At 32.2% G+C, this 72,089-nt stretch overlaps 3 protein-coding genes across 7 annotated transcripts; 2 read left to right on the top strand and 1 right to left on the bottom strand.

Annotated features, from left to right (window-relative positions):
* Positions 1–28,041: 28,041 nt before the first annotated feature.
* LOC144836809 (fucose mutarotase-like) lies at positions 28,042–48,964 on the top strand. 5 transcript variants are annotated; one of them, XR_013611375.1, is made up of 8 exons: positions 28,042–28,148; positions 38,655–38,723; positions 39,352–39,422; positions 42,848–42,949; positions 44,647–44,720; positions 44,985–45,070; positions 47,730–47,872; positions 48,863–48,964. XR_013611375.1 is itself a non-coding variant. In XM_078691678.1 (7 exons), exons 1-6 carry the CDS (start codon positions 28,064–28,066, stop codon positions 45,043–45,045), a joined length of 462 nt encoding a protein of 153 aa, XP_078547804.1. In that variant the 5' UTR covers positions 28,042–28,063; the 3' UTR covers positions 45,046–45,070; positions 47,730–48,007. The 5 variants fall into 5 exon arrangements, 4 of the variants coding, with proteins under 4 accessions (XP_078547804.1, XP_078547803.1, XP_078547805.1 ...); XM_078691678.1 differs by lacking the exon at positions 48,863–48,964 and having other exon boundaries at positions 47,730–48,007; XM_078691680.1 differs by lacking the exons at positions 47,730–47,872; positions 48,863–48,964 and adding an exon at positions 31,435–31,502 and having other exon boundaries at positions 28,066–28,148; positions 38,655–38,730; positions 44,985–45,488.
* Positions 48,621–56,488, bottom strand: LOC144836799 (syntaxin-18-like). Its single transcript, XM_078691660.1, has 11 exons — positions 56,301–56,488; positions 53,530–53,597; positions 53,271–53,386; positions 52,748–52,825; positions 52,041–52,107; positions 51,309–51,397; positions 50,867–50,937; positions 50,299–50,354; positions 49,852–49,921; positions 49,265–49,345; positions 48,621–48,775 (listed from the first exon to the last, which is right to left on the bottom strand). The coding sequence occupies exons 1-11, from the start codon at positions 56,445–56,447 to the stop codon at positions 48,683–48,685; spliced, it is 936 nt and encodes a 311-aa protein (XP_078547786.1). The 5' UTR covers positions 56,448–56,488; the 3' UTR covers positions 48,621–48,682.
* Positions 56,489–56,678: 190 nt separating this feature from the next.
* Positions 56,679–71,409, top strand: LOC144836785 (vacuolar protein sorting-associated protein 51 homolog). The gene is made up of 19 exons (XM_078691638.1): positions 56,679–56,765; positions 57,300–57,521; positions 57,986–58,071; positions 58,742–58,897; positions 59,664–59,737; positions 60,155–60,287; positions 60,580–60,668; positions 61,182–61,338; positions 61,428–61,534; positions 61,820–61,931; positions 62,515–62,835; positions 63,281–63,403; positions 63,825–63,929; positions 64,417–64,557; positions 64,949–65,172; positions 65,393–65,519; positions 66,202–66,314; positions 66,594–66,672; positions 70,299–71,409. Exons 1-19 carry the CDS (start codon positions 56,753–56,755, stop codon positions 70,326–70,328), a joined length of 2,412 nt encoding a protein of 803 aa, XP_078547764.1. The 5' UTR covers positions 56,679–56,752; the 3' UTR covers positions 70,329–71,409.
* The last annotated feature ends 680 nt before the right edge of the window (positions 71,410–72,089 follow it).

Below are 72,089 nucleotides of genomic sequence, written 5' to 3'. Positions count from 1 at the left end.
TAAACATGCCATGCTCAATTCTGATTATTGTAATGAAATATTATAGATGGAATATTATTAGAAAATTAACTCATTATTGTATTCTACCAATGCGGTGTAATATAGTTTTTATTCAATTCAATGATTTCTGTCATTGTCCCATTATAATGAGAAAATCATAAATTAGCCTCACAAATCTAGACATGGAAAGTTGTTCAAAGATCATAAAAACTGTACAGTTGCAACTATCCCAAGTCTATCTTAAATATAGAGAAATAGGTAATGATTCTCTTTGTGGAGATAAATAGTAACTGTTTAAAAAAGAAATATTTTAATTTTAAACCGCATAAACCTTACTAAAACCGCTACAAAATACAAAAATAAATAACTTAAATGATCTAATAATTGTACATAACACATAAATACATTAATTTAGGTTTATGTGTTTAAACAATACTTAATTTACTGCCTGTTCTATAAACTACGTCATGCGACGTACACTTGTATCAGTAGATAAAGGTAACGAACTGAGTTATGGGAAAAACGGCAAAATCAGCACTATTGTTACGTTACCAAGTGGTTGTCAAAACATTAAGATAGATTGTCTGATAACCTAATCACTAAAACTCCTAGAAAGTAGGAAGCATTTTGCCAATCTTCCCCTGACTGGAAATAGATATTGCTTCCATAGAACAAAAATGTCGTTGTTTACAGTAGTTACAGTTATTGTATTTCCCTATTGTACAGAATATCAACTTTCATTTAAAAGGTATCTGTTTGATATAAGTTGTACAGTTTGAAATCTGTATACCACATAATACAAACTGATGTTGCGGACACGCTCGCAGTCTCCAAATATATATTGAATATGTCCGTTTAATGTTATTAATTATAAAAAGCAAAACAAAAACAACAATGGTTGAAAATAGTTAGTTGATGTACTACACTATATTTCTCCTGAAATTGTAAGACATTGATGAGCACGTGCACAGAATAAATTTGAATTTCTTATACAGTAGAATTCCCTTGACACTCCGTTTAAGGTCTGTCTACACTATCAAACTAGTTTGACAAAAAAAATGTGATGTGCCTATATATGGACACGATGACATCATATCACTACCGTATTTTGGCATATCACTACCATAGTTGGGCACATCACACTTTTTTTTGTAAAACTATAAGTTTGATAGTGTCTATCAAACTAGTGTGACAACAAAATGTGATGTGCCCAAATATGGTAGTGATGTTTGAATATGGTAGTTATGACATCATCATGTCCATATATGGGCACATTTTTTTGTCACATAAAGTTTGATAGTGTAGACAGAACTTTAAAGGCAGACTACGACCAACACTTATTTTGGGGAATTTTTGTTCAAGACGATGTCCCCTTAATATGGTTCTACTGTATTATGATTGAACAAATCCAGAACCAAAATCAGTTGCGATTTTTATTTAAAACAGGAAAGAGTAAATTATTTAATTTATTTGATTTAAATTTTCAGCCAATTTCTTTGCATAATGTTATAGCAATATGTCCCTTAATTATTAAAACTAATATTTGTTCATAATTATATTTTTTAGTTAATAACTTGAGTATCTATATAAAGTATTAAGCAATAAAATGTGTTACAGTTGTAGGAGAAATAGTGTGCCGTACCTCTAGACAGGTACTGGATGAACGTTTTACAGTTGTAAGAGAAGCAATGTGCCGTACCTCGACAGCTGTTGTCGTACCTCTAGACAGGTAGTTGATGAATGTTTTACAGCTGTAGGAGAAACAGTGTGCCGTACCTCTAGACAGGTAGTGCCGCTAGATAGGTGCTGGATGTTCATGTCCGTACTTCATTTCCTCGAAATCGTATTCTGCTATTCTGAGATATTCATCGTATTCTTCCAAAATCTTAAGCGTTTCCACGTTTAGCATCACTTTTACAAGTTCCGCTGTAAAGTCATCACACGAGTTACTGGTCAGCGACTTTCCATTGAATTTTTCTTCCGTTGTCTAAAAACAATATATTTATTATTTATTGATTTTAAGAAAATAATATGGTTGGGCACAATATTGTGTTAAGGTTTAGGCTTAGGCCTATGATACTGACATCACATGCTAAAACATTGCTAAAATGATTTCTTATTCTGGTACATATAATGGACCGATGTTTGTGTAGAGTTTCTCTAACGTTTAGTAGGCAATGTGTGGTGAATAATTGGAGCCATGGCAATCTAGAACTGTTTAAGCACTTACTAGTTCCGTTATCTTGTCAATAACATGTTCAGTAAACATAATAATTTCTTGAAATTTGTCAACATAGTTTTTAGGATCTTCCTTGTATACGAGGTCTTCAGCAACTTTAATTTGGCTGATGAATCCGTTGTAAACTTTTAAGTTATCCATGTGAGTTGCAAGCAGGTCTTCCTCCTACCAAATAGTATATAAAAATACAGGTACAGTTACTGAACCATACTTTCTTTTAAACTTCGTTCCCGCTTGGATGCTACGCAAGGACGTTAAGCGCACCGCCCCTCAGTTCGGACACCCCTTTAAGGGGACACTTTCCAGTAGAATGAAAGATGTATGTATATTTAAACATGGCCAACGCATTGGGGAGGTGGTATGATTCATTGTGATAATAAAATCGTTTTTACCGTAGCTTCAAGTCGTATTTGTAGTGTCAGTTGGCTTGGTAGTCCAGATATGATTATGTTTTTGGCTGTTGCGTCAGGATCCCCAAATCGTTCTACTCTCTATAATCAAAATATAAAACGCATTGTTAAAGAATCATTACCTATCCCCTCTTTTTTAAATTGCCATTCAATTTAGATCTACGCTAATAAAGATCTTATGAAATGCCAGGCGAGATATCAGAATACAATTATGATGTAGGCTGAACAATGGTAAATTATGAGGGCTTTCGTGTGTGCCAGCTCTCCAACTGCCTAACCTCTCCCCAACTGCATAACCCCTCCCAAACTCCCTAACCCCTCCTCAACTCACTAACACCTCCATAACTCCCTAACCCCTCCTCAACTCCTTACCCACAATCCGCCCCCACCCCAACCCAAACTGCCTCCCACCCTAACACCTCTGACGCATTACTTACATAACTGTCAAGGGTGCCTTTCTCAATCTTATTCAAGGTCACTGTTTCTTCAACCAACTTATCGTGTTGTTGTATAACGATGTCATTTTGCGGCATCGATGTTGGAACAGGCGTTGCTGACGTAACGTGTAAAACACACAAGGCTAAATCAAAGAAAATATAATTATAAATTCGTTATAGTTGCAGATAAATAATATAATTTAAAATGAAATCATTTCAATATCACATGGTTTCGTCGGTGTTAATTTCAATTAGGCCTACACTATAAAATCGTAACGGTTGGGTTATCGACTAACTCGTGAAATACGTCGGTCAAGTATAATTTGTGAAAGTTAACTACAGGAGCCCTCGAAAGAACACATACTAAAGATAGGTTTAGCACTCAATTTCACAATTCTAATTTCCTATTTTAAAATTCTGACCTCGTTTCTATGGATTTGGGTGCTTTAATATAACGAATAATAATAATAGCGCATCTGAGATTTAATTTACTGATGGTAAGTACTGTAGTGTAAATTGTCTGAATATCCCGCTGCTAAACTGCCGTGCGCCTCTTTACTCACTGGAAATGGATTCATATATTAAATCCTATCTTAAGCCCTTTTGAAGCCCTGGTCGATATACAGGTAACCATTTTTCAGACAGCCTGTCTGTATTTGGGTATGCAACATTTTAGTTAATAAAATTAGGTTCGTTCGTTATTTTTATGAATTTATTTATTTGAATAAATACTATACTCATTGTTTATCTATTAAACAAAATGTTGAAACATTTGTAAATGTTAGCCTCATTATAATCTACTATTGTAAAACTGATGAGTTAAATCATTTCAACTGACGAAGTATTGAATATTGTTAGACTATGATTATTATTTTGTTGTTATCTATTAAATAGGCATACACAGTATTCTCTTGCCCTTGATAAATTAACGATATCGTATCAATTGATTATGAAATGTTTTGATGTGGTAGTCTATACGAAATATCGTGGTGCTTTTGGTTGGTGGTTAAATTGATTGCCTTCCAATGTCAAGGTCCAGGGGGTAATCCTGACCTAGCGCCTCTTATCCATGGCACTCTCTACCACTAGCCCTCAGCCTAAAGTGAGACTTAACTTTCTTTAAGCTGGACAGTAAGTTAAATTAATATAGTAATAAATATATTATATGTTATGTTAAACTTAAAAGAAAAAAAAGAAATACATTAAAAGATGATATGTATAAATTATAAGAGACAATTATGGTAAATAATGATAATGAATAGAGAAAAGATTACAACAAAAACCATGTATGTAAAAACACATTAGTTAGAAGAAATGTGTATAAATTAATATACAGTATTTATATGAAAATGTATATGATGGAAATAAAAGTGGGATGAACCCACATAAGACAAAAAAAATACATATATTATATTATAGCTTTATATCCATCCATCGGCGCGTTTATTGCTGTTGGATGATGCGTATCAAATAAAATAATAAGTTTATGATGAGACCTTCGATAAAAAACGGGCAAGAAATTTGGCATGTGAAAGTATATGAAAAAAAAAATAGCCAAGATCAAATGAAATAGGAGATCAATACCGTAAATCTTCTAATAGTAACCCACACTCTAATAGTAACCCCCCTTCTATTAGTAACCCACCTTATAAGTCAATCTATAATAATAACCCACTGGGGGTGGGTTACTATTTTCAGGTGCCTAATTTAAGATTAGTAATAGTAACCCACTACTCTAATAGTAACCCCCCTTCTAATAGTAATCCATCCTAAAAAACAATTAAATAATAATAACCCAGGGTTACAATTAGAAGATTTACGGTATTTATAACTACAGATTCTGCTCATTAGCAAATAAAATCAAGCTTAAGTCTGTAAAATTATTAAAATTGTATTGGAAACTTACCGATCAAAAAACTGTAAACCATTCTTCTCTCATCCATTTTTATTCACAATTTTCCTTACAGTTTCAAATTAATTTTGTCAACAATGTTGCTTAACCAATGTTTCTGTCGGTGTTTGAATGTATAACGAAACATTGTCAGATGTGCCTTTATATATACCTAGTAGCAATATAGAAACAAATAGTAATGCGCTAAAAATAAGTGATTTAAGGTGTAAAACCGAAAAAGACAATGTCCCCTCCTTTTCCTAACCTACTCAGAATTCAGTTAACTTGAATCGATCTTAAAATATTGTATTCTCTGTGTTTGTTTAGTGTACTAAAATCAACTAAGTATATATACATTATAAATATAGATTAGATCGCCATAGGCATGATATTTATCCTAGTAACGAATGTGTGTTTACATACTGCAAAGGGATTGTAGTCGTTTTCTCGGAAATTAATTTAAGGTAAACTGCCCTCTATAATATTTTCGAAGTAAGCTTTGTTAAAGCCATTAGGGTATTTCCCTATTACGTCATTTGCGAACGTATTCAAAATACCTTGTATGAAATTAATACTGTCATGAACCTATTACGTTCTTATTTGTTGTTGTTGTGTGTTTGTTTGTTTGTTTTTAGTAAGGCGGATAGCGTGATTGATTTCTGCTCCTAAATGTGTAAACAAAAACAAATCGTATTTTCTAGTGAAACATAGGCGTAGCCTAATATATGATGAACGGTAATGAATGTCTTAAAATGGATATGAAAGAGTTCCTAGCAATATCATTTCATTGGCTCAACGTGTAAATGAATCAGTTTTAAGCTTGCCATATAGTCATACTAAATTCATACAAAATAATTTTTTGATATTTTAAAAATCTTTCATATCCATTTTAATATGGATAAATGCATTGGTTTTTCCTACATTATGCATATTATGTTTTTGTAATTGTTTTATCCTTTATTATTACATTTTGATAATGAAAAATACAAATAATGAAATAATTAATTATTTTTTTCAATTTTTTTTTATTTTATTGTTATCTCATTTTCAATTTCAATTTGGAGAATTGCGATAAAATTTTCTTTTAATATATCTATAAATTCTTTGTTAATCGAGGTTTATCAGTTAATCTAATTTAATCAAGATTTCATATGAAATGCTTTTCGACCGTTTTTAGTTTCCAGAATTATAACAGCACGGGTTTCTGTTTACAATGCACACACTGAAATCGAAATCACGCTATCATCTTTTTTTTTTCAGCCCAGCCTAGACCATCAAATCAGTTTATGAATGTTATGTGTTGCTTTCGTTACGAATTTTTAGCCCTAAGTGTGGCCTATTTACTTGGAACGTAGTAGCACGTATCATCATTTATATGTATATGTGAACTTAATTCAATCAATCGTACATTTTTTTGGTATTATAATGGTAACCATAATAACGTGTATTTACAGTGATTTTTACAAAAAAATATTAAATATAAAAATATACAGTGATTATTTACAGTAGGCCTAATGATAATAATAAAAATTAATTTAATTATATTGACTATTATTGAAAACAGAAGTTGAATAATAATACTGAATAAATACAAAGTTTCATTAGAGGTTTACAAACAATGGAATAGATGAATACATATAATATTGTAAGTATCAAAAATAGCAGATAGTGTTTAGGAAGATTACTGTATATTGGCAACGGCCTACAAATGAACAATAAGCCAAAGTTACATTGACTGATTTGAGTGATATAAACGGTTAGATAGGCCATGGTGATATTTTACCAGCAGATCTATTTACCACTGTTGCTTAATATCAGTATCCAATATGAATTTATATCCAATATAACTACATCGCCTATTCCCATGGCTATATCGCCTATCCCCACGGCTACAAGATGTGCGGCCAAATAAATACATCGCCTATCCCCACGGCTACAAGATGTGCGGCCAAATAACTACATCGCCTATCCCCACGGCTACAAGATGTGCGGCCAAATAACTACATCGCCTATCCCCACGGCTACAAGATGTGCGGCCAAATAACTACATCGCCTATTCCCACGGCTACAAGATGTGCGGCCAAATAACTACATCGCCTATTCCCACGGCTACAAGATGTGCGGCCAAATCTAAAATTACTAGCCGGATCGTTATCCGGATCCGTTTAATATCAAATGTGTCATAAGTTGGAATTTATTTAGGTAAACTTCGTTACTTTTGACATTCCTTTGTTGTTCATATTTGAATTCCTTGTTGGTTGTGGTTTATCTACAAATTTCATTTTTCATCAATGCGCATTTTTCTTTTATTTTTCCAAGGATTTTTATACATATCCTTGTTGTTGTTTCTGGAGGAGGAAGACCATTCACGGCTGTCCCGCAAGCCTAAACAGCCAACATTAAGATACCGTAAATATTCTAATTGTAACCATGGGTTATTATTCTTTGATTGTTTTTTTGGGTGGATTACTATTAGAAGGTGGGGGGGGGGGGGTTACTATTACTAATCTTAAATTAGGCACTTGAAAATAGTAACCCACCCCAACTATTCCGGTGAGCAAATCACAGCAAAATAATAAAACAGTACGAATACACAAATTTGTTTGAACTCTTTATTTTATAAACTCAAAAACACTCAATCCTCCCCCACTTCCGAGATAAACATGCATTATCTCCTTATTTTCGAAATACGGCTGCATCGTAAACAAAATTGAAACAAAATTGAATCGAAAAAAAAAATTTACCTGAAAAAATCTGTAATTGAAAGCAAAAAAAAAGAAGTTAAATTGGCTTCCAGGTTGAATTTGACCATTTATTTTGTCATTTTATATAAAAAAAAAACTTTTTGTTTTATTTTTTTTAAAGGGGTCAACTTTATTAAAACTACAACGTAACCTATTCAAAGTCTGATTTAATTAATCTTCATTTTTCATGTTTTGTGGGTGGGGTGAGAGAAAATACATCTTTAAGACACTGTTAATGAATTCATCATTCATTCATCAACATTCGTGGTATACACTGTCTAATGGATGTCCATCTTGAAAAATAACCGCACATAATAATACGAGGATGCTTCGCATTCTACGATGTTTTTAATAGCTGAAAACCGGTTGAATAGCTCGAGTACAGCATCATAATGTTAAAGACATGCCGATTTTCTTTTAAAAAAATACTATTTTGATAGATGTAATATACGTTTATACAAATGTATTGATTTGCGATGAATGGAACATTCCATAGGCGTTCATTAGAAAGTGTATACCACGATTGGAAAATACCCCTATTTTGGGAAAATCATTGAACCTAAATTCGTTTTAATTATGTACTTTTGGTTGTTTGTTTGCTTTTATTTTTCCTCGTTGTTTTTTATGTTTGTTTTGTAAATCACAGGTTTGCCCGCTGGGTTGCTGTGATGTTTTTTATGACGAATAAATAAATAAATAAAATAAATGTGCTATATTTGGTGAATAAATAAAGAATAAAATATATACATATTGACATGATGATGTCATATCACTACCGTATTTGGGAATAATATGACCACCATAAACTAGTTTGATAGTGTGGGCAGACCTTAAAATGTTGGCCTAGTGTGTATTCTTTATTATTGTTATTTAAAAAAAAATAGAATAAGCCTATAAATAAATGTAGTAATGATGCCTTGCGTCCACGTGGAAACCCGGCTTAAGTGAAAGGGATTTATAAATACATTTATGTTTACACATTTAACCTACAAATGAAAAAACAAGTCATGTAACCATGTCCTTATTTTTTTAAGCCATTGACTAGACAGGGAGTATAATATATTATGACGTCATATATCATGTATTACGGTATTTTTATAGGTTTTTATTTATTTTTATTTAATTGCTGTACTATTGTGGTTGTTGAACAAAATATTGCCGTGTATATTTTTACATTGACCTTGTTGTCCATGCTTTGACGTGCAATTTTAAGAACTAGATGAAAGGAAGGAAGGAATCACCCTATTCCGGATTCAGGGAATTGTTGACTACGGGGCGCAGTTTTAGAACTTTCTACTTTCTCATTTTAAAATACTATCTGAACTAAACGCAGCCACGAATTAATAGTAATAATAATGTAGGTATTTGTATAGCGCCAGTATCAACTAAACCGAAGTAAAAATCAAAGGCGCTTGTATTAGATGTTAAAGAGATGTTCTTTTTTAAATATAGCAATAGATGTTGATTTAGTAATATGTCGAGGGAGAGAATTCCACTGAGAAGCAGCAGAGAACACAAAATACCTTTGTCCATAGGATTTAGTGTTTATTCTAGGCACAACCAGTAGGTTTTGATCAGCCGAACGAAGACAAGCAAGATGGGTGTAGGAGGGAAGAATATCAAGAAAATAAGAGGTTGTTTAAGAAGTAGTAAAAGGATCTGATATTTTATACGGGAGTCAATAGGTAGCCAATGGAGGTTATATATAATAGTCGATATGTGTCAGGATCTTCTAGTAAGTGTTAAAATTCAACCCTACACCTTCTCACTGACGCAATGCAAAGACGTAAATGCAACGCGACCCATCACAAGCGATGGATCATGAGAAACTACTCGCTTGCACTGCGCTTACGTGTTTGCGTTGCGTCCTGGTATGAGAACAAATCACGCAAATAATTTGATCAACCACGACGCGATTGGTGATGGGTGACACAGCTATATCCACTGTGCTGTTCAGACTGTACTATATTGTCACGAATTACTGTGGTGTATAACTGTCAATACAATCTGTTACTTCTCACAAACACCTTGGAATCATAATTGACAATACTCTAACCTGGCGATCTCACATATCTTCCCTCTGTAAAAAACTCAATTCTATTATCTACTTACTCAAACGTACCTCTAAATTTACAAACAAATCTTCTCTTCATCTTCTGTACAATTCACTTTTCCTTTCTAGACTTGACTACTGCTGCTCTGTCTGGGGTTCTAAACGTTCTTCTACCACTAAACTTAAAAAAAATCCAGAATAAAGCTATTCGTCTTCTACTCGATCTATCTCCCACTACACATCTCTCTCCTCATCACTTTTCCAGTGTTAAGACTCTCCCCTTCCATGAACGATACCTTTTTCAGCTTGCTTGTCTATCTTTCAAAGCTCTACATCACTCTGCTCCACTTACTATCTGTCAGCTTTTAACTAAAGTAACTTCCAACGGCCGTATGAACACTAGGCAAATTACTAAAGGAGATCTTCTTATCCCTCGTTCTTACCTTGAAATCTTTAAACTTTCTTTTAGTTTCAATGCTCCTTCTTTCTTTAATTCTCTACCTTTAAGCATTCGTAACTCTTACAATTTTTCCTCCTTTAAATCTCTTTTGAAAAAACACCTGTTTCTCATTCTCTGATTTTATTTCTTTTTATCCAATTCTTTCATTGTTGGCATTCTGTATTTTTATATATATATATATATTTATTTTTTAAATCTTTGTTAATTTTGTGTTTTTATAGTTTATTTTGTATTTTCTGTTTGTATTGTTTGAGGGTCCCTAATGATCAGCTGATGCTGGATGGACCACCCTCATAAAATATTGTTGAAATAAATACTGCAATAATGTTTCAAATGGCGCCTCATAAGATATACGGTTTACGTAGACACGTTAACACACCCATTATTTTTATTATTACAATACACGTATGTTATTACTGATGGCTATATAAAAAGTGTCATCTCATCATGACAAAGATCACTGGCAAATAGGCCCATTAAAAAATAACCAAATAGACAACATAAATATAGTGACTTTCTTTTTATATATATATGTTTGTACAGCTCTGTCTAGGCCTACACTATCAAACTTTATGTGACAAAAAATATTTCCATTTTCCATTCCATTTCGTAGTCCTAGTTTGAATGGAAATTAATATCATTTGATTAAAATAAACACCGCCTCGTCACAATATATAGTATATTTGAGATCTACGTGACAACATCTTCATCCATCACAACATACGAAATAAAACAACATATTTATAAAACCCAATACCAAACTTTATTGCACAGATAGCATTTTAAAATGAGAATTACAGTATACAAACATATCCAAATGTCTTAATTCCCAAATATCGCTACTAAGGATAATAATAATAATATTCGTTCTTACATAGCGCTTATTGCACAATGTTTCTAAGCGATGAACATTATTACCCCAGTCATTTTTTGTGGATCAAACACGTATGGAAACATACTCCAATAATGCAGCTAGTAATCAGCGAAAAGTTGTGTCTTGATCTAACCGGGTACACATGGGAAACGTAAGTAAAGTATCGTCGCCCTGTATCAAGGCAAATGATGTAATACATGTCACACATGTATCACATGTACTTGTTGTCACTCTCTTAACATGATAGTTTAATATAAAACTTAACATTAACAAATACAACTATTCGAGTTTTTGTCCTTTAACGTAAAATGCATTAATTATTAACACAATTGACTGTAAAGTTAAATTAAATAAGTTTATATATAATATTATACAATGTTATTCATCTTAAGCGTATTTCAAAATAAAGACTAAGCATGTTTTTCTAGATAAAGTTTAAAATCAAAGTTTCTTTGAGGATATTTTTCTATAAAGTGACGCCTGTATCATACGGTATGTCCACCCTCCAGTGCTGATGATAAACAACCCTATGTTCAAGTTATATCATTCATTACTAAAACATTTTTAAAGATGTATTGTCCCCCTGAAACAATAATTCTTAAAAAATGTTTGGTTAATTGTGCCATTTTTATGTCACATAATAGTTAACCACTTTGACCAAAAATTGGATTTTAAAAAATAGTTACCTGAAAAAAATGCAATTTAAAGCAAAAAATAGTTAAATTGGCTGCCAGCCAATGGCTTTTTGGTTGAATTTACCCATTTTGTTATTTTAGGCCTATAGGTGAAAACATTGTTTCTGACTAAATATATTAAAGCTACAAAATAACCTATTTAAAGTCTGATTAAATTCATCTTTATTTTTCATGTTTTTAGGGGACAATACATCTTTAATACCAATTACAGATATAATTTAATTTTTTTTTATCATAACATTTTCTTTAAAAATAATACGTAACTGATTTTAACCACTATTATTGTTTAGTGGATACACAGTATCCCAATATAATTTAATGTTGATCGGAGTGTCGAACATTTCACACAAAAAATGGATACCATTTTCCAAAAATTAACAATTAAGTTTTCTAAATTTTCATTGATTTCGCTTTTAATAAATATGTTTTATATAATTAAATACTTTAAAATAATACTGTTTAGTTTAGAACCGATTAAAGTGATAAAAATACATATTTGGAATGGAATAAGTTTTGACAAACGTTATTTACAGTTGCATAGCAACAACTATCCACCTTTTTATCAATAAGAAATTGCATCAATATTTTTTATAAATATAATAATTAATTGCATCTAATTTCTACTTACAGTCTAGGTAAATTCGTAAATACCCTTTCGTAAATGCACCGGGATATCTTCCTAATAAGCTAAACAGTAGAACGACTTCTTTCGGGACACCCCTATTCAAATGACACCCCTATTAATGGTGGCACTTTAAAATGAAACTAACAAATGAAAACCTTATTGAGAGGACAGTTTGTTTGGTGCCGAAAGTGTCTTCTTAGTAGCAGTTCTACTGTTGTCATTACATTACGGTTATACGTGTAGCGTTTATAATAAACATTCATTAATCATGATATACGATAGATATCCCGGTGATGATTACTCCAGTGGGTGCAATAAAGCGTGATTACCACTAGCGACGCAACGTAACGCAACGCAGCGACGTTTTGACGCAAAGTTCTATATTGCGTAATCACAAGTGAGAACCGACGACGAAATAGTGTTGCAAACATCGCATGTTTGATTTCACGCAAGCGGGGCAAAACACAATTATCGAAAGGGCATTTTCTTACGTTGCGTAGGTTGCGTTACGTTGCGTCACTAGTGGGAACCAAGCTTAAGCATTGTTCTTGCTCTAAAGCAAGACGCGTACGTAGGCCTACTGCCAAACTGTGACACGGGCTAAGTACGTACAAATGACGCGCTTGCGCACTGCGTAAACGTGTGCTCGTATTAACCTCACCTTATCTAAACGCTTGTTTACTACAGTAATGCATACACTATACCACATTGGTGCTTTGAACTATTTGCGCACTACACAGTGACGCGTTTACATACTACATTGACGAGCTTGATTACTTAATTGACGCATTTGCGTAAAATACAACGCATTGCACACTCAAAAAGTATTACCCTTGTGATGTTGTTGTAGGCATATAGAGTGCAGTTACGTGGAAATCAACGTCAATGACATAGTGTGTTGTAGTCAATAGAAGTTCCATTGCATAGTCATTTAGATCGGCCTTTCTAGTCTTGTTAGTATAATCAACTGTCGTAGCGTTTCTTATTAATACTGCGTTTTGATTTCTATGGTTTATCTGCAAGAAAAAATTATGTTATTACATTTATTTAATGTTAAGTAGCTGTGCTGTTACTAAATGCATATTTTGTGAATTATGTAATTTTTGTAAATCACTGACGCGCGCCCAAACATGCTTAACAAAAATATGGGTTTAATCAGGTAGCTGAGATGTGTTTGTGTTTTTAAGTGTTAATTGACCAAATAGAACTAGTAGATAGTTCCATGTCCGGTTTTGACATAGTTGCGAGTGAGAGTAATAACTATTATCATGAAGCGAGGGAAAAAAATCAGTAATATTCGATTTGTTTATTTAAATCAGGTAAGAGTGACGCTTCCCTGTTTAGATGTTTTAAAAGACCGAAAATGTGGAAAATGCTGTTTGGATAGAGGTGGAATGAATCGCATAGAATCGTGACGGAGCTGTGTATGCACTGGTGTAACACGGACATAAGTTAGTAGGCCTAAAACGACAATTTAACAATCAAATTTTACTTACAATATTTGACATTTTATCAATAATGGTCGTCATCAAATCAGATACTTCCTGAAATTCATTGCTGAAGTTTCTAAGAGATTGGCTATATAATCGGGCTTCGTTCGCCTTTACTTCTTGAAAGACAGTGCGGAATATACCGAGATCAGTTACGTATGTTAATAACAAGTCCACTTCCTGACGATTAAAAAAAAATATAGTAAATCAAACTGAACGGAATATATTTCATCAGTGTTGCATATGTTTACTAAGCACGTAATAGAGTAAGATTGTTCATCGTAATAATCAACCTTACAAGGTAAGAGCGACTAAAATATAAGAAAAATGCCTACAAAATGATCTAATCTTTGTTACACCTGTTGGTTTCTATGAAATTCATTGACGGTGGATATAAGACTGAATTACAGTACCCGATACAATACAACGAACTATAAAGGGTCTATAATTCGATATTGTACTAAAGTGTGAATTGTTCCATGGTTAAATACTGCAGAGAACAGTCATTGTTGATCGACGTAAAACGTTAATCATGTGGAAAATATTCTTTGTGAATTCCTATAGTGCCATATGAATTACATGTTATAGTATTATAACGATTTTTATGGATCACCGGTGTCCGGATAGAAATCCCGCAGGCAGGATCCAGGACATCCGGTCCCCATCCCTTTATGTCTATCCTGTTGTCAGCCATAGTAGGCCTAAAGCTATATCTACACCTCTGTCTACACTATCAAAAAAAGTGTGATGTGCCCAAATATGGTAGTGATATGACATCATCATGTCCTTTTTTGTCACATAAAGTTTGATAGTGTAGACAAGGCTTAATATAATGGTAACAATAAGTAAATTATGTGAATAATGGATAGCATTATTTCAGTACTAATACTAACCCTTGCATTACGGGCATCTTCAAACGCAAGATGAGGTACTGTAATGTTAATATCGTCGGTGTTGAAGTGTCGTCTACGGAAACGTGTCCGATTCTGTATAAAAAAAAAAAGTTAATAAGTAAAAAATATTAAACAGAAAAACATTAAAAACATCATATCAGATACAATACTAATACAAAAATTACACCATGCTAGACATACACCGTAGTTTGTTTATGATATTAAAAAATATAAAAAATAATGTGAGTATGTACTAATTATTAAAACAATTTTCAGAATAAAAGTCCTTTTATCATATTAAAATGAAAGTGATAGTAGGCCTAAGTTAAGTAAATAAGTTAGTTATTTTTATTGTAATAATACCATACAACAAAAAGAACAATAGTATGAATAGGAAAAACATCCGAAAGAACATTTACGTCATTAGTTACCGTAATCGTTTTCATTGTAGAAGAATTCTAATAATGCTTCGGTAGGCTTATCAATCGTTGTCTTTTTTGAAATATGATAATAAGGATAAGGATGATGATAACCATGAATGATGATGATAATGCTGATGGTGCGATGATGTTGTTGATGATACTGGTAAGATGTTAACATTGCGAATGTTAAAGATAGAGATGAAGATGAAAATGTTGATGAAGATTTTGCTGATGAGTTTAAATCATGATGATAATGATATTGATTGTGGTGTTACTGTTGAGGCGGAGGATGATAAGATGGTAACATTGAGAATGTTAAAGATAGAGATGAGGATAATAATATTGATGAGGATTGTGTTGATGAGTTTAAATCATGATGATGTTGATGTTGATGTTAATAGTGGTGTTGATAGTGGTGTTACTGGTGGTGTTGAGGAGGAGGATGGTAAGATGATAACATCGAGAATGTTGAAGATAGAGATGGGGATGATAATGTTGTTGAGATAGAACATTCACTAAATATGAAATAATTATAATTGTGGACAAATCACTTACGTATTCGTTAACAAATGCACTGCAGGACCTCTGTAATTCCGTGATTTTCTCAATGAGGGATGTGTGATGTATTGTCCCTGCTAATGACACAGATGTTTTGAAGCACACCAGTATAAACAGTGATCCTGAAAGATAAGCGTAAAATGATTATTATTTTTTAAAATTTCAATTCACACTCGGGGAGCCCACCACTTACACATTGGAATACATATAGCAATACGAGACAACAAGAAGAGCATGACAAGAAAAACATGACAAGAACAAAACACAATGTGAACTTTGTTGTAATAATTTGTTTGTAACTTTATAAGGATCCTATTGGAAACAAGCTGTTTCAGCTATGGGTTATCCTCGTGGTGTCTTGTTTGAGTATCGAATAAAACAAACAAATTAACCAACTTAAAATATTTCTTAATTTTGGATTTATATAAAGATAAACTATTACAGAAAATATCAATATAATGCAAGAAACATGAATTGAATAATCTCGGAAGTCTACAAATAAATCTACTGTACACATCCGTTTGGATGTATCACCTAGGCCTACTTAAATGCTGCTTACTGCACGTATAAACAAATCACATGGTTGCCGTGCTTATTCACTCTTCCCTGGCTTATTATTATAGTACCGGTATAAAAATAGATAACATATCTAGTTTATTTAATGTCGCAATTTTCTACATTTACTATCATGAAAAGTCGGATAATTGTAATGTTATGGCTAAATTAGTTTATTAAATCTGGTATAGTTCGCTACCATGTAATTATTGTTTATTTGCATTATTATACATTATGAAATATTGCTTTAATTTAGAAATAATTACCAAATATACAGTTTTTAAATTGATTAAAATAAATCATTGCGTATCACAGAAAGTGTAAATGGGTCATGTTTACAAATGAAATACGCTTAGGACTATAGTACCATTCCAAATAAAAAATTCGGATACACCTTAATATATCGTATCGTTAATATCCATGAGCTGTGATAGTGGGAGAACAGTTTGTAGTAAGGAGACAAGAAACTGCACGTGCTGTCTATGTATCTAGACATAATACGGTATGGGAATCGGGTGTTCGAAAAAGCATCGCAGTAGTACAAAAAAAAGTAGGCCTATACATGCCTCGGTAAAATACATCGCGCATGCAATCGAATAGGCGTTGCAGTAAAATCAACCAATCAATTTGTACCGCAGTAAAAATAATGCGTTGCCATAGAAGCGTCGCAGTAAAAATACATTATCCAACATCTTGAAAACAACGATAAAATTGCCGTCAATTTATCGTATATAATTATATCTTAAATAATTAAAAAATAACTTACCAAATATATTAATAACCATCATTATAGCAAAATACGGCTTTAAATGTGAAGAATCGAAAATATTGGTAAGTCGGTGAGTAAATGTTTGCTTGTTGGTCCTATTAACAATTTTAGTTTATTTATGTAGATGAAAAACTCAGAAATGATGGATGCATTGGTTTAAACTGTTGCTTTTATTTGTTTTTGAGAGGATTTACAATTGAATGCTATTATAAATTATTATTAGAAATCATTGTCAAAGCCGGGCCGACGTGACGCAAAATCTATTTTTAGAGAAGGATTCGATTCGAGAAGGAAAAGTTTTGACCTTTAATGAATTTTGTTGGTATCTAAAAGCACAATAATATCAATTGTTTTTTTAAGTTTCATTTTTTAAAAGTTTTCCAAGAAAATGTTTAAGAGTTAGGCCTACTTGATTTTTTTTTTTTAATTTTTTTTTTTTTTTGTATAGTGCCTTATTCATTAACTTGTTTCATTTTGAGATTGAGGTTTAAACCGTGGGAGTAAGGGACAAGTACCAATGAAACACAATTTTAAATTATTACAAATTTTGTTTTATTTTATTTGTTATTAAAATTATGAATAACATTAGGCCTAATTGGTAGTAATAAAAGTATATTTTGAATGTGCAGGGCTTTCAACAAAATTCCCGTGATGTACGTATGATGAGGCACTTTCAGGTATAGCCGTTCTTCCTCCTTACCTTAAGTGGGTGGTGCTTACCTTAAGTGAAATAAGCAGGCAAAGATTATCACTCGTATAATACTCCTGTGGGCCGTTACTTTTATTGAATGGCTATATTATTGCTATTGCTATTTTATTTAGTAAGCCTTATACAGTCTTACCAGTTGTTCAATTATAAAGTATTATATTTTGAATCATGTAGGGCTTTCAAAGTTATTTTCCCGTGCTTTACATGATGAGACACTTTATAATTTAGGTCTACAATTTCATTATAAGTATAAGTTGGTTATACATTGTGTCAATCTTACCCATCTACCAGGTTGCAGAATTATAAGTATACTTTGAAAATATGTTTTCCATGGTTTACGTACTTTACGATGAGTGTGTGACAGTGGCTGTGTGTATAATAGTACTCCGGGGTAACCCCCTACACGTCTCAAAGATGTACTAGGTCCTACGGTTTATAGTTCTTATCTAAGAAGTCTCGTTCTACCGTACCGCCAGAATCATGTAGCAAGTGAGCCCAGAACCCTTGCTGATTTTATGGCTAGATATTATGGTTCCACTGTCTTAACCGCTGGGGCACCCACTTCACTTGATAACAATAATATAATATTATTCATAGTATTTGTTTGTGTCGACAACAATTCCTTCTTTTCCTCGGTCAATTACGGCATCATAATAATCATCATCATCTGTATCTGTCATCATCATCATTATCGTCATCGTATTCATTCATCAGTACGGTGATCAACTTTATTTATTATTAAGATTTATCTTTTTTTCATTATATTCGTTCAATATATCAACGAAATACAGGAACAAAACATATAAATTCCGTATTTCAAGTTGATAACAAGTCCACCACGACCGAGACTGGAACTCGGAATCTTCTGCTTGATATTTCTACCATTTGAGCTATCATCATGATATTCAAATTGCATGAAAGTTACTCATAGATATTTGTTGGTTTTATCCACTATTTTAAGCATAGGGTCATTAATCAATTTCTCTCTTTCGTTAAAACATTATATACATTGTTGTTATTTCTGTATTGATAAGCGGACTATTCCTCTACATTTATAAAACAAATGGATAATATACATTTGATTACAGAAACAATAAGAATGAAATTAAGATGTTCATAGAAATATAGAAATTAGTTAAAGAATTGTTTCCTTTTTTGGTATGATTGATGCGCTATTTATACCGGCATCAAATAGGGTTTGGTTTTGTGCTTCCGTCCAATTGCAAATGGATTGCTTCCAGAACAGATTAACAATATATCTTTGTATAGGATAATACAATATAGAATCACTTCAACAATCTAATTAATCCTCATCATTGAATAGATTAAGGCCATCTATCCTGTGATTATCGACCAAGGGATTAGCACGTGTGCGGACGTTCCATTATCCACGATACCAATTTTGGTATTCTGACAAGCGATAGTCCGAACCATCCATCGTGTCGTGATTGGTCAATTTACTTACGTCGCGTCCAAGTGGAAACCAAGGTCTAAAGCGTGGTTCCCACTAGAACGCAACGCAGTGACGTATTGACGCAAATATATGTTTTGCGTAATCAGTGCTGCAAAAATCGAAGGTTTGATTTCACGCAGACGGGGGCAAACACAATTATTGGAAGGGCATTTTCTTAGGTTGCGTAGATTGCGTTACGTTGCGCCGCTAGTGGGAACCAATCTTTAGGGAGGCTGCAACAAATAATATTAGCGAGTTTGAACCGAAAGGAATGGTCACTCTGCTAGATTAATCTAAAAGATGTATTATCCCCCAAAAACATGAAAAATAAAGATTAATAAAATTAGACTTTAAATATGCTATTTTTGCAATTTTAATTACATTGTTTTAGGTAAATGTTTTTTCTCGATCCATTTTTTGGTCAAAGTGAATACATTTTATGTGACTTTAAAACATATGTTTTTTCGGTTCAAAATTGACTAGGCCTATTGTACTTCCTGTTCATTTTTAAATAAAGTATTTTTATTGTTTTGTTTATTATATCAATATTCCAGATATTAATCGGCAACAATAAAAAAGAAGCGTGGGGAATTAAACGTCAGGCAAAAACCACAACTAAGCTTACGATGGATGTTACGGCGTGTTACCTGATGGAAAAATTCCCACCCTTCAAAGTGACAAATTAAAGGGAGATTCCTCGAAAGTAAACGATCTGAGTGTTCCACACGCCCACTAAATAATCAATCTTCTGGTATGAAAATAAACTCTTCCTTAAACAAACAAAAATAACAACGAAATATGAAATAAGTGTTCCTTCTAGAACACTGTAAATTATTTTTTTTTATAAAAGAAAAAAACATTTTTATCGATGTTTATTATTTACAATCAAAATAGGCATAGATCAGCATAAATTATATTCAATGAGGGCGATCTATCGATCTATCTATCTATCTCTACCTATCTATCTATTTTCACTTTTATAATTTAATCAATATGATATCGTTTGCGTGGTTACGGAAATGAAATAATTGAAGACTACTTAATCCCAGAAAAAGTAAGGGAAAATAAAAATGTTCAGGTATGTCTAGAGTACTATATGTTTGCTAGTTTGCTAGCGGATTTCCGCTTAATAAATATCATAATGTTATACAATGTTTGCTGCGTCATTTTAGAAAATGTTAAACAGTTTTACTTCACCTCATTCATAATTAGGAGGATGGGGAAGTCCCATCCTCTAATTTTACAAATATAAAATCCGATGGGTTGATTCCTTCAATTAAGTAGACAATGTCTTCCATTTGCTAAAGCTATGTCTACATTATCAAACTTTATGTAATGCGCCCATATATGGACATGATGTCATATCACTACCATATTTAAGCATATCACTACCATATTTAAGAACATCATACTTTTTTTTGTCAAACTAGTGTAGACTGATAGTGTAGACAGAGCTTAACTATTTTAATCGTTTTTTAAGCCTGAAAGACAATATATTTTAATTTAATTTTTTTTAATGTAATATGGTAACATGAATAGTCAAATTAATTCTTAAATACGAAAAAACACAATAAATAACTGAAAAAAAAATTGTATCAACACGCTTGGTAAAACATTAATGTAGATGGAGGTCAATGAACTACTACAAATATAGAAATGTGTTAATTTTCTTTTTTTCGAGGAGGGAGAGGGATATATTCAAAGCGGGTAATTACGGTGTTTGACTTCGCGGGTATTTGACTTCGCGGTAATTGACGACCTCTTCGATAGTCAATAGTGTTTATTGTCTATTCCTTACGCCCTTTGATTTCTTTTTGTGCTTCTACAGTACACACACTTAATTAATTAAAGAAAATATATAATACCCAATGGCCCATCGACAGTTTATTTATGATTACCTTTGAAATAGTTTTAATGATGTTTTGCTTGTCAAAAAAGATGCCATCAAATGTCAACAATTCTGCCATAAGGCCATTCGTTATATTTCAAGGAAATACTGCTTTTCATAGACATGTAGCCCTATCTGTGTAATTTCCTTTCTATAATAGCCATTCCTAATTCAGTGTCACACAGTGCATGGAGGAAATATACAGCACAGTGTAAACAATTGTACACATAAATTCCTTATCGGAGAAGTAAATCGATCAAACGCCTTCTTTCCCGATGATTCACCAATATCCCTACTGGGTTCGGGAACGCAATATTAGAGATCATTGCACTATTGGGCGTGTTCAATCCTTGTTCGAAATAAATTTAACATGGATTCCTTTTTTCTTTTTTTTTTAGATTGTCAATGAACATGAGGCTTCGCACTGGACGGATTGAGGATTAATAAATGGACTCTTAGAGGCAGCATGGATTGAGCGACAACACAATAGTGAGAGAGACGCTGAATAATGGTAGGCCTACTTGTTTCTAGTGTCTTAATTAAGGCAGGGCCTATTATTCAAACTGAATGCGAGAAAGTAAATCTCTGTCTACACTATCAAAAAAGTGTGATGTGCCCAGATATGGTAGTGATATGGCATCATCTTGTCCATATATGGGTACATAACATGTTTTTGTCGCATGAAGTTTGATAATGTAGACAGAGCTTAACGTTGGAAAATATATGTAATGCATAATGGTGTACCAAACCGATTGGGTGTGAATGCTACGAGGTTTTACGTATCGAAACAATTTCTTTACAAAAACCATGGATGCAATATGTTTATGAATATATTTTCACGATCATAACTGAGATGACAGATGAGAAAAACATACACATGCTATTCTACACGACCACGTGTCTTGGTTTTCAATCAATGATCTATGAGAGTGATTCGGGGTCAACAACCTCACCCCAAATTTCACCCAAACTCCATCTCTGTGTCCTTCCCATTGATAATCATCAGTTGTACTCAGCAAAAACGTGGTGATGATAACTGCAGTTAGGCATTCTTGTTTTCGACGTAATTATCGGAATAACCAAAAAAATAACATAGGGCACAATAAAAATGTTTCATTTTCTTATTCATTTTATTGTTAAAATATATTTCTTTCATCTAAATTTCTTATCAAAATAGCAAATATAATATATGAACTGATCATGAGCAAGATACAAAAAGTTAAAAGTTAAGCATACGTTCCTGACTATAATGCTTGGTTACCACTTGAGACGCAATGCAAGGACGTAAACGCACGTAAGTAAAGCGCACGTAAGTGATTCGCCAATCACACGAGATGAATTTATTCGAACAGTCATTGTTTAACTCGCTTGCGTTGCGTCTACCTCATTGTGCTGCGTCTAGTGGGAACCAAGCTTAAATAAGCTTATTCTAATAAATATTGGTAATAGACGTTATTTTAAATATACTATTAATAAATACTTGTAATAGATAAATCTCAAGGTATCTAAAATAATCTATTATACATATAGATTCAGCTGCATGTAATGTCTTCGTTATTAATAATCATAAGCGATTGTCTACATAAATATATAATTGCACGATATATAAATAAACCCTAACTACACAAGCGAGATGGAAATAAGCGGCGTAATGGAATAAAACTTGTTTGTTGGCTAATTTATATTAGCAAAGCTATTGTTGTTCAAGTAGATATTAAACTTATTTCTTGCTCAATTAGTACAGACATAAGTATAACTGACCTACACCATGTAAATTATACACGAATGGTATCATGTTTAGCGACAATAAACATCCTAATATCGCGTTAAAAAGCGCCATTTCTCACACACAATTTGTTCACAGAAAGCATTATTTTAGTTAAATACACTAAAGTTATGCAGTTGGGCCTACGTCTGTTTCTATTACAACCGAGATTCTACCGAGGTTTCTCTCTGCATTAGGTAATATCCATACACGACATGCAATACTCATCAGTTCTTGCGCGGGTATATATTGCCATCCATCGTCTTGACACGTTAAACCACTTGTGTTATTCAATATCTAAAAATGTATAAATGTTTATTTATTTATTTTATTTTTATTTATTTACATATTTAGGCAGGATAACATAATTCAGAAAAGAAAAGATCACAAAATTTCTGTTCTGTCAAATATAATTAGTTTAATTGAAAAATAAAAAAGAAACACAAAGATCTTCGTTTTGGTATATTGCAACCAGCTTATATTCATTCATAAATAAATATATTAATATCAAATTGAAGTGTAAAATGCTTTCAACTTACATTTTTAGATTCGGTTATGACTTCAACTGTGCTATTCACTATAGTATCAAGCGTAGTCGTATATACCTCGGGTAAGACTACGCCTTCTTGAGACGCATTTAGAGATTTAAATAGGCAATAATATTCCTCCAGCACATCAATTATATCTTGTAAAAGTTTCACCTAGATTTAAAAACGAATGTTTGGTTATTTTTAATATAACAGAATAATATTAATGGGATGACGGAGTGAGAATTACTTAACAGTTGTTGTCTCCACAAACCTTTCAAATATAGCAATTAACGTGAATAGGCCAGCTATTCTGCATCAATTCGGGTTTGTAGATGTGGGTAAAACAGATCTAATTTGTCATTGAAAAGTGCTTTTAATGTGAATGAAATAATAATAAATAAATAATTAGGTTTAATATCTTACCGTATTATTTCTTTCGGCCGTAGAAAACCAATCAGGAAGAGTAACTGTTTCATCACACTCGTTTGTAGCATTTGAATCCTGTGAATATAAAAATATAAAAAATATACAAACAAATACAAATAAAATAAGTTTTCAATACTATAAAATTTAAAAAATATTGTTGCCGAGAATTATAACGCATAATATGACACAGCGTTTGTATACAATTCGTGTCTAACGGGTCTTGTAATAATTAAATTCAAAACTTCTCAAATACAACATCCTGAAGCTCGGTTCCCACTAGAGGACGCAACGTAAGGACGTAGACGCAAACCAAGCGAGTTGACCAATGACAAGCAACGAATAATCCATCCATTGTCATTGGTCAAATCACTTACGTCGTTGCGTTGCGTCTCTAGTGGGAACCAAGCTTTAGCCATTGGTCATATGCCTTGTGAGTGTTAAATTGGGGGGGGGGGGGGGGGGGGGGAAGGGGGAGTGAAATTACCCTGATTAAATCAAGAACAGAGTTCAGTCTTGGTAAAGGAGAGGTTGGTGTTCATCAATATATAACATACAGCAACCTTGTATATACCTCAATAATTCAACAGTGATTATTTTCATTGTTAAAATATAATATGAGGTGGTATTATTATAAGATTGTCAACTTACTTGGAAGATGCCTTTGGCTATGTCGTCAATCATGTTGTTGAATAGTCCGACAAGTGTTGACATATTAACAATTTTAGTATCCGCAGTGTTAATGTCCGCCGCTGTAGTTTCAATGTTCGTAACCACTGCAGTTTCCATAGTTGGGATTGGTGTTCCCATTGTAACGGTCATTACATACCACCCAATCAATAGCATCACTGAAAATATTAAAAATGTTTTAAATAATAATGTTGTCGTAAACTAAGCGTAAAGAAATGACCGCATTTTACGTAATTGGGGAATTATTGGCCAAACATTATATTATTATCAGAAAATGTGTATATAACCCCACTCTTCAATACATTTCGGTTCAGATTTCGCTTTATTCTGTGTTGAAAATATCAAAAGTTCATTTTGAAAAAGAAAAGAAAATTCCAATGGGTGAAATAGGTATCACACAAAGAATAAAAAAAATAAAGGTAAGAAGGTCTATACGCTTAATAGAATTCTGGTTTTCTCCTTTACAAAACATAATAACACAGTAGAAAACAAACCTAAATATAACATTAAAATTACAATTTCTGAAAACATAATAAGTAGGCTATCCAGGGCCTAAGTCTTACAAATAAGTCAACAAAACGCATGCAAGTACTATTCAGTAGGCCTATAGTAAAATTAAATAATTGTATTCACTCACCGTAAGATGTATAAGAAGCCATCGCCAATATATTCAAAACAAATTGTAATTGTAATTGTAACAACAAAGTATAAATCTAATATCTTTAATCCAAATTCAAGTTATATTTCTTGATAAGTAGTTCTTCAGTGTCTCAATGAGAGCGTTTAGTTGAAAATATCAAACTTTGCCACATTTATATAGATGGAAGGATAGCCGCCGGAAGTATAGTATTTTATTAATTGCAAAAACTGGGACAGCCTCTTACTAAAGATTATGCGCAGTATGCCTGTATATTTGACTTTTAACTTGAATCTATAAATATCTTTAATGTTTATCCAAGAATTTTTTTTCCGCCGGAAAAATACACTAGTTACTAATTACGGACTTGATAATTATTAATAACGTACTATCATATTCTTTTTCTACAGGATCTGAGACAGAAATAAGGTGGGTGTTCTGTTTATATCTTGAAGGCCACGTATTTTTTAAAATTTGATTTTACCAACCCACAGTCTTATGATACTGATATTTATTAAAAATAACCTATTACTCTAGTAACCTTTTTTTTTTATTAGTAAAACGGTTCTCAGTGGCAGTTATGTCACCAACATTTTGAAAGATATTGCAATTTCTTTTTCTATATTGATATTCAATACCTAAATGCAATTATTCTAATACTATTCAATTATAACTCCATTCAACCTATAGCTTTTAAAACGTTGCACATATTTTGAGTGGGGTTCACTTCTGTTTTTTGTTTATTTTTTTTTATGACCAACGATTAATACATCAATGCAACCCCCTCCTACAAAAAAACAGAAGGTATACTATTGACTGTTACATCAATGTTATAAGGATGCGGTGTTGCATATTTTTTATTTATTTTATTACACTTTATTTATAGAGGGTGACCCTAAAAAGCGTATGCTGACATTTAAGGGGCTTTCTTGATGAGTGACATTGGCTGTGTGTATACTAGTACACCGGGGTAACCCCCTACTCGTCTCGAAAGATGTACTAGGTTCTTTAAAGTGCACATGAGCCAGATGTGTACACTGAACCTACGGTTTACAGTCCTTATCCGAGAAGACTCGTTCTGCCACCAGAACCATGGAGCGAGTAAGACTCGAACCATTACCGATGTTAATATGGCAATGTGATTACGGTTCCACTGTCTTAACCGCTTGGCTGACTCACCGCATATATAATTTGTTATGTCTTGATTGTTGGTGGACGCCTGTGAATGTTAGTGGTAATCTTTGCTAATTATTACATGAAGGATGGGGAAATGTTTATATTGTACAGGGAAACCATTAGGCATTGCCCTTAATGTGAAAATATGACGAATACAAAATCTGGAATAAGCATTATTGCATTATGGCAATATTTAAAAAAAGAGGATTTTTAAGAGATAATTTTGTAGCCTATCGTCATAAATTCTTTTGTTTCTCTCATTTATTCAGAAGCATTTAAACCAATCAATAATGACGTGCAATACCAGTTTAGTTCGTTGCAATATATTAAAAAAGTATGATGTGATATGACATCATCATGTCCATATATGGGCACATCACATAAAGTTTGATAATGTAGACAGGGCTTAATTCTTCGCAATTATTTTTCTTTATCTTTCCCACCCATCTAATTCCACTGGGCATCCTTGACAGTTGGTCAGCATAGATCCTGAAGGAAGTGGTAAAATATTATATAGTGTGGTTTATTACAAAAATCAGGATATTTAGTCACTAACGTTATTTTTTAAACTCAACGATTAAATTGAACAACGCGCCATAACATTTCCATTTATTAGAGGATTGTTTTTTTTTCGTTTTTAATATAATAATCAAATGAATTGTTTAATAAAAATAAGGCGGATTTGGTCAGTGTTAGTGGTAGTTGTGTTTTTTCTGTGGATTGCAACAACACTCTCCACACCTCCTCATTTCCCAGCCCGCTGACAGTATTGGTTTCTTGGTAATTAGCCCTAATATTGATTTGATTTGCGAGTGTAACATTTTAGAAGCCCAATTGTTCACCTCTTTTTAACTTTTAGAATGGAAATGCATTATATTTTTTTGTTGGTTCCCACTAGGATGAAATGCCAAACTTTGACCAATCACGAGGCGATAGATGATAAGTGCGCTTGCGTGTGCTACTTCTTGCGTTGCGTTCTGGGGGAGTGAGAACGCGATAGATGATAAGTGCGCTTGCGTGTGCTACTTCTTGCGTTGCGTTCTGGGGGAGTGAGAACTAAGCTTTACCGTGCATTTGGTGCACGTGGTGCTTTTCCGAATACACCTTTATTATTACCAATTGGTCTAATTATTACTGAGTAGGTGCATCGGCCTATGCTTTATAATTATTTATAAGCTTTAAACTTAAATGTACGGCTTTAAGTTATAATACGACTCTTCCAGCCATCGGATCATTACTTCATTTAACACGAGCCCAAACTTCTTAGAATTGTGTACAGTACAGAATGTTTTCTTATTACTGATTTTATTGGATTTATTTTATGCCTACATAGCAAACCAGCCTATTGAATACTGGAAAATCATTACAGTGATTACTTTTCTGGTAAAACTTGTATAGTAGGGTCTCGATGTGACGTCACATTTTGATAGTCCAGTTGTGGATAACTGAAATGTGGAAGTTATATATAATATGGAAGTAAAAATACAGCTGTAGTTCTTTTTTTACTCTGTATATAGTGTTTTTATAGGCCTCTAAAACTCACCCGAAAGGGAATTCCCCTAACTTGACGTCACAATCTCTAACCGCTTCCCATTGGTTACAGGTTGTGTACTTATTATTTCCAAGGCACGTTGTGACGTAAAGTTCAAGTTCGCTGAACCATAACCTTTTTCCAAAATGGTTGTTTTGAAGAATATACCGTCTATTATTTCTCCTGAACTTTTGTACGCTTTGGCCCAAATGGGCCATGGAGATGAAATAGGTTAGTACAGAAACATTCTTCAGTACTAAAAGAATAACATATATTAACATATTATGTGATAATATATCCCTTTTACACTTACAAATAGGCCTAGCCTACTACCGGTTCAGCTTACCTACACACCCACCACTGCTGAGTCTGCTGTGTGTACTGTGTGTGAGCTAGGCCTACTACTCTACTACTAGCTAGCTAGCTCAGCTAGGCAGAGTAAGCCTAGCCGCTAGCTACTATTGTAGTAGAGATATAGTACCCAACCTGAATGTGGTCGATCACGATTTTTCAATAATTAATATTATTATTAACAAAAGCAATATAGGCCTAAATAAAAATGAATTTTCTAAAATGACATGAAAAATAAATTAAAAGCATGACTTTCAGAAAAGTGTATAAATGTTGCTGGTTGTTCTTGACAATTAGTAATAATAATACTTATTATATAGCAGTCAGCACCGATTAACACGTAACAATTTAATATTAAATACTTTTCATAAGTAGATCCTTGATGAGATTTTAAAACTTAACTGACCTTGAATAGCACTGGTGATTGGTACTAAAAAGTAATTGTTTTAATAAAACTTTATGTCATTTAGTAGCCTACTGTTATACGTAAATTACCTTACTTAATTTGAATGACGTTGTAAATAAACTAGGACAGGTTAAACCAAAACTAACGGAGCAGACAGACAAAATATTGTCGCAATGCTGGTAGCTATCGACCCATTAATACAATCTGAATGATCAATCACATAGCATATAAATTAATTGCAGTAGAGGGGAAATGAAATTAAACCTTTGGGACCCAACAATAATAAATAAATATCTTTAATCTGTAACTCTGTGTTCTAGATGGCATATAATAAATAAATGCCGATTCAAAATAAGCGGGCCTTCGAGTTGTTAATGAAGGTTGTCTGTCCATTCCAACATTATCGAGAACTTGTTTGAATAACGTGTTCGTATTTCTACCACGCTTCAAGCATTTGTCATCTTGGAAGAATAGCTTTTTCATCATCCGATCATTATCGGATCTAATCAGATGTGCAGCATAATTTCGTTGCTGGGTTTTGATGAATGTAGATATATCACATGTCTTAATATATATATTGCCGATGTTGGTGTAATACAGTTTATAACATTCATCATCTAAAGTGTTTTTTCGGATCATTCTTCGTAAAAATGTACACCAGGTCGAATCAAGTTTATTTGATTGTGCAGATGTTAAAACAAAGTGTCCCCTTAATAGCGGTTGACCATAGTGCTAATATTTCTCATCGTTTGTTTAACAGGAAAGTGTCCCCTGTTGTGAGGTGTTTTTCCCTAGTTGGTGACAAGAACATTAGTTGATCATACCCAGTACCGTATTGATCACACTATCATTTGGAAACATTTTTGGACAAAACATTTTTTCCAAGGCAATATCTGTGTATTTAATCCTTTAAAATGTTATACCCTGATATTATATATTGATTATTTTTGTTTTATTATCTGTCTTATTAAAAATAAAAACATAATCTAAATCTGAAATACATTCAATTTTACACATTTTTACATGTTATTTATTATTAATTATTTTGAAAGATCGAGGTACCATGTTTCGAGGAATTCCCATCTGGAGAAAATGTTAATAACTTTTAATTAGCCTTTACCATGCTTGTATTGAGTAATATAGTTAAAGTATACGTCAATACTACACTTGTGGTTTCTAAAGGGTGGTTGCTAATCCAAATTGGAAAGACATAAATCTAAGGAAATGATATTTGGAAGCAATTAGAAAAGCCCTTCCGCCTCTTTCCTTCCCGGAATTGATAATAAATCTATACCATCGTGTAATTAAAATAATTTAATTTGATTTAATTAATTAATTTTTTCTATAAGCATAATTGTAGTTACATTACATTGTACAATAAGTAAATGTATAAATGGATTTGACAGTAACCATCATTCAATATATCAATTAGTATAACATAGGTTTTTTGGATAGTATATAATATTTATAGTAATATAATATTAAATAATATAATAATAGCATAATAATACAATACAAAATTCCTTTATTGTCCAAGAAAATTAAAATTACTATATGGCTCATGACTATTACAGAAAAATACTTAAATTGTAAATTATAATTATAAATTATAGTTTAGTTATTCATGTCTTTTTATTTTTCAATATGTTCTGTTCTGTATGGTTTCTTGGACCGCACCGCATATTGTGAGTGCCACTTATTCAAAGGTGTATGGTCAACAAATAAACAAATAAATATCCTAACTTGAAGTATTTTAAATTATAGTCGGTCATCCCGGTTGTGCAGAGTGAGATTCAATGCATTCTGGTCCTCCGCATACAGTATGCTTTTCCATTTATTTCATATGTAAAGGCTATCTTTGATTTAAGTGTAGTACAGTTATGGAAACTTTTTCAAAGGCGACATCAAGTGACCAAACGTCATGTCGATGATGTCAGTCTGATGCTTGTAGATCATTTGTCTTTGTAATGTAATGTAATGCGACATTTATATAGCGCTATTAGATATTTATAAAGATGTACTAGGTTCTTTAAAGTGCACACAAGCTAGATGTGTACACTGGACCTACGGTTTATAGTCCTTATCCGAGATAACCATGGAGCGAACGAACCCTTGCCAATGTTATGGCTATGGATTACGGTTCCACTGTCTTAACCGCTCAGCCACTCACTCGCCCTCCAATCTTTGTGCCTGGACTCAACTATGGAATAACATTAACGTAATAGCATTAACAATTTGTACAATAGTCAGTTGAAGAAACAGTTGAAAACATTTCATTTCAAGCAATGTTGTTTAGTGAGCACTGCTGATAATGATAGAAATTTCCGCTAAAATGTTAATAGTATCATTCACTTTGCAAAATTCTTTATTAAAAAATAGAAAAATATTTAAAACTAAATGTGAAATGAAATGTTTGTTTTTCTAAAACTCATGCCTATGGTTTGGAATAATCTTCCGTTTATCAAAGTTAGTTTTTTTTTTTATTTGCTTAGAATATTTTAATTTATTTGCCAAAAGCGTCGTCATAAATATTCAATTGTAATTAAAAACTTGAGTGTTATGACATTTGGTTATATTGCACTTAATTGGCTATGTTGCCATTTTGTATTTGATTTTGCTACAGTAGTACAGTACACAGATTCGGCTATGATGTTGATGTTGTTTTTACGTGGGTATATCTAGGTCAGTAGGAGGTGGTGTACAAATACAAATAGCAATGAAAATCTTCAATTTATTTCAATATAATTTATTGTTTACTAGTTTACTATACAGGAAGTTATAATTGATCTTGACTTCCGGCCAAGCAGTGAGTACTGAAAATTATACAGGTACCGTATATTGAATTGCCTATGTTTTCAAATGTTGCTTAAATTGGCACAGCTAGGGGGTTGCTCTTGGAGCGAGTGATCCACTTAAATCCAGCTAAATTATAAATTAGGCCTACTTGTTGACAGACTATTAGTTTTAGCTGGGGAGAACAGACTTTCAGTACTGTTGGGCCTAGGCTTTGGAACAATCTGCCTATACATATTAGAAACTTGACATACTGTACATTTCTAAGTCACTTCTAAAACTTTTTATGATTTTTCTATTTTAATTTTGCGTTACAGTGGTACAGCACATAGATTCGGCTATGATGATTTTGTTACGTGGGTATAGCTAGGTCAGTAGGAGGTTTCAATGATCGTTGTTAAAAATGAAACAATTGATAGTATTATCGTGCGATGTGGCAATGTATAATATTATCATTAGTAGCGTGCGATGTGGCAATGAAAATATGGTTAATGGTGGCAATGTTTATATTGTTTAATTGTCTGAAATAATAAATGAATAATAATTTAATTTAAAGAAAGAATAATTGAACAAACCTGAAAAAAAGAGGGGCAAAAATAATTTTTGATGATAGGCTTAATTTTATCTCTCCAAAAAAACTGTGAACGTATATGATTACATATTGCATTTAAATAGTTACCAAACAATAGGTTTTTATATTGGTTGAGTGTTGGATGGATGGTCCTACTGTACAGTATATCTACTGGAAAGAAATACAGTAGAACAGTTGATATTTTATTAAAATAACATAAAAGAATATCATTCTTTCTATTGTAAAATACAATACTACTACAATTGAAATGGGAAATCCTTGGAGAAAATCAATTTTTTTTTATTGGGATAACTAAGTACAGTAACACTAAAGACTTCTTAATAGTCCAGCATCTAATAGCTTCCTCAAATTTAGCTTTTAAATGCTGATTGCTATTTTTTATGCTAACCTTGATTTACCTGAGGAAACTTGTGGTTTAAAATAGACATACTGTAATCGGCTGCGGACTCACATGACCCAGGAATAAACTTTGTACTTAGACAGCTATAATCATGGTAATAATAATTATTATATACTGAATTACTAATTTAATTAAGCTATAGTACTATAATACTGTTTTATTTTATTTGATTTATTATCAGTAATGATAATTCTAAAGTCCTGTCTGCAATATCAAACTTTATGTGCTGTGCCCATATATGGACATGATGACATCATATCAATACCATATTTGTGCATATCACTACCATATTTGGGCATATCACCCCTTTTTTGTCAAACTAGTTTGATAGTGTAGACAGAGTTTTTCTTTATTTTATTACAACTTTTAATGCATCTTACTGGTCATTATACACTAGATTATGTTTTAAATGGTTTTTTTTATTATAAAGGTCAAAGGTGTTTTTGAAAGAGCGAACATTAACTATCTTAATAGCCACCGTTAAGACATTGGGCGACTGTTTTAAAAGAAATGTACTGTAGATGCAGGAAATCAATTGTATAACTTATCCCACACCTTCTAAACTCAAATTTGTAATTATAATCTGTTTATACCACGCCTAGAATTGGGTAACCAAGTGGTTAAGACACTTGACTGTCATACAGAAAGACCCAGTTCACTCGGTTGTAAATGAGTACCTGGTTGTTGTGGTGTGTAATGGAACTTGGCACCCTACCACATAATTCCAAGGCTTAGTACAAATAATAATAATAATAATAATAATAATAAATACTTTATTTTAACACGGAAATGTTTGTATCACCACAAAGGTGTTCTTCTACAAGGCTGTGATCAACTTATACATTACTAATTTAAAAATTTTAAAAAAAGAGAGAAAAGTATATAAACAAAAGCTTTACTTTTTACATTTAGGGGTTCAAAATAAAATTCTAATTTGTGGCGTTTTAAATTGGTTTTTCTAGTCTAGAGTATTCCATAATCTAGCACCAAGATATGAACAACTTTTTTTTTAACAATGAGCTCCTAAACAGCTCATTTCTATACTAGAATCTGAACATGACCTTTTCAATGCAAGATTCTTTTTATTTTTATGTCTTTAAATCTTATTTTACTGTGATTTTTAAATTTCATGTATATACCAAGTTATAAAGTAAACGTGACAATCATGACAGTATCTGATCTTATCATATTGGGGGTTTTTTTTGGCGGGGTTTTGTTTATTTTTCTTAGAAAACTACCATAATTTTTAAGAATTTTAAACATGAAATAATCGTTGAAAAATGATCACATGATGCTATATGATTGTCAACAATACAATGGAACGGATATAATAAACCAATTTTAAGCTTTCTATTGTAAAGTGAGAATTTAGGTAACATTTCATAGAGGATATCCTTCATACATATTTTAAATACCTGAATAAGCTACAATATTTAGGCCTACCTTTATTCCTGTAGGATTAAGAATAAAACTGTCTTTGTAATACAAGAAATTGACAAAGACAAAACTCTTAACACCAAAACTGTAAGTTCAAATGGTGTATATTATATAGCCACAACAAATAAGGAAAGTAGTCACAAATAAAAACAAATAAATATTCTATGGCATTCAGGCTTTTGCATACAATTGAAATGGAAAATCCCTATTTAACTAAATATTATATTATGTGAATACAATTCTGATCAAGTTACCCACAACAAATAATAAGGATAGTAGTACAGTAATTAAAATTTAAACACAAATGAAAGTATGGCATTCCTATGTAATCATACAATTAAAATGGAAAATCCCTATCAAATAACTTAGCTAACAAACTGACAGTTACACATGTGTTGTGGTTGTGAAAATATTTTTTTTTAAACAGGAAGATCTTGGAATTGTTCAAAGTACAATTTACTTTGTTATTATTTAGGCATAAAACGGATGTGCTCCAGCCTACATATGTGACATCATTACTCCGTCAACCAACTCTTCGCTTCGTTCATCCTGCAGACTTCTTCTAAAACCTAGACCCCGTTCCAGAACTCGGTTTTACGGTGATCGTGCTTTCGCTGTCGCAGCCCCAAAACTCTGGAACACTCTACCCCTCGAAATACGCTCATCAAAATCTGTAATCACATTTAAAACTAAACTCAAAATTCATCTCTTCAGAGAAGCATAATCACACGCTACTACTTGCACAGATCTTGGAAAACACAGCGCTTTGAAACCTTTGTCTCTTGCGCTTTATAAATGTTATTTATTATTATTATTATTATTGAAACAAATACTACTGTACACTATTTTATCAATGAAACTTGCATATTTTTTTTAAAATTTACTACAGTACACAGTATACAAACAATTTTGACCTGCTGATAAAGAATAGTAAGTAGAGATATACGCCATCTAGCCCTTTGGCCTTCTGCTGTTGCCTGTTAAAGAGTGTATACAGTACAAGACCCTCTTCATAAAGTGTCTTTGTGGCACGGCTCCACATTATCTTAACAAACTTATTAAACCATATGTCCCACTACGCAGAGGTCTTCAATCTAAACGGATCCTTTTATGTTAACACCACATAGAACCAACCTTAAATCCGTGCCTAATCGGGCACCAGAGATCTGGGACCAACTTTTCTCCCCTTTTCTATTCAAATCTCTCCTGAAAACTCGCCTATTTCAATAGTTATTCTTTTCATATTGCGCTGTATAAATGTTCGATATTATCATTATTATTAATCATGACCTACTGTAGTCCACTCAGTATCCCCCAAACACGACTTAAATACCTTTATTAATATAGTATACCCTGTATTTTGCAAGATACTTCTATCCGATGTGTTGAAATAAAAAATATAAGACAAATAGGAACTTAGAATAGTACATTGTTTTTCATTATACAGTATTAATTGTTTTTATATTATTCCAGTAAATCTGAAATAAAATTTAACAAATAAATAATAAATGTAATGTTTACTATCCCTGGTTCAACAACCTCTCCTTTATGGGAGTCTCTGCAATTTAATGATCGAAACAAATAATACCATATTAGGCATCATACCAAAAAAGGAAATAAACTTTAGTTTCATTTTCATAATATTATTCTTAAATTTATTGGAATTGTACCATGATCTTTTTATACAAAATCATGATAAAATATTGTTTTTCTTCTTTTTTTTATTGAAAATATTATTAGCATGATTATTGTTTTGTGAGTTCTATCATCCATCCCTTTGCACAGACAGTTGCTCTCCAATACACTGCAGTTCATGAGTTCCCGGTCTTGTGGAATTCATTACCATTATTTATCAAAGATTCCGCAGTACTTTCTTTTCTAAACACCTTTATCTCTAAATACAGTCATTCCACATTGATTAAAAGTATAATACTACTGTTTTTTAATTTAATATTTTTATCATGAAATTTAAAAAAAAATTATTTGTATTAAATAGTGCTTTTCATAATTACCAAATTTTTATATTTTTATGTTTTATAAAGGAATACTGACTCATTAAGTCATAGTGGCCTAGGGCGCTTTTTTTTTCCTGACCTGTTACTTTTTTTGGTCAAATAAATTAATGAAATTAAAATTAAATTGTTAATAATTAGAAATTGTAAAATATATTGCAAAAAAAATAAAAAATTCATAGTATGTCTTATTACATTATTTAAGCATGTACTATTACTTTATTTAATAATGTATTGTTTATAATAATAATAAAATATTTATTTTAAAACGGGGGCTCCTTTGAAAGTTTGCATGACGGAATGATATGTTGATATAAAGTTTGCGTTACATCACATACTGTATATATAGTTCTGAAAAGAACTGTTGAGTTTCTCTAGGAATAATAATATGCCTAGAATATTCTATGCGAATACTAAGACCAAAAAGACCCCCTGAAATTACAGTAGTACAATTATAAATTATGACTAAATACAATTAGTCGCCTTGATTCTGAGAATGTCATAATTTTCTCACCTCCCAAAAGAAGTAATTAGGTATTAAGGTATTTTTAATTAGGGTGTGCTGTAAATTGAATTTAAATTTAATAGAAATGCAATGCTATGCCAACCCAATATTGTTTAAATAGTTTTGATTGGTTAATACGATCATTTTGTGGTATGACACGCCTATTATGCCGAGTTCTAAACAAATACAGACATAACACACAATACATCACACCATTTTATTACCGGTACTAGTACAATGGAAGTTATTTGAGGATATAAGTTTATCAAAAGATAGTATCAAAATGTACATTTTAACAGTTGTCTCATATTCTAGTTCCAGGACACACCCTTTGATGAGGTGATCTTAAACCAAGTTCTAGAATATTCTAAAGACCATAACAAACATTACACCACCACAAAAATATGGTATGATGTGAGCAAAATTCATCTTTGTATATAAATTGACATTTTAACAATTATCTTGTAGGTTACCACACCCATAATGAGGATATTAGGTGAATAATTATTTTAGCATCCTAAAGTGGGTCACACGATGACTGAAATCGCACCAGAGGTTTAGGTCACACGATATCGCACCAGAGGTTTAGGTCACACGATATCGCACCAGAGGTTTAGGCCACATCTTGTAATGAGGTTATAATTTTTAACAAAAACTGCTAAACACATGATCAAAATGTATTAAACAAATGTTTGTGGTGCCTACCACCACATATTTACAGTACAGCATTTCTAAGAAAATTGTCTAATTTATTAATTAAGGAGGATTAGGAATAGCTATACATATGTATACTCTATTGTTAAAATATGAACATGATATAAATAGAACCTAGGTTGAGTGGGTAATTAGAACTATTACATCACATGTGACATTTATAACAATAAATCACATCATGAAAATCATATAGCACAATTGGAGCTTAATACAACCATTCACATCAGTGTATGGTCTGATTTTAAATAGAGGTTGGACTTAACCTTTAGATTGCCTTTTAAATTGTAACTTGCACAATTATTTTGGAGTTGTCCAGACACCATTATTTGCCTACACACTGAACAATCATATCGCTCGTCAAATAAAATAAAAATTTTCCCTATTCAACTTATTATTTTTATGGTATTATATTAGCATTCTTCATTTATTTATTTAACCTTATTTATAGAGGGTGAGCCTAAACATGCTGACAATCAAGGGGCCCTCATAACCCTAGTTTCTCCTGGCTGTGGTGGTCTGGAGATTAACAAGAACAACTTGCGATTATGTAAGATACTTTCCTTTGCGCTGATTACTAGTTGCATTATTATATTACGTTTCCATACGTGTTTGATCAACAAAAAAAAGACTGGGGTAATAATGTTCAGCGCTTAGAGGTTTCACAACATTAGGCGCTATATAAATCCAGGATATTATTATTATTATTATACTACATACTGAGCAAGTACATTTTGCATGTCAAAATGCGCTCCATACAGTATTTTATTGTTTACTTTGCTGGACACACTGCTTATATTAAATGTAAGGGTATGTGGCGCAGTGTGTTGCTTTGTTAAGAGGCTTGCCTCTCTCTCCGCCTAGTTGTCAATGGGTACCCAGTATGGTCTAAAAACACAATTCAACTGATTACTAGCTGCATACTGTATTTATGAGAGCAGTTCATATGTGTTTGATCCAATGACCGAGGGAATTAATAATATGAAGCGCTTAAAAGCTTTGAGCATTAAGCGTTATATAAGATTGATATTAAATCCCCATCTGTACTGTAGGTAGTATGATTTCAGGCTAGTGATATGTATATTGTTGCTATGTTTTCAATCATAACAATTTTCCTTTTTAAAAATAAATCACAAACAATAGTATGATTTAATTTAATGCTATTGTATTGCTGGGAGGTGAGGTGGTCCAGAAGGCTATTTGTACACAAATCACACCCCTTATCAAAATATTTTGAAATTTGATAGTTCTGTGGTTTTGATGATGAATAACAAAATAATCACAATTTTAACATTCAAGAGGAACTAAATCAAGGAATTTCCAAATCAAACGCACATTCCTATATTTCAAAGATATTTTGTTTGGTGTTACATCAGGCGTATAATTTGTCAATAGTATGATCAGGTTGACATTCCATTTGCACCTTCAGGGGCTTTTTAACAAAAGATTGGTACATGACTCATACTACTATCAAACCCTGGTAGACAGACAGTAACGCTCTCTTTATTCCCTTCTTTTACACCTCTATAGTTTTGGCTGATGCAAACTTTCCTTCAAGTTCAATATGCAAATCAGGACCAATCCTTATACGTGCAGACGGTAAGAGGTATCTTTTTTTTTTTTCTATTTTTAGCACATTTTGTGTATCAATGTTGACATCATGTTTCAAATTATCCATGCCATTCGATTGGTTGATTACGTATCATGCATAATTTGAATCCATCCCGATTGGAAGTTAATTTCATGTTGATTTTTTTTTACAAAGCTTTTTAAAGGCTTATGTATTTTTTAAATAATTTAAAGTGCGCCATCTATAATATAACAGCTCTATCCGTGCCAAATAATGAATGCCATATTTATTTTATGAGCCTTCGACATCGATTCAAGATGGAAGCAGTGTTGGCGCCAAGATGCGCCCGCGCGAGGTCGAGGGGTGGAATGTTTGCCAAGCAAGCATCCATTTGCTAAGCAAGCATCCATTTGCTAAGCAGGCGTCCATTTGCTAAGCAAGCTTCCATTTGCTGGACGATAATTTGACCCAACAATTTTAGACATTCAGGGTTTTATAAACCCTTAAAACTGATAATAGTTATTTTTAGAAAATGTACATCCTCTCTCCTCTAATTCATAATCCATAAGGCATGGATTATATTACACCACATTGTATGGGCCATGCTGTAGCTTTATTTGGCTCTTAAATTGACTTTAAACTTTTTTTTTTTAATAGGCCATGAAATTCCAGACCTTCTGAAGGCAATTTTGACACTTTTACCATTAGACACCTATGTGGATCAACCTGTAAGTGTGATTTTGTGCATTTGGTATATTAACTATTTTAATTTCACGACATGCCACTAGACCACCACATTTAGTAGTATTCTATCAATAGTAAATCAATCAATGTCCTATCATATAAGTGGTAATCCCCCACACACATATATTTCTGAGAATTACTTTTTGATGCAATAGCTACAGTTATAAAAGCCTTGTAGTTATTCTTTACATTAAAAAACTGCTACTGTAGCATTATGTAGACTTGTAATGGAATAAAGTAAAGTAAATAATATCAATTTGCATTATGTATTGTAAATTTTAAAATGTATTAAATTATGCTGCTTTTTCAATTATCTAAATTTGCAGAAATAACATACCCTGAAATAGTATAGCAATTTTTTTTTAGTACCCATGAGAGTTGAAGAAACTTCCAGTACTTAAAAGGGTTTGTTGAACTTAAGATTTATACCATAAAAAACTAAATATTGATCTAGTATTTAAGGTGAATTCTAACTCGGTCAACTTACTTACTGTAAAGCTCTGTCTACACTATCAAACTAGTTTTTAAAAAGAAGTGTGATGTGCCCAAATATGTATACCTTTATAATAAAACAGCATTTAAAACATAATAATTAGTAACAAATATATACGTTTTATTTTTAAAGGGATCATTCCAATTAGGCCTGGAAACAAAAAAAAATGATTTCTAGTTAATCTTATAAAGTAACATATGTGTTCATAAATTAATATTCATTACTTAAATTACTATTTAAATCAATTTTTTTTTGTTTTTGTAATAATAATAATAAATATAACATATATCCGGTAGTAAATAGTTAATTATCAGTCTATTAGTATTTTAGGAAAGACTATAAATACACATTTTTACAAGCTTATAGATATTGAACAAATATAATAAGTGTTTGTTTATGAGTCTGTTATTTGTATTAAAATTCCCTAATTTTTCAGGAAAAGTAATACATACATACTTACTGTTTGTTTGTGTGTAGGATGTTAATGATTATTCTGTTTAAACGCTGGATAATATTTTGTTATAATAAAAAATGTACACATCTATTCTGTTTGTTTGGAAGTATATTGTAGTATTGGTGGATGTTAGGAAGTTTAAATTTAATTTAGTATACTGGCAGGGCAGATCAAGGATTTTCTTTTAATGGGAAAAGCTAAGATAATAGATATAAAAAAAGTAGTGCATAATGTCATTTTAGCTGTCAAAGGAGTATGCGCATGACACAAACACTACCCCTTTGCAGGGGTTATTCACCAACCTTCAGTTTGGGATGGTAAATGAAGGTAGGTTGTAACAGATTTGGAAATGTCTCCTTCGTCTACCGTCCCAAAACGAAACAGTATGTCATACTTTGCATTGTGATAAGGTGAAAAAGTTAAAGAAAAGAAAATATAATATATGTAAATGTATGCAAAAAAAAGATACAATAGAAATTACCAAATATGTCAATCCTCCATACTGTGGCAGTTTATTGAAATTGGAACAAAATCAGGGACAAAGTTGAAGAAAAGAAAACTTTCAGTTGATTAAATCCAGTGACTCATTCATATCTATAAATGTATTTAATGATACAATAGGAACAATATAAGTGTGTCAAGCCTGTATTTCGATTGTTTGCAGGTTTTTAGGAAGTGTGTGTAGGTAAAAGGAAAACATAATATAAATATTTTGATTAAGCTCTGTTCTGTCAGACGCAGTTAGTCAATTAGATTCTTGGAATACGATTAGGTGTAAGGGACTATTGGTATACTCCTACGCCAGTCATTGAACCCATTGTATTTTGTATATATCAAGAAAATAGAATATAAACTTTAATTCATGTGGAAAAAACTTATTCAATTACTAGTTTAACCTTTAAAACGAGTGAGAATAATAGTAAATACCTGTACTATCACTCTATCATGATACTTCCGGGCCGGGTGGTATCAGGTCCACCCCCTTGATCGACGGACTGGATGCCTGCATAAGGTGACCTTGTTATTTATTATGACAATGCAATATTACTATTTAATGAAATGGGTAAATACAAGAAAAGAATTGGTGGCATGTACTGTAGGTACTGCTGATAAAGTATCATATTTGAGTGACGTCTGTATTAACAGCTGTAATATGTTCGTTCCTATTAAAAGTTATGAAACATCTTTTACCAGAGAAGAAATTTATTTTACTCTTTACTGGTTTTACATCCCATACATTGCACTTGTTAAGCCTTGTCTACACCATCAAACTTTATGTGTCAAAAAAATGTGATGTGCCCATATATGGTAGTGATGTGCCCAAATATGGTAGTGATATGACATCATAGTGTCCATATATGGGCACATCACATTTTTTTGTCACATAAAGTTTGATAGTGTAGACAAGGCTTTAGTGCTGGAAAAGTTTTGGAAATTGACTACAAAGGCATTATAAGTTATATTCAATTTGTATGTGTTTTTACAATACAGTAACACCTTCCTTTGTAACACCCATATGCAAGGGACACCACTAAGGAAAACTTCCCCATGAGGTGCAAAATACTTTTTAACACAACGCCTAATCAGGGAACACTACACTCTATAAGGAAATACTTTTGGTCCTGAAGGTGTCCCCATAATAGTTGTTCTACTGTACACCGTAACCATGTTCCTTTAAACTCAATCCTTTAGTTTGCCCTGATGGGATCATAATCAAATATATTGAATCCAACCAATCTAGATGCTGTTCCTCGTCACATGTTTGAGTATGATAGCCAGAATTTAGATTGTATGAAGATAATGTTTCTTTGAAATGTTTACACTGTTAACAAGTAGTTACCCAGTAAAATCCCTATGTTATGAATGAAATTCCTGTAGCGCCACTTTTGAAAAGGGGACTTATTTCAGAACACTCTGTCTGCTTTACCACCCATGACGAATAAAGTTTTCAAAACACTTTTAAAAACCCATCTTTTTTCTTTGTAATTTCTTTCTGTTTTTTCTCTCAGCACTTTGGGACAATCTTTTGATTGTAAAAGCGCTTTATAAATCGAACAACATTAACATTTTAGTTGTTGTCAATTGTGTAGCAAAGATTTATATTTTATAATAGAAGAACCTTTAAATACCCAGTACTACCCTTTAATAAATGTATATCTTTAAAATGTACATTTTAGACATACTGTATACTTACCCTTCTTTTTGAACATCCCTATTCAAGGAAAATTCCTAATAAGGTTGTTAATAATAAGGATACTACTGTTTATTATTATGTATTGTTCATTTTAATGTCATCAGAAAGACGTGGCAATTATCATAAGGGCATGTGGCGCAGTTTGTTGGACGTTGGTCTAATGATCGTGAGGTCATGGGTTCGAATCCAACGCTCGCCATATTGCAGGTTTAAAAATCACCCGCCAGGTGTAAAAATCGGTAACACCCTCTTTATATTTTGATTTCAGGCAGTGGTGATGCAGTTAGTGGATAGTGATGTTCAGCGAAAGTTAAAAACTCCGGTTTGGGAAATATATAAAGAAATGTTAACAGAGGCAGAAGGTAGACAGGTAATTATAATTATCAATTTTTTCCATGTTTACTGTGGTGGGAAATGTGACACTTGGATGAAATTAGGATTTTAATATTCAGTAGCTACTATGGCTTTGTAGTACCTCCTCCTCCTCTTCCGTGCCTTCTCTCTTACATAATGGAGTGCCTTCTCCCTTGCATATGGAGTGCCTTCTCCCTTACATATGGAATGCCTTCTCTCTCACATATGGAATGCCTTCTCCCTTGCATATGGAGTGCCTTCTTCCTTACATATGGAATGCCTTCTCCATTACATATGGAGTGCCTTCTCCCTTGCATATGGAGTGCCTTTTCCCATGCATATGGAGTGCCTTCTCCCTTACATATGGAGTGCCTTCTTCTTTACATATGGAGTGCCTTCTCCCTTTACATATGGAGTGCCTTCTCCCTTACATATGGAGTGCCTTCTCCCTTACACATGGAGTGCCTTCTCCCTTACACATGGAATGCCTTCTTCCTTACATATGGAATGCCTTCTCCCTTGCATATGGAGTGCCTTCTTCCTTACATATGGAATGCCTTCTCCCTTACATATGGAATGCCTTCTCCCTTACATATGGAGTGCCTTCTTCCTTACATATGGAATGCCTTCTCCATTACATATGGAGTGCATTCTTCCTTACATATGGAATGCCTTCTCCCTTACATATGGAATGCCTTCTCCATTACATATGGAGTGCCTTCTTCCTTACATATGGAATGCCTTCTCCATTACATATGGAGTGCATTCTCCCTTGCATATGGAGTGCCTTCTCCCTTACATATGGAGTGCCTTCTCCCTTGCATATGGAGTGCCTTGTTTACATATGGAGTGCCTTGTTTACATATGGAATGCCTTCCTTACATATGGAATGCCTTCTCCTTACGTATGGAATGCCTTCTTCTTACGTATGGAATGCCTTCTCCCTTACATATGGAGTGCCTTCTCCCTTACATATGGAGTGCCCTCTCCCTTGCATATGGAGTGCCCTCTCCCTTACATATGGAGTGCCTTCTCCCTTATATATGGACTGCCTTCTCCCTTACATATGGAGTGCCTTCCTTACATATGGAATGCCTTCTCCTTACGTATGGAATGCCTTCTCCTTACGTATGGAATGCCTTCTCCTTACATATGGATTGCCCACTACAATGATGAGTAGGCGCATTATTCAGTGGGAGATGGGACACTTGACCTGATTTTAAGTATATTGTAATAGCAGAAATTTAATCTGTTAATTGACCATTGATCAATAAAAATTTCTGATGGCTCACCACAAAATGAGACATTGTTTTTAATGTGACCTTCAGTTCACTATTTAATAATTGTTTATATAGTAGTAGGGGGAAAAAAGATATCATTTTAGATCAATGTGTGCTTTTTAGTTGTTTATTTATTAACAAATATTAATAAATGTTCCTGTTTTCTGTTCTGTATTTCTAATCTTTAAATATTTGTATTTCTACTAGATAATAATTCAGATTATTAGAAAATGCAGTAGGGTCTATAAACCCACCCCTTGTTGCACTTTCCCATAATAAATATTAACATATAAACTTTAAAACACAAATATCCAGAATGAAAATGTCTTACTATTTATATACAAAATAAATTCAATATTGAATCAGTAGTGTCTAATTTTAATTGTGATGAGACCATTTTTAATTGTTTTGATTTGTATTTTTCTATTTCTAGGTAAGATTGGGAAATGTTGAACGATTCAAGTTTTATGATCGAGCGCGAACAGCTTTTGCTGTTGTAGCAACAGGGTATTTAAAATTTTCTTAAATTTAAATATTTTCTATTTAATTTATTTAAATAAAAATATTGTTAATAATATTGCTATTATATTTATCGTTAACTTTAATAGTACTTTATCAAATAATAGTAATAGTTGCAGGGGCTACACTTGATTGGCTATTGCAATTTCTTAAATTAAATTTTATTATTATGTACAATGAAATTTATTTGACAATTCTCCATATTGTCTTAAGTTGTTTTTAATTTAAATTTTGGTTTTTGTTTTATTTCAGAGAAAAGGCTTTGTATGGTAATCTGATTTTGAAGAAAGGTGTGATATCATCTTCACAATGAAAGAAAATCCACTACAGTATTATGGGTACTAAAATTCAATCATACATACATTTATTTCTCAACAAAATACAACATAATTTATAATAATACTAAGGTACTCCACTGAAGAAAAGCGTTAATTGTGGGCCAAAACAAAAAAAAGAAAGATTATAAGAACAGAAGAAAATAATAACGAATACAAATAAAATGTTTATTTTACTTGTACAACAATGTATTAGTATTAATTAAGATTTAAAATCTTAAATTGATGTCATAATTTATGTTAAATTAGTGAATCTAAACATATTTGATTGTTTAGTTATTAAAAATGATATGTTAAAAATAGTTAATCTAAAATTGTTTATCTGAAGTTTTGTTATATGTAAACTTAAATTAATTATGTAGCTTATGTTAAAATCTAATTTCTTGCGATCCAAATACTTTTGGTGCTAATGCCACCATGGTAATAATGTAGCAGTTTCATCTATACAAGTATAAAATATATATATTTAATAATATAAAAATGAAGATTATAAAAATATTTATAATATAAAATGTAAATTGGAATAAAGATATACAATAATGTAGTTGTGAAATTTATAACTCTAGTCATGTCTCAACCATAGCATTAAAACAAACATTTAAACAAACATTTAAAAAGCATTGATTCACACAGTAGAACTTATTTGGGACAGCCCTATTAGTAAGACTACATTTTCATATGAAACAAATGATCATGAGGGACAATATATATATTTTAACATGAAAAACAATATACATTTTAACATGACGGCAGGAGATACCTTATTAAGGGAACACACTATAGAATCGCAAAAGTGTCCCCATATATGGGTTCTACTGTATTTAAAAGTTTTAGCACCAAACTACCTTGATTTTGACTAATACTGTTTTTTTATAAATGTTATCATTGATAAATAAAAAAGAGGAAATTGATGCAACCATAAACTTGAATCTACTGCAATAACTACATGATTTAACCAGCTGGTCTATGGAAGTTAACATGAAGTTTATGGTATCAGAAACAAAAAATGATATAAACAAAAAAAAGTTATGTGTACTACAATAATTCGAAGGAACAGGCACGCAGAGTGAGGTATTGTTATTCAATTCAATTCAAAGAACATTTATAAGCGTCCAAAAGACAAAAACAACAATGGCAAGAGATAATTAAGAAAATGGATGAAGGCAGATCCCAGAAAGATGAGAATCTTGTGACAGGATTGCCTTTATAAATTAATTTTAAAAATAGAAAATTATGAAAAAAATGAATACAAATAAAGTTAATAAATTAATTTTTTTTAAATGAAATAGAAACAATGAATATCATACCAGTAGATAAAAGTTTGAAAAAATAAAGGAAACATGATGAGCATAAAAAAGTACAGCTGAAGGGCATAGTAATGAATAAGATGACAAAATGAATACTGTAATTCAATCTAGCAAGTCACAGAACTACCATGGGACACCAGGGAGGAGACGCTGCCATACACAATGGAGGCATGTCATGGGTGTCATATACACTCTTTTTAAAGAATATATAAGCTATAATTCCTTCCCGTCGCCTTCGCTCGTTTTCATAAAATCTCATTTCCATTCCAACTTTTATCACTAAAATGTATGGCATAAGCACCTTTACTTCTGCTGCCTCTCGCTTATATGGAATGACCAACCCGCCTCTATTAGATCATGTTCTTCTACTATCACCTTTAAATCTTCCTTTCCTCTCATCTTTTTCTTTCAAATTGAGCTCTCTCATATTTTATTCCTTACTGCTGGAATTGCCGAACTACAATTTTGTATTATTATTATTATTGTTATTGTTATTATTATAATGTTATTTATTGATCATTGTTCAACTGAAACAGAATAATAATAATCATAGTTGTTTATGAGCCACACTCATAAATTGTACATTGTTGCATTAATGATTTTAAGGCCACACCTAGTTTTTATCTTTAGGGCGATGACTTAAAGCTGTAATGTAATGTTAAGATCATTATTTTACAGAACATCCTTTTCATTTTCATTTGTTTCATAAATTTCAAAAAGAAAAACCCACACACCAAATATGGACATTTTTATACAGTAATATGAAAAAAGAAACTTATCCTGAATTCCTCAGAATAGTGCAACCACTGATCATTTTTTAAATATAATATTACATGATAATGTACTGAAATACCTTTCAAACCGGAAAAATAAATATATATTAATAGTAATGCAATATGTTTAAATAGATACCACAGACCAAGGTTATCAAACCACATTTGATAGCTCAATACAAACCAATTTTAAGAACATCCTTCTATGGGAAAACCTGTGATTCCACCCTCCTGGTTTCGAGGCGATGGGGAACCAGACATAAAATAAATCATCATTATTCATAATCATAAATATAAATCATAATTCATCAATCATGTATACCGTGTAAAGTGGCGTAACATAGAGACCTGAGGCCCTTGGTTTAGGAACCTTTTAGCCTTTTTCGACATATATTAATGCCTGTTTTTTTCCTCTGGGCACTGCTCAGGGGCCCCATAATCTCAGGGGCCCCATCATCTCAGGGGCCTGTGAAAATAATTATACCATGTATAATGTTTAAGGTATAATTTATCATGTATAATTTATTATGTATAATGTATCATGTTAAATGTATAATATATTATAATTATAATTTTTATTAGACATTTCATATAGGTGAGAACCAACCAAGATCATCACATCACTTTTAGTAGGCCTAAATCATGTGAGTGCAGTGCTTACTTATGGTTATGGGCGTAAAGAAAACAATATTGGTTTGCTGTCATCAAACCGTCTATGGATGCAGGTAGAAAAGCTTCTTTTTCGTCTTATTTAAAAAGAAACTGCTTGAATTCAATATTAAACGGTTCCGTTTTGACTTCCTGCAAGGAGTCTTACCGCTTGTTAGTGAACTAAACTATGGGAAAATGTGTTTGAATATCGTAGTAACCAATAATTGTATCATATTTAAAAAAGACGTTTCCACAAAAACCACATTCACAAGGCATACATAAAGCAATATTTAAAGTATTACATCCAGGATTTTTTAATTTGTTGACCAAAACATAAGGATATGACATTTATACACCCTTCCAAATAAATTAAGGGTGGATATTCTAAATGGTATTCTATAAACATTTCTATACAGGAAGTAAAATCTAATCGTAGAAAAACCAAGCTTTCGTGATGAACATTTAAAAGACTAAAAAACCCAAGCGTTTGGGATTTCCCAAAAGCAGGGGAAAATCATGTGATTGGTGCTAGGGTCCTTTCGACAACCAAATTGACTCCTTTTGAACTTTTTATAAAGAATGATTTAGTTTAGTAAGCCTAAATGTCAAGTGGAGTATGATTAAATTATATATTTAAAAAGTTAAAGCTGAAGATATTTAACTTTATTTTTATCTAATTTTATTTATCTTCATTTTTGATTGATCTGTCCAACTAAAAAACAGAATATGTTCATAAACAAAAACAAATGTAAATTTGTTGATTATCTGTAATATCTCGATATTTTTATGACACAATCACAAATAAACCACTATTTGTATAATTTTCTTGCTTGTTTATTGTTTATACTTTATATTAGGATAAATTTTATATACAAAATGAATAATTAATTGTACCAATCAAGGAATAATAATGTGAATGAGCACATAAACAAGAAAAATAAAATCCACACTCGAAGACTTGCATTATTCTTGATAGCCTGGGGAAAAAATTAAAATAAGAATTAGCGAAAAATGAAGTGTAATAATTATTTTTATAACATACCTAAATTGATTTCTTTTTATAGTCTACACCCTTATTTCTGAGCAACCGGAACGCGCAACACAAGACTGGTAGTGTACGTCATCAATAATTCTTTTACTCCACGTTAACAATTTAAGCACTGTCGTTTCAAATGGGTTAGACCTTGGCATAGCGTCTCGTTAAAAGTAGGTGTATTAAAACAAATAATGAATGTTTATATTCGTGCAATGTTACAAATAATTTCATTCGGTGAAGGATAAAATGTTCTGTTTTAGAGATAGAAACCTTTCACCTCATGAAATTATATGTACCATTCTACTCATAAACATTCATTTTTGTACCATTCTACTCATAAACATTCATTATTTGTACCATTCTACTCATAAACATTCATTTTTTGTATAACTAGTATCTTTCAGAATGTAACATCATTAATGCAACTCACTTCTCTTATAGCTTCTGTAGCACCTTCTACATTCTCAGTAGATGTCACAGCTTTTTCTATAACTTGATCAATAACATTATCCTATTGAGTAAGCAAAGACATTGTATTTATTTAGGTGCAATAATAATTCAATATTAAAAATGGGTTTATTTTTTGACATAACTGCTTACTGTGGTATCATAAGATGATGATAACGCAATACATATGCATATATATATCTTAGTGCAAAATAATTCATTTTTAAAAAGTACATGTTTTGCCCATTTTTCGACAAATTTCTTACTATAGTACAGGAATTTTTTTTTCTCGAAAAATTGTTACATTTTTACCATTATATTTTTTTTTAACGTAACTGCTTTAATATGGTACCATAAGATGATAAGATGCAATATATATGCATAAATTATATCAATTTTAGTGCATACAAATTCATTTGTAATTATTTTTTGTACATAATAATTCATTTTTAAAAAGTCCATATTTTTCCCATTTTTCGACAAATTTGACAAAGCATAAAATTATTTGTACCGTTGCACTTACTAACATTCATTATTTTGTATAATATACCACTGTATAAATGTTTTTACCTGTTTTACAACCTCATCCATAAACACTGTTTGTAAAGCTGCAATATCTACAACCTTTCCTTCTAGTTCTCTAAAAAATAAAAAGAGCTAATGTTTCAAAAACATTAATAAAGCACTAAACTATTAAACTGGACTTTGGCTCCAAAATATGCAGATGCTCTTGTTGATCCTAGTAAAGCCAATCAATTCCTCCTCCCTGAGAGTTTATGCAAAACATACAAATATTCCTAAATTTAATTTGAACAATTACAGTATATCTATATATATTTGTCTTTTGACCATTTATAAATATTAATATTTGTTAATTTTTTTTTTTATTATATAGTTTTTTACATCTTCAATGAACACAAATTGGTGGTTTTATTGGCTTTGGCTTTTGAAAAAGTGAGTGGAGGAGGAGGGGCATCAAACATTTTAGGAAGAGGCTCAAGTCATCTTATTATTTACCTGACTTCATCAAGATTATTTTTCTCCTGTAGCATCATCTGGTTTTCTTGTTGGAACTGAAATAATAAAAATAAACCAAAAATTAAAGATATAAATTTGCATATTTTGGCAGAGCATAGCACCCTCAATTTGACGATTTTAGCAAAATGAAAAAAAAAATACGGTGTTTTTAGTGTAGGAAGGAGGAGAGAACGAAAGTGATAATTTACATAATTTTGTTTGGATTTTTTCATTTTTCACCAATTATGAAAAAGCTAATTTTCTCCACAAAATTGTTATGAAATGTGTTTTTCTACAGAATAGTGCTAACAAAATAGATAAGTTAAGGAATTAATTTGCCGGCATTCCAGTAATTATTTGATACGCAAAATTGATTTGGAAAAAACACTATAGATGATTTGAATGGCAAATAACCTAATTTTTATAAACTATAGAGGGGGTTGTACAGTGAGGAAAATAGTTGAAACCAATAATTTTGTCTAAACTTTTACTTATACACAGTTCAATGATGTTATGTTATACCAGTAATACACATTTAAAAGCTTAAACTAATGAATGAATAAAGTACCATTGCAATTTCTTCAGGAGATAGCTCATTGTCAGAATACTGTTCTTGATTAGATACTTGGTTTGATAAATCTGAAATAGAATAGAAAGAAAAATCAATCCAAATTACAAATGTTCACTCTGCTGTGATGTATATACAAAGATAGGGAGAATATTTTACCAGTTCAAAGATTTACTTTTCTATTAACTATTTCAATAGCAAACCAAAAACAATCGGCGGTTCGGCGGTTCCCACACGCATCTGACATCCGGCCGTGTTTACCATGCTGATTGTTGTGCAATACATGGGAGTGTTATTTCCGGTCAAACTAGAGGTGCCATTTATCATGAATTTTATGTGTGCGAGAGTACCATTTCCAACCATCTGGGGGTGTCATTTACCAAAAAAAATTTTTGCCCCCTATTTAAAAATCCTGGATCCGCCCCTGTATACAAATATCTACCTGAATTAGAAGTGGTTAGTTTTCTTAAATTTAACCCAGAGGCAAACTTGGCTTTACTGTTTTTGAGCTGGACAGATTCTAATCGGGAGCTGAAACAGAAAGTATAAAAAGAAGTTAAATAACTTACATAACATATAGTATATAGGTCAATTTTGGTTAGTCTAGAGTGTGTGTGTTACAGTTAGTTTGTATTGTCAAATATTTTGTATTTTATTTTGAACTTGTTACAAGAGATGCCATACTTTTTATTTGACTGGTCAAGTTGTTATCTAAATTAACATACAATTAAAGGAAAATTTCATTAAAAAAACATCCTCCAATTAGAGAATATAAATTCAGTACAATCCCTATTAATAATAATAATATCCTGCATTTATATAGCACCTAATGTTGTGAAACCTCTAAGCGCTGAACATTATTACCCCAGTCATTTTTTCCTGATAATGCAAAGTTGTGTCTTGATCTAATTGGGTTCCCATTTATACACCTAGGCAAACGTAAGTATCTTGCCTAAGGATACAAGCAATGCGGCGAGAGTTGGATTCGAACCTCGATCTCACAATCACTGCAACACATTCATTATTGACACTTTCCTGTGAATCTAACTAGAAGCAATATATGCTTCAACTCTATGGCAACCAGCATTTGTTTCCTGAAAGCATCCCCTAAAAGGGGGTTCTACTGTGCTACAAACATAGCAGGTTACCATTTCCATATACAGTAGGTACGTACATTCTTTTCTTGTCAACCACTTTCTTGACACGTAAAGCTCTCTGTTCACTGTATAGCTTACAAACACCTGTAAATAAAATGTAAAAATTCCTCAACAAAATAATGTAACTTCCAGAAGGTTGTGGTAATTGTTTAGTTGAATCTCCCTGCACATACACCTCTCATACACAGACACCACTCATAATGGACACACATCCATAAGTATGTAACAATCCTATAAATGCTTATATATTTTTAGTGTTAAAATGTCCACCAATTGGGCCAGCTTTAAAGTTCTTTGAACTTATTAGAATGTACAACTGTATTATTTGATGTGTGTGGAAAATTTAATAAAACAAACAAAACAAACACCAACAATTTCCCAATACAAAATCTTGAATACAAAATTGTGAATAATTAATAATGAACTAATAAATTACAAGAAAAAAAAAAGAGAATTCCACGAAATATATATATAGTTGTTATACAGCGCCTAATACATAAGTATCAAGGTGCTTTACACACAAAAAAGAATAAAAAGAAATATCCAAAAATAGAGGTGATGCAGGAAACCATTTCTACCGCACTTTTCTGCAACGAGAACTCGTCTGATTCACAGGAACCAAAGAGAAAATGGGGTCTGTCACAATCAAAAGTTTGTCAAACTTGCCGTATGTGGACACTTTTTCCTGAGCACTTATGCGAGTCTGTATTATATATGTACAAACCTTTTAAGTAATTGTCTAATAGTTCAAACGTAGCTTCTCTGTGTTTTTGTACCTCTTCTGTTGTCTCCTGCTTCATGGCTATTAAAAACAATAACATACTGTAACTTTCATTGAAAAAAAATGTAAAGAAATAAGTTTTAAGAAAATGAACTGAGCTTGAATAATTTTCAGGAGAGCTTTCGATATAGGATGACTAACCACTTAGAAACAAGAAAGGTCATGTCAATTCATTGTGTACATGCAGGGAATATAGGTACTGTAGTGCTTCCTCCCTCTATTTCTCCACAAAGTTTATCAATATTTATTAAAAATGTAGCATACAGCCCAAGAGGGAGCAATGGGCCTGAGGCCCAACACAGGAGATTATCTAGGTCGGAGGTCATCGCTCCCTTTTATTGGAAGTGAACATTGTGTGTAATTTATTAAAATATTAAGTGGCATTCTCTCAGATGAAATTATTTTCAAGAGTAAGTTTTGAATGGTCAATACATGCTTTTATATTGCATCTCTCTGTCTATCTTACCCTCTTGTTTAAATGATCTGATTGCATCTAAGCACGTTCTCATAAATACTTGAGCATCTGCATCTATCTGGTCCCGATCAGCTTCCGTCATTGAATTTGAATCAGACTTTAAATGACTACAAATTAAACAAATTTTATTTAAAAAGTATTTTTGATTGTATATAATTTCTTAAATTAAACATAAAATAAAATAATAAAGTTGTGATGACTTCAATGGATTTTTTTAAACAATATAAACTAATTTTAAAAACAAACTCACCTTGATGGGTTGATATAATCTTTTCTATGTTTTTGAAGAAAGTCTTTCAGTTTAGTTATTGCCACCACCTATTTGAAAAGGAAAATTAAAATAATACATACTGTATATTGTATTAGGCTATTAGAAAAACAAAAAAATGAAATTACCTAAAAACAAAAAATATTTATTAGAGAAGAGCCTCTTTACTTACTTACTTGCTTAATGACCAGCTTATGTGACCCATCGCATATGATGTCATATACAATTACAAGTTTTCGTTTCTGATGGTTGATGTTTGAGGGACCAAATAAAAATTGGGTACATAAATGTATTGGTGGATCAGGTGCCGTTTTCGGCCACCTCGACTTGTATGGACTATACCATTATTATGATAGGGGTGTGGTGTATTATGTTTTATGTAGAGAAGGGTGTCTACTGAATGGGAAGACAATACAATCGTTCTGTTATGTAACCTACAGTACAAACTACAAGGAACAATACAGAACATCAAAAACTAGGCATGTACTTTTTATAAGGCATGTTATTATATTAGGTACTGTGCCAAGATTTTGTAACAATAGTACTATTATTAACTAGGCCTATAAGTAGGTATACTGACTTACTATACATAAAAACTAAACTAAACATTACGGTATAATCAAAATTAAAACATATTAAATACTATGTTATGCCTATCTGGATTTAAACACATTAAATTTTAGTACAATCGGATTCGAAATTAGAAAATCTAAATACTACAATACAATCGGAATTAAAACATGTTACCTACAATACAACTAAATACAGTACAATAAAAAAAAATCTTAAATACTACACAGTACAATCAATATTAAAATATCCTAAATACTACATTACAATCGGTTAAATTACCTACACTCTATAATATTGTGAAATATGTAAAAGAATGTTGGCAAAAGCATTATAATCGGCCCAATCCTATCGGTAGATAAATCATATTTTTTATTTGCAAAGGATAAATCCCAACAACATGGATTTGAACCCAAGAACCTGGCATCGGGAGACAAGCATAATTGAAGATTCATTGACATAATTATATGTTTTTTGTTTGTTTTACCGATCACCTGATACGTTTACATTTAATGCTAAATGTAAAACGAATTGTAGATACAGAAACAAAAGGGTAACAGATTCATTGACATAATTATATGTTTATTTGTTTTACTGATTACCTGATACATTTACATTTAATGTTAAATGTAAATAAATGAAACGAATGAAGATACAAACAAAAAATGGTAACAGATTCATTAACGTAATTATATGTTTATTTGTTTTACTGATTACCTGATACATTTACATTTAATGTTAAATGTAAATTAATGAAACGAATGAAGATACAGAAAAAAAAAATGGTAACAGATTCATTAACGTAATTATATGTATGTTTGCTTTACCTGATACATTTACATTTAATGTTAAATGTAAATAAATGAAACGATTGTAGATACAGAAACAACTCGACTCGGCTATAGTTGGACTTATAACAACGATTATTCTCTGTACCTTTCTGAGATTATTTGATTTACCGATTATGGCAACAATTTCCTTGAACTAAACATAAATAAAACGAAAGAAATAAGAATTGATTTTCGAAAACATAATTGGTCTTACAGTATACATTAATTAAAGGAAAGGAAGTAGAGATTGTTAACAATTATAAGTATCTGGGAGTAGTGTTTGACTAAAGCTTAAATGGGTGGACATGTTGATCATATAGTTAAGAAGTTAAATACAAGGCTGTACTGCTTGAGGAAACATTTAAAAACGTGTTTAAAACGTTTTAGAAAAACCAAACCTAAAAACATGTAAAACATTTCGATTACGTTTAACAAACGATCTGTGTTTTCTGGGAACAAAATGGTACAGATTCATTGATAAAAAATTATAATGTTTTACTGATTACCTAATAATCAGTATGTGATAGATCTTATTAAATGTACTACTGTCATCTTTGTTAAATATGTACTACTGTGTTATCGTTAGATAAATTATATTTTTTTATTACTTTCTGTATTTATAAATCCGTAAAAATATTCAATATCCACCTTAGGGAATCCACCTAATATCCATATTAGGGAGATACATAAATATTATATAGAAATAAAGAGCCATAATATACTGTATTAACTTGAAAACTGAAATTAGGTGCAGGGCTTAGGTGTTTTTCCTTTGTTGCCGAAACATAATGCACTAAACAAAAGAACAAAAGCAGCAGTATTTTAGCACATTAACACACTCAATTAATAAATGGGACACCCCTATTTTCCCATCTTTTTATAATGGTATAGTCCATACAAGTCGAGGTGGCCGAAAACGGCACCTGATCCGTATTGGTTGTTGGAAAAAGAATAAAATTATAAATGTGTAAAGACAAATTTGAAAGGAATGTTGGTCCAAAAAAGAATATTCAACGTTGACATATTGACCACCTCAAACGGGACATTTCAGTAATGTTTTGAAAATATTGTTGTTTTAAAAAATTTGAGAAAACGAAGATAACGCCGCACAGCCTGCAGTGCGAAACAGCACTTATTTTATTTGAATGAAGCAGACTTATTTATTTATAAATGTTTACAAATAATCATTGAAAAGCCGACCTCCTAATGGGAAACGTCACGGGCCGAAACTTCACGGGGCGAATCGTCCATCTGCCGAATCTTCCCCGACCGAATCGTTACGCTGCTGGGCTGTGAGATGTTTATATATCATAATAATACACTAACGTGGGGGCCTAGCAGCAGTGTACCTACCATTTCTTTGGATTTGGTGGAGAATTCTGTTTTTGGACGACTGGACTTTAAAATTGAACTTTTTAAATTGTCTTGACCAGTTCCTAGAGCTTTATTTCTTGTTCGAACAGTTTTAACTGAAGCTTTGAAAAGTGCTGTTATGTCCATGTTGCGTTTCGTTGGTTTTGAGGTTTTGATGATGTGGGATAACTGGAAATTTAGTCTGCGCTGCCCAGTTGTTTGACCTTTTGCGTTTAAAACCTGGCCATTATGACGAAAATTGTAACGCAGTTAAATAACGTTTACCTATGTTATGTTACCTATGTTTTGTCTAAGATTAAACGCGTTTTGTTAGACTGTTAACTCATGAAATCACCGCTGTCGCTGGAACTCAGAAAAAGAAAAAGGGAAGGAAAAAGAAGTTGTCAGATTTATCAATTTTAGCCTCGTATTAAACGTTTTTATTATTAATTATGGCTACCTCAGGTAAACTACAATTTAATGATAGTCCGTTTTAATAGTTTATATCGCATTTTATTAAAATATAGTAAGCTAAAATTACCAAAATTAGGATTAATAATAGCCAGGCAGGGCTAGCTAGGCCTGCCTAGGCCTCCCCTGCTTGTTTTTTGGTTGTGTACTTGGTTGTTCATGATGATGGGTAGAGGGGAGTGTGCCGCTCCTAGGTGCCTCTTTTTCTTAGGCATAGGTATACATAGGCTAGGCCTAGGTAGGTGTTAATAACATTTTACTTTCTGTTTTTAAATTTAAAAACCTAGCCTTTATTTGCATTGTTTTTTAAAAGGCACTTTCTTATACTAGGAAAGGGTGTAATTTCACACTTTTTTTATAAAATAAATAATTCTGTTAATAAAAACATGTTAGTGTATTACTAATTAGCCTTAGTTAGGCCTACTGTACGCATAATTTGAAATTGCAAAAGAGGGTAGATAGTAAACTAATAGAATAGGCCACTAGACACTTTCTTTTAAATAAATATATTGTTGTTTTGTGATTCAGGAGGCGACAAGATAGATGAAGCGGGAGAAGAAATACGCAGACGACGAAAGCATGGGATGTTGAAGCTGTACTATGGAATGGAGGAATCAAATAAGGACAACCAAGATTCAAATCCAATTGATATTAATGGTGCTCAGTTTAATCCACAGGTGTATCTGTCACGGCTGATGAAAGAAAAGCGCTTGAATGAGTTGATCGACAGAGAAAGTGATATGGTTAAACGTATGACATTTTTTGTTTATTTGATTGCCAAATATGCACGTCATTTTTTCCCCATATATGGCAATGCTTTTGGACCAGAGAATTGTTAAATCAATTTTCTTTCTCCATCTTTCTAAAGCTCTGTCTACACTATCAAACTAGTTTGACAAAAAAGTGTGATGTGCTCAAATATGGTAGTGATATGCTTAAATATGGTAGTGATATGATGTCCATTATGGGCACATCACATTTTTTGAAAATTATATTGACTTTTTTTTAGACATACAGTAGTTCTGGTTGTAGAACGTTGTAGAACAAGTCTATCTACTTCGGATAAGTATTTTAAACTGGTCATGCCATGTCGGATGGCTGAAGGAGTGGCAACCTCTGAACCACAGCCAATAACAAGATAAGATCACCTCAGATGCGACCACTTTTCAATTGTAAAACCATAAATCATCAATCAGTTTTTTTTTCTTTTTCAGAAATTCGTTCTCTAGACAGTGACATGCAAACCCTTGTTTATGAAAATTATAATAAATTTATTAGTGCTACGGATACTATTAGAAAAGTAAGTAACAAAATAAATTATATATTTTGAAATGTATTTCATTATAAATGTCCTAATGATCATGTCCATTGTTTCTCTGTGGATTGTTTTCAACTTTTCAACTACGTGCTTCTGCCCTGGATGTAATGTCCATGCTGCTACTTGCTCTTTCGTTTGTCCACAACCTTGGGTGAATTAGTACACAACTCCTACCCATCTTCAAAGATGTACACAATTAAAAAAAGTGCCTATGGTTTTTATTCCTGTTTGGATAAGACTATTTACCACCAGAACAAATCTTAAAAATAAACTAACTAAACCACTAAACCGTAGGTCCAGTGTACACATCTGGCTCATGTGCACTTTAAAGAACCTAGTACATCTTTGGAGACAATTAGGGGTTACCCCAGTGTAGTAGTATACACACAGCCACTGTCACACACAGACACTTATCATAAGGGCTCCTTGATTGTCAGAATACGTTGTTTAGGGTCACCCTCTATAAATAAGGTGAAATAAAAATAAACAAAATAAAATATATTTCGTCAACATGTATTATTTATTATGACATAGTACTTGAAGTTTAAAGTACAAAATTTTTACCTGAATCTTGGTCCAAATATCTCACTTTGGATCCATGGTTATCCTTGGCAATTTTCCTAAATAATATAAACACAATACAATATTACAGATGAAGAATGATTTCAAGAAAATGGAGGATGAGATGGATAGGTTAGCTACAAACATGGACGCCATTACAGAATTCAGTGCAGGAATAAGCAACACATTGCAGGAAAGAAGGCAGCAAATATCTACTCTTAGTGGTGTCCATTCACTACTTAAAAAGGTGTTTTTTTATTCTATTTAAAAATGTTTTTAATATACATGTACCGTTTCCCGTTTCCACAATTCCAGTATTATGTAAAGCTATATCTAAACTATCAAACTAGTTGAACAAAAAAGTGTGATGTGCCCACATATGGTAGTGATTATATGCCCAACTATGGTAATGATATGACATGGGCACATCACATAATTTTGTAACATAAAGTTTGATAGTGTAGACCGAGCTTAACATGTGTTCATATATTATGTGTTCTCTGATAACGTTGTTTCTTTTTAAATGAAGATCATGCATTCCATTGTTCAAAAGAATGCATAACATGGATGCCATTAGTAGTGTAGAGCTGTAGCTTGGTGGTTAACATGCTTGCCTTCCAATCCCAAGGTCCAGGGTCCAATCCTGACCTAGTGCCAGGGTTGTAACTCACCACTCTTTCAACTCCACTCCCTAAGCATCAAATGAGACTTAGTTTATAAGCACGATAAATTATTAAATAGTTTATCCATCCAGTAATTGGAGAGTTACTTGCTGTTGGATGCATATGAAATAAATAATGTGTCTAAGATCATGCTGATGTATTCTTTTAGTTTCTACAGTATATTATATATTTTATTGTATGTTTTATGTTAGTGGCAGTTTTTATCGCAGTTGTTTTCAATTGACTATTTGTTTGTGCTACAATTTGGCGTTGTAATGTTAAAATAAAGACTAAGGATAAAAAATATACTGTAGCATGGGAATGTTTAACAGTAGTTGTGTTTATTTACAGTTACAATTTCTATTTGAGCTTCCTGCAAGGTTAAAGAAGTGTATTGAAATGAAAGCTTATGGACAAGCTGTCAGGTATTATAGTTAATTAACACATTCCTCCTAATTGGGACAAGGGCCACAATTCTTATATTGTCTGTAACTGGTAGGGTTGTTAGCCCATGCATAGTAGGATTAATGACACAAGTTAAGCTTTGTCTATACTATTAAACTTTATGTGACAAAAAGTGTGATGTGCCCATATATGGACATTGTGATGTCATTTCATTTCAAGCATATCACTGACATATTTGGGCACATCACACTTTCTTTTGTCAAACTAGTTTGATAGTGTAGACAGAGCTTTATGAATGTTTTTTGCTACGATATGATAAAGATATGATCTTTCCAAGATAAAGATACACTATCTTTTAAATGCACTACCACCAGAACTAGGACCCAGAGAGCCTTGTACTATTTAAAGATCAAGAATTTGTGTTTCTTCTTTCACAGGTATTATGCTAAGACAAGAACCGTTCTGAACCAGTATCAGCATATGCCATCCTTTCATGGTATACAACAAGACTGTAGTGACATTGTTACTGAATTAAGATCAAAGCTAAGGGAACAATTTAGAGACAAAGAGGTGAGGGAAGCATATTAATGTATGCAGTATAATTAGGATTATCATGTCCTTTTTAGCAAAACGTAAAATTAGGTTTTGCGGTAAAGTTTTCAATCAGTTACTTGTAAATAGATTTATTTTTTTACTTGCATTCATATTTTTACAGATTTTTTTAATGTAATATCCAACTTATTTGATTCACTGATTGTTGTTTATTATTATGTAAAGCGCCTTTGAGCATGACTGTTCATGAAAAGGGCACTATAGAAATGTGTTATTATTACTTGCATTTTATTTTTTTTTATTATGATAGTCCACACCAAAACAGCTTGCAGAGTGCGTTGATCTTCTGTTGCAACTCAAGGAACCAGCTGATGAACTCTGTGACGAGTTCCTGGCACGGTGAGTATAGTCCTGAAGCCTTGTCTACACTATCGAACTTTATGTGACTCAAAAAAAATATGATGTACCCATATATGGACATGATGATGTCATATCACTACCATATTTAGGAATATCACTACCATATTTAGAAAAATCACACAGACATAACTTAAATATTCTTGTGTCACAGTAAAATTATAAACACAAAGTAAAGCCAGTAGAAATTAGTTTAGGGTAAAAATTTGATTTATTTATTCTTTATCCTGGGTGACCAGTAATAGACTGCTCTTCAAGAAGGCCAGGTAGATTATCCCCTTCTTTTAATTGTGTTCTTTGTCATGCACATATGTACATGAAAAACAGCTTTATGTCCTATCTGAAGGATAGAATATTTGTGCTGGGTTCAAATCCCTTTTTTCTCACACTGCACTTTGATGAGATTCATGAATATCATTAAGCACATAGAGACACCGCTGAAAATGTGCTACAAAAATCTAAAAAATAATGGTAAATTTTATTTATTCTGTGTAGTGCCCAGGAGAAACTTGATGAAGATTTGTCTGAGATGTCAGATCAGGTAGACCCTGCGAAAGCTATTGAAGTGTCTACTCCTATAGAGGAAATGGTAGAGTCCTCAGACAAGAAAGAAGAAAGGCCTTCAGAAAAGTATATGAGAAATATGCCAATGGTTTGTATCAATTGTTGTATATGAATTGCCATAGAAATAGAATTATTGTAAAATTGCCTTATTGTCGACATTTTTCTTTTTTAATGTAGGATATTTTGGAATTCATTCACAAAGGTTGCACCAATTTCCTTGGTAATATTTGTCTTGTGATTGCATCTTACAAAGAACTGTTTGTCAACAGTAAAACACATTCAGAGTAAGTTCTTTAATAATCATGTTTTTGTCAGTCAAGCCTAACTTTCTTAATGCATTCGCAGCCACAAATCACTATGCCAGCGATCAACAAAAACAAACAAAACCAAAATGGTATACTAAACTACAGGTTTGTGTGTAAAATGTACACAATTTTACCAAGAAATCTTCTACTTCTGATCTCCGTAAAAAGAAACACACTCTATATATCCTAGTTTGCTCCCTAGCCTTCATCTTGTTATCATTCTCCATGGTCCGGTTTCTATTAAATATCAACATTTCTTATTAGTCCCCAGGAGCAGGATCAACTAAAGGAGGTTGCCCATGCAAAGTTAGCAGAGTTTGTCAAGTCAAGGATGGAGCAATATTTCTCATGTGTGGAACAAAGAATTCAAGCTGAGGTATTGTTTACTTATTAATAAATAATAATAATATCTTGGATTTATAAAGCGCCTAATGTTGTGAAACTTGTAAAGGCTGTACATATTATTACCATGGTAATTTTTGGATCAAACACGTATGGAAACATGCTTCCATAATGCAGCTAGTAATCAGCGCAAAGTTGTAAACATAAACATGTATATTTGTAAGACATTAACTGTCCCAAGTGACATTTTGGTTCTCACATATTTGGGAAGTTTGCAACCTTATGAATACGAAAACATACATTCATCTTTCATTTTCATAGAAATACAGTCATATTCAAAACGAATAATATACTGTTTTGGTCTATTTTTTGCATTGAATTAAGATTGTATATAATTATAGTATAAACAAGAGAGAGACAATTTATGGAAATGAATTTACTAAAAATGTTTGACAAAATTAGGATAAATAGCACTTTAAAGTTTTGTGCTAGGCCTGGGCAGCCCAGTCACCTGATGTTGGCTCAAATCATCTATATTCTTTTTTAAATATGAAACAGTTTTTTACATTTTATAAGTCTTAGTTTAAATTTATATTCTGACCTTTTTCAACATGTAGAAGGAATCTGTTGAGAACTCAATGCTTGTTAGAGCTCTGGACAGATTCCATCGCCGCCTCCAAGCTGTCGATGACCTACTTCCAAAACTCAATATCATCGCTCGAGGAACAGAAATTGTTGCCAATGCTGCCCGAGAGAGGTCGCTGTTTTATTTAGAAGGATTGAAAAATCACTTTATCGAGTGCACTACGGATGTACGGCAGAAGTTGTGTACGCCACATCTCATTGGAAAACAAGAGACATCAAATCTGATGGATATGCTGTCAATGATGTCATCATCAATTGTGGAACAAATGAAAATTGTTCTTGCTAATCTACAGGTTAGTTACAAGCTGCTGCCAGTTAAGCCCTGATTACACTATCAAACTAGTTTGACAAAAAAAAAATGTGCCCAAATAAGGTAGTGATATGCCATCATCATGTCCATATATGGGCACATCACTTTTTTTTTGTCACATAAAGTTTTGAATTGTAGACTGAGCTTTACATAGGTTTCTGTGACTGTATACACCATTGATACTTTGGGTAAGGGAAACAACTTTAACATTTCCCTATCTAAAAATATATTGAAAGAGATTATCTCTCCTTCATCTCTTCCGTCATTGCCAGCTTAAGCTCTGTCTACGCTTTAGATTGACTTACAATTTCTTTTTGTATGATATAGTATTATTGAATTTGCTCGGACTAATTGTTTTCAATCATAGCTGTTCCCTAGATTCTGTAATTCTTTTTTTTAAATAAATGACATGCACGTTTTTGTTGTAGGGTTTTACCTCTGCTGACCTGACGTTTGCCAACACAGCTTATTTCCAAGGCACTTTCTGTGTTCATGATGTGCGTGAAGTGGTAGTAGTAGGATTCCTTGAGTATTTGTTTAAAGCATCATGTGTAAGTTTACAGATGTGTCTATTTTCCATTAATAATATATTGTTCCATGACAGCAATTTTGTTGTTAAGCCCTGCCTACACTATCAAGCTAGTTTGACAAAAAAAAAGTGTGATGTGATATGGGCACATCACATTTTTTTATCACATAAAGTTTGATAGTGTAGACAGAGCTTTAAATATGACCAAAAACTGGATCCAAAAAGTTATTTACCTAAATACTCATGGCAACCACAGCACAGTACTTACAGTACAATGATCAGCTCACAGTTATACTATTCCCTGCTGTTTTCATATTCTGTATCCTGCATAATGTTCATATATGTACATACAGGGACCAATGACTGAACATCCTATCCTGAAATTATGACTTCTCACAAGTCAGTCTAGTTTTAACGTACTGTTTGTTTTTATACAATTCTAGGATCTCTGTGAGCGAAGTGGTGAGAAAGGATCAGCCCCTGCAGCTATTATTCTACTGCTCTCTAGACTTCACATGGACTTTAGTAACTCAACAATAAACCAAATTGTAAGTCTTAGTTTTTAATAGCTATTTAATCGTCTTTATTCACCTAGAGGGAAATTTGAGAATTTGAAGAATACAGGCGTAGACACTAGGGTCTTGATTGGAAAAAAACGCCTAGTTGAGATGCAGCCAGCACCTACTATTTTTTTTATGACTATGATAATAAGGATTTTACTGACAAAATTAGAAGTATCCCAAATCTTGCCAGTTATTAAAAATTATATAGATTTAGGGTCTTAGTTGGAAATGCAGACATCAGCTGTCAGAGGAATATCATTAAAATAATAATAGTTTTCACAAGGGTTATAAATTTTATCTTTACATTACTCTTTACTTTAACACGATATGCTGATTAACCATGAAAGCCATTCTATGCTTCGCATAAAAGACAGATCAAGAATGAATTTGCTTAAACTTTACCTTAAATTGTATAATTTAATATAATGATGATTTTTAAATAGTAAACATTAGTTTGTGTTGTTATTTCAAGGTTACAACAGCTGATAAGCAGTTTTCACTTGACCCACGTTGCAAGGTGACCCCTGCTGCCGACCTTTCAACCAAAGCCAAGAAGACGGCTCAGAAGCTTCTCAACCAATATGTACAAATACAAGGCTTACAAATCTCTCAGGTTAGTAAAACAAAAGATTTAAATTAAATAACTTAAATTTTAATCAAATAAGGGAAAACTACAAAATTAAACTAAATAGAGAAACTGCCCGTCCATTTCACATTGTGTAAATGGTCATAAGGATTGACATAGATTCTTTATTGTTACTGCTCGTCTGTGTAAATTGGCCTTAATAGTGGTTGTTGACATGGTTGCACACCAATTCCAGATCATGGGTTCATGTCAATGCCACTCAGAGGATTTGTTGTCAAAGCAACAAATATTTTTCTTGATGCTTCAACAACAATAAACAATGATTTAGAAAATGCAAGTATATTTTTCATCTTTCATTTTGTGTTTAACGTTATTAGATGTATTTAAAAATGAAACATCCATTATTTCTTTGTACAAGATGTTGAGGAAAAGTGTTGAAACCAGGGATTGGCTAAACACAATTGAACCACGTAATGTCCGTGCCGTAATGAAGCGAGTCGTAGAAGATGTAACAGCCATTGACACGCAAGTTGGACATCTATACGAAGAGGGCGTACGTAAGGCGCATAGCAGCGATTCTAGTCGTAGGGCTTTTAGCTTGAGTTCTGCACGCCAACAGCAACAACGAATGCAAAGACCAAGGTAAGTACAATTACAAATACACCATCCTTCAGATAAGATGTCATGTGTAGCTCTGTCTGATGTGCCCATATATGGACATGATGATAAGATATCACTACATATTTAGGCACATCATACTTTTTTTTTTCAAACTGGTTTGAAAGTGTAGACAGAGTTTAATATTTCTATATAAACATTGTTTATGTTTTTGTTTAATTACTTATTTTTGTTTTTTTTTTAGTGCAAATATCGATAATAGTCTAATGAGCAATATACAGAAGTTGTTTTCTGAACGAATAGAGATTTTCAGCGCTGTAGAATTCTCCAAAGTGTCTGTGCTTACTGGTATTGTTAAAATAAGTCTTAAGGTAAAAACTAAAGTACTAAGCAGATATTTTGAATGTTGGAATAAAGTAGTGTATACTGCATTAGGGAGAGATTAAATACACAAAATATATTTTTTTTTTTTTAGCAAGTAATCGTATACAAATAATATTTTATGAGTTGAAAGATTGTCTGCTCTATTTAATGAGGTGGAGCCAAGTGAAATAGCACAGTCAGGCTTTCATAGAATGAAAATATTTTCCCCATTCAACTTACAAAACCTTTATTATTTGTTTTATAAACACCCATTATTAAATTTTATTTAGTTAATAAGCCATTTCCATCTTTAACCAAAGGTCAAGAAGGTCAAAAAAAAGGTCAAATTGGCAAACTCTATTGGTGGGTTTGCCGTCTCACAATATTTATGCCTACCATATTGCGGCACACCAATCACAACATTTTTACAATGAAGCTCTCTTTAAGTGTAATTTTGTTTCACTACCTCCAGTCCATTGATTGAGTCATGAGGTGGTTTCCCGAATGGATGGAACTAGTGTTAGTGTTCCCCCTATTCATCCATTCATAGAAGTACTGATAAAGAAGTAAATCTGTGGCGACAATAAAATGGACTCGTAAAAACATAGTACTGTAATATAAAAGGAATGTTTGTATAACATTTACGTTTAGTAAATGCTAAAAAATTTATCAAAACATATTCTTCATCAGACTTTATTAGAATGTGTACGTCTACGGACATTTGGTCGCTATGGGTTACAGCAAATGCAAGTGGATACCCACTATTTAGACATGTATCTATGGAGATTTGTCAGTGATGAAAAGTAAGGATACTTTATGTATATATATCTTTCATTAGTTTGTATTTACTGCATTTGTGGAGTTTTTTCCTTTGTGTAAATGAGATTTTTATAAAGAAATAAGTTGACTTCCAGTCCATACGGCTCGGATTTGGGTTTGTTTCATGTAATGGTTTTTGTAATATTTATTTATTTTCCTCCTATCAAATACTCTCTCAAGTTAGAGGTAAATTTTTCTGTAAAAACAACACTAAAATGTATGCTGGTTCAAAATGTTTTATTTTATTTTTTTCTGCACGTTAGTTTGGTTCATTTTCTTCTTGATGAAATCATTGGAAGTACTATTCACCGCTGTTTGGACCCAATCCTCATGGAACCCAGTGTAAGTATCTTTTCTTATATAACTAATTGTATATAAAACAAATTTCACAATAATCATTCATTGCTGTCTTTACCACAACCGCATGAAACCCTGTGTAAGTATCGTCTACTACTGTAATTGCACACAGAACACTTTTGTTGCTTTTAAGTATAATTAACCACTTTAGAATTATTTGTGAATAAAATATTGGTGTTACTGTTAAATGTATTCTAGTATAGTTATTATGTAACATAGTTTTTTTAGAAAATTAGCTATAATATATACAAGGACAAGTGAAAATAAATGTAAGGGTATTCGCCAACATTGTAAAATGTTATGTATAAAGGCTACAGACTAGATGACCCCATCCACTTGTATGCATAGATGGTACTGTTCTGTGTGAAGGCATTTTTTACTATATACAATATGTTAATGTATAATTGTGGTATCAAAATTAGTTTCACACTTGTGGTTTCTAGTGCTTTTTATTTGTCTGTTTCCACAGATAATTTATTATATATTTATTCCAATATTTTAGTCGGTAAAACATTACTTTGTGTTGATATTAGATCCCTGTGTAATGTGTCAATGTTTCTACAATTTTCATATGGTCATATTCCATTGTTTTCATTGCATAGAGTTTGGTTAGGTAAAAGTTTTGTCCGTAACAATTAAGCGTACATTTATCTGCAATTTAATTTTACAAAATCGATCTTTTTAATGGCGTTTAAATTTGCAGTAATTTGTCCTTATTGCCACAACTTATATAATATTTAAATAAATCAACATAATATGCATACATGTTAGAAATTGAAAATCAACTTTATTAAATAAACGTCACACTAAAAATGTTCTAATATTCAGTATACAGGCTTGAAAACTTTTAACATTTTGAATATTTAAAACCCTTAATCTAAATATGTGAAACTTTAAATTTCTGTAAATTGTGGGATGAAATGAGATTTGTACTTTGATACAAAGCAAATTATTTTGTTACCGTAATTCATTATCATGCAAATTACTATTAAATATCATTTCCATATTTGTTATTGTATTATTGTAAGGTATATCCTAAACTAAGTAATCAGATTGTTAAACATTTACATTAACATAATTTCAATGGTTTAATTGATTCTCTTTGTTATCAGAGACTTCATTATATATTTCTTGTATATATTTAAGTACTAGTGTATTGTTAGTGCCCTTTGCCAGATATTCCAGAATATTCTAATGAATTTGGTAGATACTAAACTATAAAATATTATCACTTTGTGATTTATTTTGCTGGTAGTATTAATCATCAAGTTTGAATATGTTTTGCGAAAGTGTTGTTGCACCCTGAAATTGTGTGTGTGGCCTGGTAAAAATCTTCTCTTACATTTAGAATTCTGAAATCTATGTATAAATAATCAACTAAACTAAACTAGTTATCAGCTAAACTTAACATCCAGTAAACTAAACTAGAAATTGTGTAAACTAAAATCAACATCAACTAAACTAAATTAGTAATCAAGTTAACTAGTAATAAACTAAACAAACCTAGTTAAATCAACTAAACTAAATAGTAATCAACGAAACTGAATTAGTGACATAAACTAAACTAGACGAGTAAACTAAACTACTAATCAATTAAACTAGTAGCATTCAACATTGAAAACTGGTAATCAACTAAACTAAATTAATAATCACCATACACTAAGTAATCAAACTAAACTAATAATCAAACTAAACTACTAGTCAACTAAATTAAACTAGTAATCAATGAAATTAAAACTAGTAATAAACTAAATTAGTTTGCTGTTCTTTAAAGAAATTGTTTTCACATGCGCTATTTTTCGATCACTATACATAAATATTATTTGCACAAACTCCCGTTTTTGTTAGCTACTACCAGCTGAGCTTTTACCAATATTTATTCATTAATAGGTGGTTTGTTTGTTGGCCTCTATTGCTTTGTGTGGAGAACATTCCCTTGTTTATATTGTGACCCGTATGTATAAGATTTGATATATTCATTACCTGCCACATATTCTGTGCCAATCATACTGACGAGTCAGTATTCACATTCATTACTGATGCCTGCAAATTTTACAACTTCCACTCGTCTATTTATCATGCCACATATTCAATATTATTCAATAAATTCTTCCATACAATTTTAAATATTCTGGTAAACCACCATAATTAGCTTTGAAGTACATGACTTGGGAGGCAGAGTCTTCCTCCACTACATGGTCCAGGAGGTACAATATTGAGATTGTTTAGGTTCCTTTAGCAGTGTTTTATGAGAGCCCTACAGTATGACTTAAGCCCTGTCACTATCAAACTTTATGTGACAAAAAAATGTGAGATGTGCCCATATATGGGCATGATTATGTCATATCACTACCATATTTGGGCATATCACTACCATATTTGGGCATATCACATCAGATCATTATCCAGAATCTCATAGCTCATAGCATTAACAAGATTATATCTCTTCCCCACTTCTCTGCTATTCATATTTAAATTGTCCCCTTTTATGCCATAAATATATCATGCTTTAAATTACCAAACTCCAAAGCAAGTTTAAACTCATTTCTAATTTTCCATTGTATAAAACAAATCTGCGGTCTAACAGTATGGTACTCGCCTTGTAAAATGAGAGGTTACAGGTTCGAATCAAATTTTTCTTACAATAATATTACAACTTTGTTAATATGCTAAATACAATGAGATCATGTTCTACCATTGAGGTATTATATATATCTAGAGAGTTAACTAGGAGACAGCGAAGTAATACAAACTGAGCAGGGATTCCTCAAAATGGTGCAGTTTCTCTAGTTGTAAATATAATAACTCCACAAGCAGTATTTCTATAAATTGATAATATATAAAATGTGCTATGCAAACAATCTATTTTGAATATCATGCTTTAGATATACACTGTATAAACAGCATGGTATGGATGCCAGCTGCTATTAACAGAATATTTGTATTTATTATCCATTACTTTGAAACTAATTTAAATGAGAATGGATTTATCATTTTATTCTATTACATTTTTTGTCATTTGATTTACCTTTTCATCTGATTTAAATCCAGATTTAATGGCTTAGTAGAAGTGTATTTGTTTATTACAAGAAATTGTATTATTCATCAGTTTTATAAAGTAAACGCACTTACTAAAACTGCACACAATTTCCTTAGCCCAAAGGGTTTCAGAATTCATTTTTAATATGAAATGAATTTGGCTTTAGAATTTAGGTTTTTCGAAAGTTTCCCATTTTCAGAGAGTTAATTTTTGGAGAGTTAGATTCTTATGTTGTAGGCAAATTATAATTTCTGTTTCATGAACAAAAATCAATCATTATTAGTAACCTTTCGTTTTAACTTCATGCCACGCAAATACTATTAACATTCATCTTAGATCAGAAATGTTTGCAGAATGACTTTTTGACTAGATAGCTACATACTATAGTCATAATGCATAAAATCCAAAAGAGTTTTACTAACAATCTCAAAATTCCGATTGTGTGGTGTAAGATTTGCAATGATGACAAGACCACACCCACCTAATCATAAATGAATGCTACAAATATGAAATGTGTATGTCAATTCCATTCATTTTGAAAATCTTAAATAAGGTCTATTTATCTTTTCAGGTAATTGAAGTAATTTGTGAACGAGGATAGCTCTGGGGGCGCACTCCAATCTACGAACTGTGGACCAATCAACTTGAAATGTGTGCAATAACATTTACCTGCCATTTCGGAAAGAAAGAGACGTTTTCTTGCTATGATGTACTGGCGTGTCCTACTTCTTTCACTGGTGAGCATTTTGAGGACCATATGGGTAAAGGCTTTCCGAGTAACTCGCTTGTTTAATTTTATCTACCCTGCACCACATTCTGGTCCACTTTAATCAAACCAAATATACATTTCACTTGTAAACAAATCGTTTCTAAAGAATACGATTAATCAACAACAAAGTAGTTTTTTTATTTTGGCAAAACAAACAACTGAAAACAGACTTGTATGCCATGTGAGTAGTAGAGAAAAGGTATAGCAACTTTTGTCGCAGACTATTATTTTTTAATTCAGCTACGTGCTTTGTTTTAAATATTTATTACATCAGCATGTTGTTTTTTTCACGATATTTAACTATGTAAACTTATAATATGAGGTTCAGGTTGACACAGAAATTTTAAAAGGTCTGCGTGTTGACAATAAAATCTTGCGCTACAAGAAACACACCAGAAAAACAGGAATTAATCGCATTTATATACGTACTGAAATGTCGGTAGAAACATCAGCAGGATCTTTTCATTGGCTCTTTCTGTTTACAAAATATAGTGGCACTTTACTATAAACCAGTGGCGTAATGCTGGAGGCCTGGTTTAGGAACCCTAAGTGGCCCTCCAACGCTGAAGGCCTCGGGCGTTTTTAGTCCTCTTCGACATATTTTAATGTCTTTTTTCCTCTGGGAACTGCTCAGGGGCCCCATAAGCTCTGGGGTTTAGCAAATGAGTGCTCATAGCCATTATGCCACCGCCAAGAGAAGTATATGTTTTAACACTATGACCAACCTCTGTCCAGTGGACACCACTTCGGACACTTTGTTGGCTCCAAAGTTGTTGTTATTGTTTTATTGTAATAATAATATTTTATTTAACCTAATTATAGTATTTATAAATGATTTAAACATTATTCCGAATTTTAAAATAATTACTGCATGTATGTAATAAACATTATAAAGTTGTGTGGTTTTTTTTAATTTGAACATTTTCACATTTTTCTGTCCTGCTTTATTACCCACACATCACTTCAAAAGAAAGTCATAAATATTTTAATCATGGTTTTTTTTTATATTGACATCAAATTTAATGGGACCATATTGTAGACTATTAAATTTATATTTAAGCTAAATATAAGAAAAACATTTTAAAATAAGAAAAGATGTTAATAATAATAATTTAATAAATATTTACATAAATCGTAATTTGGATATATATTTATTAAGTATCAATGTGTTGTTATTTTGTGAAGCGACATTAACAGTGATAGGCTATCATGATATTGTGGTTTTTTTTTCTATGCTTAGAGAGAGGCCTATCAATGCAATGTTTGTTTTAACATAGGGATATTATAGTGAACTGTAATATCTCTATGGTTTTAACCCTTACAACTCTTTTAACTTTTTATTTGACCCAAAACAATAATAAACATTTTCATTGTCTTACACATAAATAACCACATCGTAGCTGCAGTCTGTAGTATGTACCAAAACTATTATAATACACAAACAAACAAACAATATAGTCAATCATAAAGTTGAATTTAAAATGATTCATTTTAAGAAAACAAAATAGCGTGCACCAAGAAAAGAAGTTATAGCCCTAAAACATATGTTACGTTAACCCCCCTCTCCCCACCTGGATACCCCCTCATCTGGAT

This window comes from Antedon bifida, chromosome 3, assembly GCF_963402885.1.
Source record: "Antedon bifida chromosome 3, ecAntBifi1.1, whole genome shotgun sequence".
Classification (NCBI taxonomy): Eukaryota; Metazoa; Echinodermata; class Crinoidea; order Comatulida; family Antedonidae; genus Antedon; species Antedon bifida.
Note: the sequence above shows the minus strand (reverse complement) of the source record. Positions and strands in the feature narration are given on the sequence as shown.

Excerpts from the sequence above, each read along its gene's own strand:
- LOC144836809 (XM_078691678.1), top strand. The coding sequence starts at position 28,064 with ATGGTTGTTTTGAAGAATATACCGTCTATTATTTCTCCTGAACTTTTG. Across the intron at positions 28,149-38,654 it reads GGGCCATGGAGATGAAATAG|TTTTGGCTGATGCAAACTTT; the intron begins GTTAGTACAGAA and ends ACACCTCTATAG. Across the intron at positions 42,950-44,646 it reads CAGAGGCAGAAGGTAGACAG|GTAAGATTGGGAAATGTTGA; the intron begins GTAATTATAATT and ends TTCTATTTCTAG.
- LOC144836799 (XM_078691660.1), bottom strand. The coding sequence starts at position 56,447 with ATGGACATAACAGCACTTTTCAAAGCTTCAGTTAAAACTGTTCGAACA. Across the intron at positions 51,398-52,040 it reads GTGGTTGACAAGAAAAGAAT|CTCCCGATTAGAATCTGTCC; the intron begins GTACGTACCTAC and ends TTTCTGTTTCAG. Across the intron at positions 50,938-51,308 it reads ACTAACCACTTCTAATTCAG|ATTTATCAAACCAAGTATCT; the intron begins GTAGATATTTGT and ends ATTCTATTTCAG.
- LOC144836785 (XM_078691638.1), top strand. Across the intron at positions 63,404-63,824 it reads ATTTGTTTAAAGCATCATGT|GATCTCTGTGAGCGAAGTGG; the intron begins GTAAGTTTACAG and ends ATACAATTCTAG. Across the intron at positions 65,520-66,201 it reads TTGTTAAAATAAGTCTTAAG|ACTTTATTAGAATGTGTACG; the intron begins GTAAAAACTAAA and ends ATTCTTCATCAG.